The following is a 72,089-nucleotide window of genomic DNA, read 5'->3' as shown; positions in this document are numbered from 1 at the left end:
ATGAGGAAACGGAGAATTACATTTCACTGCCATATAACAGGAATGAACCCAATGCGATTGACAAATAGAATTTTCACCTGCTTTCTCGAAAAGAAAACCAAGAGAGCTTGGTTCACTGAGGTGGACAAAGATTTACAAAAAGTGAGAATTACAGACAGCGATACCTTGGAACGTGCCCCCCACTCTCCCTAAACAGAAACTGACAAGACACCGATGTTTCCAATAAAAACCTAAGATTAGAACAGGTGAGCAGTGGACTGAAGAAATAAAGCAACGGCATAGAGAACTAATGCTTAAGTACTGGGAGGATGTTGAAATTCGATGCAGCAAGAGACAGTGGTCCTTAGACGGCTGAATCAAAAGAAGAAGAATAAGGAGAAGAATAGCATGTACAGCGGCCTAGTGATACTCAGGCACACATCAAATTTTTTCGCAACATGATTACTTGTATAACCAGTGTCTCGCATTTTATTCTCGCAATCAGGATTAATTGACGTGCAAACTGTAATTACACTCTCCAACAATTCTGAAATTATACATGTCCAGAGGCATGTTGGTCGTAGACTATTTTCCTTTCTCTAATGAGGAACCCATTCCTAAAATTTCACCGCTTAATTTTGATTGATGATCGGAGAGGTTGTCAACATCAGTGTCACAATATCAGCAGTTCTGTGTGAATTGTTCCTGGGAACATAAGTCTCAATTATTCTCGTAGTTGGACAAATGAACAGTCTCTGATCAAATGTTGACGTGACCGACCCTAGAGATATGATATTCGTGTTTCAAACGGTTCGTGCCCACGTATAATCTCGCCTTACTAAATGAAGGCAATAACCTCGCTGTGTGTCAGGTACTACACTCTCCGAACCTCTAGCTACGGTGTAATTATCACTCCCTCTCTGTCTCCTCGGTAAAGGGATCGTCTCCCGCCATAGAGTAGCGATTAACACGTATTCCTCTCGCCACGTCTACAGCCTGATAGCGCAGACCACGGCTTTAATATATCACACAGCCTACTGCGATATTGCTGCCTCCAATGATACCGTAAAGCAGGGGATAACAAGGGGAGAGTTCGTGCCAGTATTTGATAATGAATTTTGTTAAATAATAAAGGGAATGTGGAAAAAAGTCCTAGTGTGGAAACAATTTATCAAATGGAAGAAGTGTTAGGATATAACAGGTGAATTATTAAAATATAAAACGACGTTTTTCAACAAGTTAGAAAGACATCAGACGATTTAAAATACATCTCATAACAAATATTGTTTCCTTGCTTTCCATTGAGCATGCCTACCTTTTATCCGCAGGCCTCGAGTTCGTTTCCCGGCTGGCTCGAGTTCCACTCAGCCTATGTGATTACAATTTAGGAGCTATCTGACTGTGAGATGGCGGCCCAGGTCTAGAAAGCCAAGAGTAACTGTCGTGAGGATTCGTCGTGCTGACTACACTACACCTCGTAATCTGCAGGTCATCGTGCTGAGTTGCGGTCACTTGGTAGGTCATGGTCCTTTGGGTCGTTGCATTATAGGATTTGGTTTCGTTTTTGATTTTCAATCATTCTATGTCGCTACGTAAAAAGTTGCCGATATTTCAAGTCCTTTAGTGAATTAATGAACAGACTTAAAATCTCTCCCGTAAGCAAATGACTAACTAGTTGGCAGAGATTATGCATTTATTGCAGTTATTTTTAGTACACGCGGTTACTTATTGTTTACATGAAGTAACACAAGAAATTAAAGAGCTTTCAACTAACAACTTGTTATGAAATGCAAGTGTTATCCCAGGTTAGGGTGGCACGGACAGATGCATCAAACTAATCTATGGACTTATAACCCAAACAGCAGCGTTTACATGCTGTATCAGAAGTAATTTGAACATCGGTGTTCCCCGTACCAAACCAAGGAAACATTATCACATAAATATACAACCTGAAATGCTTCACTTTTAGATTCTTCTTCTTCTTCTCCTTCTTCTCTTCTTCTGCGCGAATGGGTCACTGAAGACCATGCGCAATCAATATCTGTTAAGCTTTCCTCCTTGCTAATACTTGTTAATTATCATCTTTTGTTATAATTTCTGTTCCTCCGACAGGGTATGTCGTGTTGGTTTCTTCTTGTCTTTCTCAAATCCACTTGTGCGAAGAATTTCTCTGATTACATTTCTATCCTGCAGATTTGGTGATCCTTATTCAGTGAGGTCTTTCTGTAATTGCTTATACTATTTTAATCTCGTACGTTTGATTATTAAAAAATGTGTATTCGATAAGTAAGTCTGTTGTTATTCATTCTTGTCAATGGATTAAAAATTCGGATTTTCGCAATCACATTGTATCAGTTAGTTTAGAAATTTAAAATAAAATATATTTTTGAGTTCTGGTTGGGGTAATGTATTTAATTTTTAATTACTGACCCCACGATTTTGCTCACGCTTTTCCTCTCATTAATCTCTAATTGTTCCTTTAAATTTGTATGTGTAAATTAAGCGTTTCTGAAGCATAAAGAGTTTCAGTTTTGATGACTGTTAAGTAATGATGAATTTTATTGTTGCAGAACAAGCACTTTATATTATAATCATTCTTTGTGTGTTGAAAAGCATTTTCCATATTTTGAATTCTTGAAGCTACTGATTTATTGCCATTGCCATTTTCAGTGAAAGTACTCCAATTCCTTTACTCTAGCAATTTTATTCATATCAGTGGTAAGTTTAGGTGGAGCAGTTTTGATCTTTGTCATATATTGAGATTATTATTATTATTATTATTATTATTATTATTATTATTATTATTATTATTATTATTATTATTATTATTATTATTATTACGGAGTTACCCGTGGAATGCAGAGGTGAAAGAAGGTGCGGGCTGGAATGGGTCTAACTACAAGTCCGAAAGATGAATTAAAATTTTCATAAAGGTTATATTTTCAGAACTTAACAATTTTCATATAGACTTTCAAAATTCAACGAGTAACAAATCAACAACAAGCCAAAAATCAGATACAGGGAATAATTTATAAACCAGAGCACGAAAGCACAAGTTTTCGGGGATCATTACAAGAAATGGGCTTCGAGCCACAAGTTTTATAATTCCTGAGCCCTCAGCTCACAACCACAAATTACCAAAGGGCAGAAAACCCCTAATTAGATGGAGCACTTGCTCCCACCTAGTAATGTCAAGCCTCCTAGAGGCACCTTTCAAAACACCAGAAAGAGCTGACCCGCTCTCAATCTTTCAAGCCTATTAAAGGCAATATTATACTTTACAATAACTTGTCATCGAGGCACAACTTACAAGAATTAAACAGGGGTATCTCGTACCCAGCCTACAGGGCCTTAAAAGAAAAAAATAGTTTGATTTAAATGGCCCTAAATGAAAAAAGGAGGCGTGGATTAGCACTCCTAAATACACCTTTTAAAACCTAAGACGCACTAGGCCGATGACACAGGGGATATTCCCAAGCTAGGGAGGTGACTCGTATAAGAAAAAAAATAACACATTAAGGAAGAGAAGAAAATAGGTTACGAAAACGTAGTCACCTCAAATCAAAAATGAAGGGGAGCTCGAGGGGGTAAAGCACTCTCTATCCACGAATTACAGTTAAGGATAAATGAAGTTTTACAAAGACTGAAAAAGGTTTACATGTTTCAAAAGATAGGTTACATATTAAAGGTTTCGGACCTTCCCCGCGGTTTAGACTGCTGAGTAAGCGAGAAATAAAGATGTTAAGTGGCCATTACCTTGTAGAAGAGCTGCTGGCGGATGAAAGAGGCGCTTCCCGCCTCCTGCTACACTTCCATACACTAGGTTAGATGTTGTTCGATTGACGAAGAGCCGTGAAAATCAGCAGTTTTATAGCCTCGTGGAAGATTCCAGACCTTTCATGAATAATTAAGACACACCCACAGGCGTTTATTGGCTGACTAAAATTTACACATCAAAATTGTAGAATGACAGTAATTGTTGATTGGCTAATTTCAAAACTGGCGGAAAGAAAAGATTTATATTGCCAACCCACAAATGAAAGAACGAAATTTAGTAAAGAACAAACTTATGAATACAAAATTTCTTTAAGTAAAGTTCTACCACTTCGCACCAGGATGCATGGTCATAGTTTTTGGTAGAGACATCTGTGAGAGAATATCCACATTTCTTGATAATTTGTAAACAAAAGCAGTTCGAAATTAACACAGAGACATCTTCTGAGAAACTGTTGAGATAATTCAGTTTTTAAAGTTCAGAGTTTCTGCTGTAGGGGAGTACTTTAGGGCGGAAAATTCAAAAGTGCGGCGTAGAGGTGTACCAACCGGTACTATTACTATTATTATTATTATTATTATTATTATTATTATTATTATTATTACTGAAAGTGTGTGTCCAAGGAGGTATACAAGTTCAATTTTATTGTTTTAGAATAATTTATTTTGTAAGACAAACTAGTAATGTTAGCGATAGTTGGCCTTGGTGGGTGCGTGATTAGCGTGTTGGACTGATATATCCAAGATCGTGCGTTTGATGCCAGCAGTGATATTTGCGCGGTCTCAGAAGCCAAACGTGGCATGTCGTTCATGGTTAAAGAGCAGTGGGCCTTTCCCAAGCGGCAATCATTCATTAGGCGATGCACTAATACCCGAGTTCCAGTTCGCGCCCGCAGGTGTCACTGCTGAAACTGTGCCTACATTAGGTGTGGGCTGGAACACGTGCACGAGGATGATATTTGGAACATTTTCTTTGTGTTGCTAAGAGTTGAACACCTCCTGTTGAGCTACCAGTGTGAAATGGGTAATGTGACATTGTAAAATGTTCTGTCAATAATTCCTCCTAAAAGAAGCATTTTCGGGTGTGTGTTCATAGGAGATTTTTGCCTTGTTTCGGGGTGAGTAACCCACCCCCGACGTTTGTCCACGGACTTCTCATACAGTCCCGTAAATGCACTCGTGAATACTTTTTTTATCATTGTGTGTGTTTGAGTCATCAGTCCGTAGACTGGTTTGATGCAGCCCTCCATGCCACCCTATCATGTGCTAACCTTTTCATTTCTACGTAACTATTGCATCCTACATCTGCTCTAATCTGTTTGTCATATTCATACCTTGGTCTACCCCCACCGTTCTTACCACCTACACTTCCTTCAAAAACCAACTGAACAAGTCCTGGGTGTCTTAAGATGTGTCCTATCATTCTATCTCTTCTTCTCGTCAAATTTAGCCAAATCGATCTCCTCTCACCAATTCGATTCAGTATCTCTTCATTCGTGATTCGATCTATCCATCTTACCTTCAGCATTCTTCTGTAACACCACATTTCAAAAGCTTCTATTCTCTTTCTTTCTGAGCTAGTTATCGTCCATGTTTCACTTCCATACAATGCCACGCTCCACACGAAAGTCTTCAAAAACATCTTTCTAATTCCGATATCAATGTTTGAAGTGAGCAAATTTCTTTTCTTAAGAAAGCTCTTCCTTGCTTTTGCTAGTCTGCATTTTATGTCCTCCTTACTTCTGCCATCGTTAGTTACTTTACTACCCAAGTAACAATATTCATCTACTTCCTTTAAGATTTCGTTTCCTAATCTAATATTTCCTACATCACCTGCCTTCGTTCGACTGCACTCCATTACTTTTGTTTTGGACTTATTTATTTTCATCTTGTACTCCTTACCCAAGACTTCATCCATACCATTCAGCAACTTCTCGAGATCTTCTGCAGTCTCAGATAAAATAACAATATCATCGGCAAATCTCAGGGATTTGATTTCCTCTCCTTGGACTGTGATTCCCTTTCCAAATTTCTCTTTGATTTCCTTTACTACCTGTTCTATGTAAACACTGAAAAGGAGAGGGGACAAACTGCAGCCTTGCCTCACTCCTTTCTGGATTGCTGCTTCTCTTTCAAAGCCCTCGATTCTTATCACTGCAGACTGATTTTTACACAGGTTGTAGATAATTCTTCGTTCTCGGTATCTGATCCCTATCATCTTCAGAATCATAAATAGCTTGTTCCAATCAACATTATCGAATGCTTTTTCTAGATCTACGAATGCCATGTATGTGGGCTTGTCCTTCTTGATTCGATCCTCTAAGATCAGACGTTAAGTCAGGATTGCTTCACGTGTTCCTACATTTCTCCTGAAGCCAAATTGATCTTCTCCCAACTCAGCTTCAACTTGTTTTTACATTCTTCTGTAAATAATACGTGTTAAAATTTTGCAGGCATGAGATACTAAACTAATGGTGCGGTAGTTTTCACACCTGTCAGCACCGGCTTTCTTGGGAATAGGTATAACAACGTTCTGCCGAAAATCGGATGGGACTTATCCTGTCTCATACATCCTGCACACTAAATGAAATAACCTTACCATGCTGGTTTCTCCTAAGGCAGTCAGTAGTACAGAGGGAATATCATCAATTCCAGGTGCCTTGTTCCTATTTAGGTCACTCACAGCTCTGTCAAACTCTGACCTCAAAATTGGGTCTCCCATTTCATCAGCATCAACAGCCTCTTCATGTTCCAGAATCAAATTATCTACATCGTTACCTTGATACAACTGTTGGATATGCTCCTGCCATATTTCTGCTTTGTCTTCTTTCCCCAGAAGTGGCTTTCCATCTGAGCTCTTAATATTCATGCAACTAGATTTCCTTTCTCCAAAGGTTTCCTTGATTTTCCTGTATGCAGCATCTACCTTTCCCAAGACCATACAGTCTTCGACATCCTTGCACTTCTCCTTCAGCCATTCTTCCTTAGCTACCTTACACTTTCTATCCACTTGATTCTTTAATCGTCTGTATTCTTTTCTGCCCTCTTCATTTCTAGCATTCTTGTATTTTTGTCGTTCATCAGTCAGGTCTAGTATCTCCTGAGTTATCCACTGATTCTTAGTTGATCTTTTCTTCCTTCCTAACATTTCTTCAGCCACACTACTGACTTCATTTTTCATGACTCTCCACTCTTCCTCTATTGTGTTTCCTTCAGCCTTTTCATTTATTCCTTGTGCAACATGTTCCTTGAAACAATCTCTCACACTCTTTTCTTCCAACTTGTCTAGACCCCATCTTTTTGCATTCTTTCCTTTCTTCAATTTCTTTAACTTCAGATGGCATCTCATGACCAACAAGTTGTGGTCAGAGTCCACGTCTGCTCCTGGGAAAGTTTTGCAATCCAACACCTGGTTTCTGAATCTCTGCCTAATCATAATGAAGTCTATTTGATACCTTCCAGTGTCTCCAGGTCTCGTCCACGTATACAGCCGTCGTTTGTGGTGTTTGAACCAAGTATTGGCAAGGATTAAATTATGATCAGTGCAGAATTCAACCAGCCGACTTCCTCTTTCGTTCCTTTGTCCTAATCCGAATTCTCCTACTGTACTACCTTCTCTTCCTTGGCCTACCACTGCATTCCAGTCTCCCATCACAATTAGATTCTCGTCACCTTTTACATATTGAATTAAATCTTCTATCTCCTCATATATTCTTTCGATTTCTTCATCATCCGCTGAACTAGTAGGCATATAGACCTGCACTATTGTGGTGGGCTTTGGTTTGGTGTCTATCTTGACAACAATAATTCTTTCACTATGCTGGTCTTAGTAGCTTATCCGCTGCCCTATTTTCTTATTCATTATTAAACCAACTCCTGCATTTCCCCTGTTTGATTTCGTGTTGATAATTCGGTAGTCGCCTGACCAAAAATCCTGTTCTTTCTGCCAACGTACTTCACTTATACCAACTACATCTAACTTTAGCCTATCCATCTCCTTTTCAGATTCTCTAACCTACCACAACGATTCAAACTTCTAACATTCCACGCTCCGACTCGCAGAATGTCAGTATCCTTCTTCCTGATGATCGCCCCCTCTCGTGTATTTCCCACCCGGAGATCCGAATGGGGGACTAGTTTACCTCCGGAATATTTTACCCGGGAGGAAGCCATCATCAGTACATCATTCATACAGAGAGAGCTGCATGTCCTCGGGAGCTAGTTACGGCTGTAGTTTCCCGTTGCTTTCAGCCGTGTAGCAGTATCAACACAGCTAAGCCATGTTGAGTATTAATACAAGGCCGTATCAGTCAATCATCTAGACTGCCGCCCTTGCAACTACCGAAAGGCTGTTACCCCCCTTTCGATGAACCATTCGTTAGTCTGGTCTCTCAACAGATACCCATCCGATATGGTTGCACCTGCGGCTCGGCTATCTGCATCATTGGGACACGCAAGCCTTCCCACCGCGGCAAGGTCACATGGTTCGCAGAGGAGGTTTTAATCATTAACCAAACTTATCCTTTGAAGATATGTCATGGTCTGTAGCTAAGAAATAGAGCCTAGAATACTTCTCACAGCACATCTTTTACAACTAGCTGCATGCAATTTCACTTTTTGACACCTTCTTAGGATTACGTTTCCCACGTTCCTCTGAGAATATTGTCCCAGAATCATTCAAATTGGTAGTGGGCGTGTGACCACGGGGCCATTAGCTCAGTCCTGGCATTGCTTTCAATTACTTGTGCCAGGCTTTTGAATTTCATCTATCCTAACCGACCTCCCTTGGTCGACTCTTGTTCTTTTCCGACCCCGATGGTATTAGAGCATTCGAAGCCTAAGGAGTCTTTAATGTTCAAGCCCTTCGTGGCTCTTCTCTTCCTTTGGCCGATATCTTCATATTTCGAAGTGTCGGATCCCTTCCACTGTTTCTCTCTGATTAGTGTTATATAGAGGATGGTTCGCTAATTGTACTTCATCCTGAAACAATAATCACCACCACCACCACTCGGAGGATATTATATTTCTGTTGTCGCATTTTTCTCTTCCGTTCCATGGGTTCTTTTTGACAATCCTTTAGTAAACGTACTTCGAACATATTACAGAATTCTTTATCAAGGTGACAGAACTACCTCTATTTGATCCGACGTAATAAATTTCCAAGGACAGCTAAAATAGATAACTAAGTAAAACTGTGACTTCTCATAATGAACATAGAACAATGACAGCTCTAAAGGTCGATTCACAGATCTGCGGGACGTGACGGCGCCGTCCCCCACTTGATGGCATCTCCGAGAAAATAAATTATCGTCGTCTTGCAAACGAAGTGATGGGTTCCAATTCTTCCCACGACAGCATTCGCCGTCACGTTTCATACCACTCCGTGATCCGTGCCGGTAAGACGTAATCGCTCGCCAACAAATTTTCATGATTTCATGAAGGTGATAACTTTCTTTTCAGCTTCTCGCTTCTCCCTTTTCTTCTAGTGCTGTGGTTATCTGTGTACGTTTGGCAGAATTTCAGTTGGAATTCAGCTTAGTATTATGACAGCTATTTCAGCCTACAAGAAGAAGAATGGTTTCAATTACAATTAACAATTCACCCTGTTATTTCAAATTCATGTTTCTTGAATTGTTTCTTGTAAATTTTACGTTTAACTGTTTTTCTTTTTTACTTTTACAAAATTGACCTTTATACATCCACGACATAACACTTTAGAGTAATTTATCATGAACATGGATGTTACTCATTTCAATTTTGTACCCACTTTATTTTAACATCATTGATATCTGCCTAATTTAGACATACTGCCAGTTTCTCCTTCTAACCGGGCGAGTTTGCCGTGCGGTTAGGGGCGCGGAGTTGTGAGCTTGCATCCGGGAGATAGTGGGTTCGAACCACATTGTCGGCAGCCCTGAAGTTGTTTCTCCATGGTTTCCCATTTTCACACCAGGAAAATGCTGGGGCTGTACCTTCGATTAGGGCCACGGCCGCTTCCTTCCCTCTCCTAGGCCTTTCTGAACCCATCGTCGCCATAATATTTAACCGTGTCGGTGCGACGTAAAGCAAACAGCAAAAAAAAAAAAATAGTTTCTCCAGAATGAATCTCTTTTGCAATGAATCATTCCTACGGACGTGTGAAAATTATTAGACTCAAAGGATAAGATAGAAAGTAAAATTGCCTTAGTTTTAAATTTTGTTTTCTCTTGTTCTAATTTGTTTTTCTCTGTTTCAGTCAAATACTTATCCGACTGAATAAAATTTGTGAAATACTGCATTATTCATAAATTTTAAATAGTACGTTGAGATTATATATTTCTGTTTGGTCTGCTGACAATTGTACAATATCAGTTTCAGAGAGTTTTGATAGTAAATAGAACAGAACGTAGCGAGTCATATCAGCGCTTAAATAAAGAAAAATATCACAAAAACACTTCATATGATTCCATTTTATGTAATTACACACAAACGTAGAATTCAAAATCCTCAACTTTGTACTCTAATATTGATACAGGAGTCTAAATTGGCTATAAATCATCACTGATGTAATTTAAAGAAAATATAATGTGTCCTATAATTTACTTGAAACACACAAGTTACACGTAAGAGAGTCCCACTGCAGCACAAACTCATTTACGTTCATTTTTATGGGTAGGCTGAAATTAGTAATGCGACAACGGAAATAATCAAAAAATAGTGTTGAGTCTAATAGTATTCACATCTCTGTATTTCTTTAGCAGCACATGTCACGTCCCCATCCGACGGACGAAGTAAGTAAGGAAGTCAATAAGTAAGTCGGAACCAAAAGAACGGATATGAATGAAACGTACTAATAAGTTAATACACAGTCCCGCAAATGGATAGCGTAAAGTTAAAACAGAAAATCGACACATTGAGTGTTGCAAAATTGCGATAATACAGACTGTCTGGTCAGGGGACGATGTGCGCGCAGTAAATCATTTTTCTGTGGCATGAATGTATAGAATCCATAGTTTTGGGGGTCGCTGATATGAATTGTTCACTCTGGGTGCCGTTTAAGCCACCGTTCAGCCCCAAACAGAATGGGGCTTCAGAAGGGCTGAAAAAGGAATATTGAAATTGACGAGATAATGGGTGTACTGTATGTGTGTACGTTCCACTATACCTCTCAACCAAACTTGGTACACATATGACTTAATACCTGGAGAAAAATTCATCCATCATAGGCTATTATCCATAGGGGTTGACGAGAGGGTGACCTGTTAAAGTAATCGAAAATGAAGAATATTAGTGCCGAATTCATAGTTTTCTCGGTTTCTGAGATGTATTTGTAGCATTGTGGATATCGTTTAAGTCCACGTTCAGTCCCTACTGGCATGTGGTTTGAGAAGGGAGGACAAAGGTAATCATGCCTAATTGTAATCCCTTTATTGCTCTTATTGCTGAGGTAAATGATAGTGGAAGCCCTAATATTCTGCTCCTTCACGGACCTCAATGGCCTGTACAGACATGGATTTCCTTTGCTTCCCTTGCTTTAAATGTAACAGGCTGCTAAGTAATTCGCAGAATATTTCGAGCCTTAGTTGCGCGTCCCAGAATATTTATGATTCCTCAGTAGTGCTTATTTCAGTGAATACCTCCGTTGTAGCCAATAATTTTGTGTCCATCATTTAAGTATGTATTTTTGTGACGAACTACAAGTTTGGTTATCTCAGTGATGAAAGACAAAAGGGTTATTGAGGCATTCATAAGCAAATGTCGGGAGGGGTTCTGTACCGCCATTTCCCGTTTCTGTTCGTCATTAGCTAAGACGAAAGAATTGCGGTCACTGTAATGGCCAATAATGAGGTGACCACCTCTCACAGCATGAAAGGGAATTAACAGGCCACGAGGATTACTTAGAACAAAAAGTGGACAGCGAGAAAGAATGAAGGAATGAGCCACAAGTCCACAATGCGGATTAATCTGAGGAAGAGAGAGAAAAGTAAGGTCACATGGAGATTGATCCAATTTAACCAACGAGATGTATATATGCATGTGTACCTGTTTCAAATGAGCTCGTTATTTTCAAACGAAAATGTCCACTGTGAAAGGTAATTAAGTTGGACTTCATGTTCCACGCCGTTTCACAAGGGAAGCTGAGCTGGAAAGTTTCCGTCGCATCAACTTGACCACATGACATTTCCTAGTCAGAGCTCCTCCAGTTGCTCTCTACTTTTTGTCAACATGTTGCAATCTGCATCAGAGTATATAACCGTAGATAGGGTACCCAGGCTGCAGACTGCTCATTAATACGAGAAACCCAACATGTGCACGTCACTGAAGTCCTTGACCTGTCCAGAAGACTTCTGCCTAATATCACGATAGCCGACTTTTATTCACGCTCAATGTACAAAACATTTGAAAAAATAGGAATCCTGAAGTTTATATCCCACAAAGAACGCAAGTCCTGAGAAATATAGTGTAATTTATCAATACATGATATTGAGCATTTGTCTTCTTGACATTCAGAAGTGCATTTTATTATTTATATGATAAATGTAATAAGTGAAATGTAATTATGATATCTCAATTTTGAGTATATTTTACAATTCCCTTATGGACGAAATTTGTGGAAATATTCTAAAAAAAAGAAACACTTGTTCCACGTAATAGAGTACCAAGCTTCAGTTTCCATCCCCATCATCTGGATGAGTATAGAAGACATTTCCGACTTGTAGTAGCCAATGTTTCACCCTTTAAAATGCCCGGCACAGTTATCGGTGAAACGTGGAAGTTAGGAACCTAATTCGATTAGCAAGCAAAACTGGCTTAGTAACCAAAGACTTGCTTTTTCCAAATGTGTAGAGTAGGCTGGGATGTGAAAAAAATTACATCACAAAATGGCTCACTGTGCTTCTGCACTAAGACATTCAAGCTACAGAACTCATTCTGTTCAACTGTCCTGCTTTTGAGGGAGCACGTTTTGAACTTAAAATGCATTTGTCAAGTTGTGTTTGCCATTTCAAGAAAACCAATACATTTCATATTTTATCAAAAATACTGCACTTTTCAATTTTCAGAATTTATTGAATATGTATTTAAACATATTTTATTTTACATTTTCTGCTTATTAGCTGTTTAACGTCCGACTCGTCAGCGTACTGGCCTTCGGTTCAGAGGGTCCCGGGTTCGATTCCTGGCCGGGTCGGGGATTTTAACCTTCATTGGTTAATTCCAATGGCCCGGGGGCTGGGTGTTTGTACTGTTCCCAACATTCCTGCAACTCACACACCACACATAACACTATCCTCCACCACAGTAATACGCAGTTACCTACACAGCAGATGCCCCCCACCCTCATCGGAGGGTCTGCCTTACAAGGGCTGCACTCGGCTAGAAATAGCCACACGAAATTATTATTAGCTGTTTAACATATGTATTGTATATATTATGATCTGGTATTTTAAACATTAGTACTCTAATATTAAGGATTGTACATATCATACTTTTATCTTTCCTTTCTGTTCATATCTATTTTGCTGTTTATGTATTGAATTTTATAAATTGTATATTTTGTATAAACTACAACCCTAACATAACTTATGGTAAAATACGGTTCACGGCACTTTGAAGATTAAATAATCATAATAACAATAACCTAATTCGATCACGGTCTACAAGCCTGCGAAAGGTATTGTCTACTCTGTCAACCTTTTGATTGTGCTTGACGCATAAAGCAGCACGTACACACGTATTCGATCTGATATCATTAGGCGTCTTTGAAAGTCTGGCTATTTCTTGATCGTTTTTGCCATCTGTTCGTGTGTTCTTGAAACTCCTTCCTGTACGTAAGGTTTGAGTATTGCTTATCTTTCTGTAGATTTCCTGATTCGCATCAGGTGAATAGTGCACATCAGTGCGCCAGTCATGTGTTCTCAATGACGCTAACTCGACAGATGTTTTCTGCTGCGATACGCACGCCCGCGACTTTTCGTTCCTGAAGTCGGCCATTTCTTGTATGTATTAGGTCCGTAGCGTTTGGATATAAGTTGGCACCACCGATGTCTAGCAGTTTATTTATCGTTTGCCAAATGTCAATGGGAGTTCCATTGTTGTTCTCGTGGATAATCTTTGAATTGTGTTGCTCTGAAGAAGGTGGAGTGTTGCAGTAGAAGAACGTTTGAAGCTGGAGTTCCAAGTGGCAAAAAAGAAAAGGAAAATTTCTGATATATTCTTCTGTTTGAGTTTAACAGAGGCACGATATCAGCTCGAACCATTTGAACTGTGCTCCGAGACGATGCTGGCGGGGAGAGTACGCCATGAAAATAGTTGAATAGCTTTAAGAGGGATGATTTTGACTTGAAAGGCAATCTGCATTCAGATATTTTATCGGAATTCGATGAAAACAAACTCAACGAATCAATTCATGACGACCCACGTCGGTCAACCCGAGAACTGGAAAATGTTATTGAAATTAGTGCTTTCTGAAATAACCTAGGAAGCCTATTTTGCCATGAATGATACTTTTCCTTTCTTTCCTGTAAAGTGACGGATGCTGGAAAGCTACTTTCAGTACCGCAAATATTGCTTGGATTTGAAGGACATTAAATTCTGTCTTTGAACATGAGATACAACACATTTCTTAGAAGACAGTGAAAATGGCATAACGGATGAACTTGGAATGCCCAACCAAATGGTAAAAAGAGCCTTAGTCGAGCTAGATGAACTGCACTAGTTCTCTACTCGTTTATAGACGTTTGCTTTATTGTCATGTCCCACTGTTATCACCGTAGTTTGATATTTGTACATATTATTTTGATAAAACTTCTCCCTTTGTATTTTATAACAGTGATGATAATTTTGAAGTACTACTAAATTATTCATATTTTAATGTAGTCCTCACAATTCAACTTCCAATTTAAATATTTATTAATACGAATTAAAATTAATTAATGTTGTAATGTAACTAATTATTGGATCAATTAAACCCGTCTGATTAATTTATGATTTTAAAATAACTCAATCAAATTTCATCTTTAGTCGGTTGTTTACACCCTGCACGATAGTCAGTTGCACTGAATGTATCCACTGCCCGGTTGACGTCAAGAAATTATTCACCCATTTGAGGAATAAAGATCCATCGTACAAAACTAAAATAATTTTTTTTACAATCCACGAAGACTATTGGACGGTTTGGGTCACGTTTCTGTCAGTCTTCATTCAGGAGATATTGGTTTCGAATACCACTGTCTTCAGCCTTGAACATGGCCTTCCATTGTTTCCCATTTAACACCAGGAAAATGCTGGGGGGTGTACGTTAATTAAGGCTACGATCACTTCCTTCACATGTCTACCGTAAGACCTTTCTGCATCTGCGCGATGCAAATCAAATTGTAAAAGAAACCTCAGCACTATGAGATACATAGGAGTCCTTACCTCCAGGAATTAACCTGAAACACATTGTTGGTGTAATATGAGTGAATTTACGGAGGTGTTCCTCTCTAGAAACGGATACTTCTTTCTAGGTATGTTTCGATTTCCTGACAGGGAATCAAACCCACGTCCTTCCACCTTTACCCTCTCGGCTTGACAGTCATATCATCATGCAGGAACACTTATTATAACCCACAGTCCGCTGTTAATTACGTATGAAAGGTTCCCTCCGATTGTTTTGCTGATAACTGTGCATCATGATCCTCTCATTACTGGCATCTGGGTGTCTTCCTTCACTTGATCAGCATATCTATTTGGTACTCTTCCTCTTGACCTTTTACTGTCTCATATGTTCTCTAACTGTCCCCCTGTCGTCTTGTGATGTGACCGACTGGCCAGCTCATTCCTTATTTACACATTAGTTAATCTTTGTGCCTATGATATTCTTATCATTCTTCGCCAGCACCACATTTCAGGGCGTCAATACGCTGATGTTCTGTAACTTTGATAGTCCAGATTTCACAACCGTACAAGAAAGTGAAAAGCACGAGAATCTGCATCAAGCAATATTTCTGTCATACCAGAGGACTTTCAAATTATTCATTGCATAGTGTTCAAGGTCTACTCTTCTTTTAATGTCATGTTCAATTCACCATTTTAATTATAACTGAGGCTAGACAAATATATTCATGTAGAACTTCAAGATCATTCAAGAGACCCGTGAAGTGAAGGTGCTTCCTACGGTCAACCACTATGAGTTTCGCCTTGTTGTATTAATCTCCAAACCAAGAGCCTGATTTTCTGCAAAGAACACTGCGGGAGATTTGGCCCACGCAATTGAGGATAGCTATCAATCTCTAACGAAATTAGGAGGAACATAATATATTTTATGAATTAATGTTCTTCCTTACAGTTAAGTAAGGTGACAATATTCGGCTCACATGTTAAATTGAGAGAAAATTAGGATTAGGTGTCACTATGTATATCCTTTTGGTTTGAAAATTCAAATATAATATTGTCCCTTCCTAATATTTTAGGCATCTGAAGTATCAGAAGAGTGGCTTTCGTTCATTCAGTTTCAATGGATGAATCTTACAGTTGATTTGGATTGATTACCCAACGGATTCGTGACAAATATTCTATTTATAAATAGATGAATCAATGCATTAGTGAAGAGTTGTTTTAAAGAAATATTCAATCCCTGGGCTTGGAAGACTTGAGAGTAGGACGATGAGATGCTTGACTAAGCGGTATGTTCCGAGCTGTCGATGGCGTGGAAGGGAACTAGCAGACGAAAAATTTAAAATGGGGGTTTCTAAAGATCATAATATGAAGATAGATTTGGAATTCCAGATGTCAAATTGAGGCGAATAACTAGGCTAATTATAGGAAGAGGAATATTAGGGGTTGGAATAATTTATCAAGTGGAATATTTGATAAGTTGCCCTAAAAGCAGATCAATGGCTGTTGAATTTATGGTGAACATTTGTAGTATGACAGAGTTCTACAAGAAAAATATAATTATACCACATACAACAGTCTGGCTCCTCAGAATCTGAACTGTACTAATTTTAGACATGATAATAAAGTGTTTGAGCTTTCACTGCGTCTTCAGAAGAAAACGTCGTTTGTTCACGAGAAACACTTCCCTAATTATGACGGTTTGAATTCGAGAACACTTCACCATTGGTGTACCGTGAGCGGTACTCTCATTGGTCACCAGATGACTCACTGTGAACTCATTTTACTGCGTCGCGACAAGGTCGACTTCAACACAAGATATTGCGGGTGCCTCCACCGCTCATCATGACGTCACCGGTTATTGAAATAATAACTTAATTCTTCATTTTAATGTTGAAAACATCTCTAAGCAGACAAAGTAGGGATCCCCATACTTCGAAAAAACTTAACATTAAGCAATTTCCTCAGTTGTGCCGAAAGTTGAAGAACATAGCGGACCGGAAAGGTTTCAAATTGTGAGTCTTGGATAGATTTATCAAAATAAAAAACAAATTTCTAAAATCACCTACGGCCTAAATGCAGTTCCGGGAAAACTGCCTAAAATCCCTTGTTCTTTACTCGTTTCCTTTCTGATTTAAATCCTAGCCAAATTAACTTATTTACATAAATTATTTCTGTAATATGTTCCTTGGTTCAATATCCTCAGGCTTTTCTTTATTTTTTGAAAGATGTCGACACCAGATGTACTTATAAGGGCTTGAGTGAAACTCTGCACTGACTCACATCAGCGCCCGTAGTGGTGCTTAAGTGAAATAATGCATTGACTCACATCAGCGATCGTAGTGGTTCTTAGGTGAAATAATGCACTGACTCACATCAGCGCCCGTAGTGGTGCTTAAGTGAAATAATGTATTGACTCACATCAGCGCCCGCAGTGGTGCTTAAGTGAAATAATGCATTGACTCACATCAAAGTTCGTAGTGGTGCTTAAGTGAAATAATGCACTGACTCACATCAGCGCTCGTAGTGGTGCTTAAGTGAAATAATGCACTGACTCACATCAGCGCCCGTAGTGTTGATTAAGTGAAATAATGCATTGACTCACATCAGCGCTCGTAGCGTTGATTAACTGAAATAATGCATTGACTCACATCAGCGCTCGTAGTGGTGCTTAAGTGAAATAATGCATTGACTCACATCAGCGCCTGTAGTGGTGCTTATGTGAAACAATGCATTGACTCACATTAGCGCTCGTAGTGGTGCTTAAGTGAAATAATGCATTGACTCACATCAGCGCCTGGTAGCGCTCGTAGTGGTGCTTAAGTGAAATAATGCATTGACTCACATCAGCGCTCGTAGTGGTGCTTAAGTGAGATAATGCATTGACTCACATCAGCGCTCGTAGTGGTACAAAAGGCAAACTGCTAATCTAATCGACCGGATAACGATTGTAATTTTTAGGAAGAAACAAATAATATATTCTCGTACTTTATTATATTGTATTTACCTAAAATTCGTAACTTAGCTCCTAACCCTAAGATATTTTCTGCATTCAGTTTCCATAAATGTATTGATAGGTTTATCAAGATGTATAAGATCTACGTGAATATGAGAGTAGTATACTGTCCGGTATTTCCAGTTTTCCTCTGTGGAACGGGACATAGAATATTTGTGCCGAGATTGTGAGAAAATGGATTTTTGACCGTATATTAACCATTTTAATATTACTTGGGACACAGTACACGAGCGGACGAAATACGTATCCTATTGCAAGCAAACAAAAGTACTGAAAACCGTTTTAACATATACAAAGTTAAACGCTTCCGTACACGATATTTTAAATGTTACGAGCATTGAAATTGAGTTTATCTCTACGTGATGAAGTATAGGTATTCTTCAAATCTTTTGAACTACAGATCATTCCCTCTCTCCGTTATGGCATATTTACTATTTCCAGATACGTGTGGCTTTCATCACGCACTGCCTCTAATAATATAGAAATATCGTTATCGGATGCTCTATGACATGTATACCAGCAGCAGTATATAATGTTATACTTATTACGGAGGCTCCGTCTGTTTCGGGGTCCCCGTGTATTGCGTCACGCATAAATTGATCAATGCCAGCAACATGGAGGATGACAGGGCGCGGCCGGCCGCGGCGCAGTGCTGTGCTGTGGGAGGTATAACTCACAGGGGCTGACAGCCTGCCGAGGTAATTGGACATCAATAGACAGGGACAATAGGAGTGTGGCCAACATTGACGGAAACCACCCGTTCGATTCCCAGGATGGACAAACGCTGAGGACAATTGTTGCTGATCGATTTATACACACACAAATATATCCTATTTGGTTTACCTAACACCTACTATGTACACGCCATGGGGAACAGGTGTGTGACGGAACGAAGTAATATTAGACCTTATCAGTACAATGATGGCTATTGACAGAGTTTTGTTCCATTAAGAAAAGTTCATTTATATGAGATTAATAAATACAAAGTTAATATTTAAGAGTCTCATGCATACCTTGAGAGTTTTCGGCAACTTGGCTGAATGACAAGCGTAGTGCCCTTTGATTTAGAGCGATCTGGATTCGATTGCCAGCAGGTTCTGGGATTTTTACTTTGCCTGGATAATTACTCTACGTCAATGGATTGCAGTTTGTGTTCGTTTTGCATGAAATACATTACAATAAAGAACTAACACAGAAACAATGAATACATTCCTCCACATAGAGTTGGCATAAGATAGGCCATAAAAAGGAGATAAATTCTTATAAATTAAAGACTCCATTAACTGGGCAAAGGCCAGTAACAAGAGAAAGAAGAAGATACAGACACTGAGAGTAATTTACTTTGTAAAATGGCATACAATTTAACTCCACCTTCCTTGTAAATGTTTTCATTCAGCAGACGGTAAAAACGAATTAATATAGAAAAAGGATTCACAGTAGAAGGGGAGATGTAGAAAATTTCTTAAGATTTATCAATTGTATTATTATTTGCATGTGAGACTCTAGGATTTTTGCTGAAATTGCTTAATGATATACACATAGGGTGGAAAGGTAGTTAACATATAAATAAATCCAAAGCAATAATAAGGAAATTAATTGGAATTAAATCAGGTGATGCTGGTTATGTTAAAGTAGGAAATGAAGTCTCCTTTTACACTTGGTTTAATGTTGAACTGACTCACGCAGGTTTTCAGAGATAGTGGGATAGGAAAGAGCTAAGACTGGGAAGGAAGCAGTCGTGGTTAATCAAGGTACAGCCCTCAACATTTGTGAAGTGGAGAACCTCGGAGGAAGTGCAAACTAGCATAAACTAGGAAGTTCTTTCTTAAAGAAAGACATTGTCTCACTTCGAAAGTAGCAACGATATTAGAAGGATGTGTCTGAAATCGGTTGTGTGTGTAGAGCGTGGAATTTTATATAAATGAAACATGGGTCAATAACTACTGCAAAAGAAGAATAGATGTTTTTGAAAAGAGTTGTTACAGAATTATGCAGAAAGTTGGAAGGACAACACTGGTCACAAATGTAGATAAAATGAATGGTGAAAAAAGAACGATTAGAGGAAATTAGAGAAGGTATATTGATAGGACACATTTTGGGTCATTTAAAACTTATTCAGATTTTTTTTGTGAAATGTAGAATGTTACAGGGGTAGGGGTAGTTTAGGGCTTGAATATGACAAACAGTAGAGTTGATATAGAACGTAGTTGTTACATAAATATGAAAGCGTTATCACAATTAAGGCTGGAGGCAGAGCTGCACCAAATCAGCAATTGGAGTATTGACCCGTACAACATCACCAGCAATTAAGAATACGAATACGTGTATTGAAACATACTGAAAGTGCTCGGTACTCAAAATCAACTAACCCAAGATTCATTCCAGAAATAATTCATAGCCTTTCTGTTACAATAGCCACCACGTAAGAGCGTAACTAGTACACATACCAAACCAAACCCCATGGCACTACAGCCCTTGAAGTGCCTTGGCCTACCAAGTGACCGCTGCTCAGCCCGAAGGCCTGCAGCTTATGAGGTGTCGTGTGGTCAGCACGACGAATTCTCTCGGCCGTTATTCTTGGTTTCCTAGATTGGGGGAGCTATCTCACCGTCAGATAGCTCCTCAATTGTACTCACGTAGGCTAAGTGGACCTCGAACCAGTTCTCAGGTCCAAGTAAAACTCCCTGAACTGGCCGGAAATCGAACCCGGAGCCTCCGGATGAGAGGCAGGCACGCTACCCCTACACCACGGGGCCGGTAAGAAATAAGAAATAAGATATCATCCCATAAATCGTATTCTTTGGTTCAATCATTTTCGATTCGAGTTGCTGTGCTGCACAAATTGCAATAACAATTTTATGGATATAAATTTAATGATGAGTTTGCCTCATTTGCAAAAGAATTGCTCTATAAGTTATCACTGAAGATGGGAGTAGTATATACAGTGTGGTCAGGAATCACGTGAACCGAGTATTTGAGAGTTAGAATGTTGTTAATACTGATGTGAAATTCAAAAAGAATATGTCGATATGTCGCGCCGTTTCCATTTTATTAGTTCCTGAAGTTAGCCTATAAGATCGCTTCGCGGGCGAATTCAAATAGGCTTTACGAGGCTGTATTGCTAAATCTGCACGTGGCTTGGCCGGGTTGCAAAGCCATGCCGAGAAATGAACTCCAAACACAAACACACGGCGGGTTTCAGCCATTGCCACCGTAGAGTGCTTGCTATGGACCGAGCCTCAAGTCCCTCCCCTGGAGAAGTTTATTTCTTCTATTGGCCGGTTATAAGTCAAGTAAAGATATAGCAACACCGCCTCACAAAGCTCATTTGAATTCGCTCACGATTGGCTAAGTCCAGCATCTGATAAAATGACAAAGCTCATATGCCTGATTCCCGCTGTTTTCGACCAACCTTTATAGTCTGATATTATTAGCTCCCCTCTGTGGAGCGGGACATGGATTCCTTGAGCCAAAAAAATGAATAAAAATATTTCGAAATATATTTCTAGTGAAGATCGGAGTGCATTTCACACCAATAGCTGCGCTGATAAACAGCTGAACTTGAGGATCGCACTCTCATCTGCTTGTGAATGAAGTGTTTTACAATTCTTTGGACACATCATGTGCCGCGGTAAAGACAGTTTAGAAATACTGATCATCCTTGCAAATATTCCCAAGAAGAGAGTTTGCACAGGAGTTCCTGCTTGCTACTCTTTTTTCCTACAGTTAGCATTACGTCGTACCGTCACACATAGTTCTTATGACGACGATGGGATAGAAAAGAGCTAGGAGTAGGAAGGAAGCCGCTGTGGCCTTCATTAAGGTACAGCCTCAGCATTTGACTGGCGTGATCAGAAATAGAAATGTATTTATTTAAAGTTAATTACAAGTAGGACCAGAGGTCCCTCTGGCTGTAACTAACTGCCACTTTAACTTAAATGTATCACCTAACATACAAAATCTAATAAAAGTATACATAAAAAGCGTAAGATACATTTTCCTACTGAGGATATAACAATAAGATTAAAAACTAAACATCTAGGAGATTACAATAATACTTTTAACATTTCATAAACATACACTATACTAACAAGGAAGAGAAGACGAAACAGAAACCTAAGAATTTTAAGGCCGAGGATGAATTAAGAGTAAAACTGAGCATCTAAAATGTATCTAGGGGATTATGATATTTCGTACTATTTTATTAATTTGGTGAAAATTCATTTACATGGCTTAATAAGTGGAAAGGTAGCAGTATTTAAGAGATTATTTTCTGAGTTCCCACACTACTTTCCTGAATTTCATATAGTTTAAGATCGTTGTATAATTGAGAGGCAGTGACAATGAACGACTTACTGCACTTTACCGTACGATGCTGTGGAACCTGAAGGGTGTTAGCTGTAAACCTATTGTCCCGATCATGCACTTGACTCATCTGAACAAAGGACTCGGTCAAATATGAGGGAGCATTTGATTTTAAAATTCTCAGAAGTAAACAAGCAGTTGAGTATGATCAGGGCTGTCGATAGTGGAGTTCGAACCCACTATCTCCTAAATACAAGCTCACAGCTGCACACCCCTAACCTCACGGCCATCTCGCCAGGTACTTGCTACTCTAACATCACTGAGAATGTAACTGGGTTTATTATCTATAGTGTAGTATGTTTGGCATCGGACCTCAAGAGATGGGGAAGATCACACAGTAGCCTCCTCTAAGATTACATTCCTCAAAATTGTGTGAACCATAAAAGAGGGAGGAAAATTACATCGGATAGTTAACTTCTCTTAGAAACATCATTAATCTATGGCAATGGAGCTGAAAATGTGACCACATTCTTGAATCAAATCGAAGTCCCAGATTCTCAGTACAAATATGTTAATGAGTTCCCCTAAGATGTCGAAAGCACGAAGAAAGTACTGACTTCTCTAGATTTAACTGGTTGTCTTCGGATAACATCTATTGTTGATTAAGTTTCTTCAGAATTATTGCCTTTGTGGTACATACTCGACGTATGTACACCGGTTTTAAATAGTTGGAGATATATTCCGAACAATAAAGAATTTAAATATATTTCATATGAACAAAGTCCAGAACATTCTTAATGTCTAAGTACTCAAGATGTTTATCCTTCCATCGATCTTGTTGAGTAGTCATATGAAATTATTTTCATTTGTGGTTTTACACGTGACGATGAATTTAGCTGTTTTAAGATCCGCATCTGGAGCTATGAAACAGCCCAAGAAATACCACAACATAAACCTCCACAGATATTTATTTCAAACGTTGGGACTGTAATCGTTCATGGTTGTCTTTTTCGTCCCTATTTATTACATCAACATCTAACGGGAGTCAGATTTCGGAGATTTATCTGAAGGATGTACCCTTGGACATATCAGCCGAATGTGGTACCAACACGACATCACTCAATTTCAATTTATTGAGAGCGTTCCTCATCATTTGAAACGCCTTTTCCCGTAAATACTTAATTCTTAGGAATGTGGCACCAAAATATTTGACACCCTAGACAAGCATCATCGATGCAGGATTGTGCCTTTGAAACAGTCCCTTGGTCAGTATAGCCTATAGCATTGTTTTAAGACAGTTTCTGGGAAGGTGAGGCATTGCGGGTCGAATTCACTGAGTGCTCTTAGTTCATAATCATTGTTCATCTCCTCTGTTTTTATATTCTAGTCACTGGATTAATTTTGGAATTAAATGAAACTTTCAATATTGTGAGCTGGATCCGCAGATTATTTTAAATTCATTCTTCATCATCACGTTTTGAATTCTTGTCAGTGGGTGAGATTTGGACTTTTAAATTTCCATGATATTTCGTCCCATTTAGTACCATTAGGGACCGATGACCTAGATGTTAGTCCCATTTAAACAACAAGCATAATCATAAAAATATTTGACACTATTTTATTTTATACTTAAGCATTTTTATTTTCTTATGTTAATTTTTTGAAGATATATGATATTGATTTGGCATCACATCATCTCACCTCATGCCAGGAATCTGAATTGTTTTCAACGCTTATCTCCAAGACTAATGTGTTCTGCTTCAATGAGCCTGTGATGTAACCTGGACGACCTTTCTCTTGTCTATGTGTTGCAGATCCATGCTGACACAGATCGATTATACAGGGAGATGGCAGGAGATGACGTTCGCGAGTTTACCGGTAATTAGAGAAAGTGGATCTGTGGCTAATTGGCCAGCATGCGTCCTCTTGGCTGTTCGGCAATGTGAAGTGCTCTGACCCAGATAGTGCTACATTTTAATATGTATTATTTCAGCGAAAAGAGATATCCGTATTACCAAACCATAGTTCTAAAAGAGGATGCAGTGAATCCCTCTTGAACTATCCATTCCAGCATTATCCATCATCAAAGAATAAGCGTGTATCTAATGGAACAGTCTGGAGGAGGTATAAATGGATATTTCTGTTGTATTGGTGACATTGCATGGATCTGCAAACTTACAGGTAATTATTCATCCGGCTAGTGGCTGCGAGCTTTGAGTCACGTAGCTGCCAGCTTGCATTCGGCAGATAGTGCGTTTGAGGCGCACTGCCAGCAGTCCTAAAGTTGATTTTCCGTGGTTTACCATTTTCACATCAGCCAAATACTGGGGCTGTACCTTAACTACCGCGGTCGCTTTTTCCACACTCCTAGACCTTTCCTATCCATCGTCGCTGTAAGACGTGCCTGTGTTGGTTCGCCATAAAGCAAATTCAACAAATAATAATATATATATTTATTTGCGAATAAGCCCATTAGGACTAGGCAGAGTAATTGGAGGTGTGCATTTGCGCCCATATTTATTTCATTCTTTTACTTTGGGCTTTTTTCTGTCTTCTTCACCGAGCTCGATAACTGCAGTCGCTTAAGTGCGGCCAGTATCCAGTATTCGGAAGATAGTGGGTTCAACTGTCGGCAGCCCTGAAGATGGTTTTCCGTGGTTTCCCATTTTTACACCAGGAAAATGCTGGGGTTATTCCTTAATTAATGCCATGGCCTCTTCCTTCCCAGTCCTAGCCCTTTCCTGAAACCAATAGCAAAAATAATTCTCCCGTCTTCGTCTTCATCTTTGGCCTTTCCTCTTGGTCAACGTGCCATTTATGAATTTTGGATCTGGAGATTACCCGGTATTGAACGTCTGCTTGTTTAACTCCTTACTGTTTCAGATCGGTTTTCATTTCGCCAATACATTTAATTTTTATAATTATTTATTTATTTTCGTTTCTGTTAGGGTCTACTAGGGACAACGTGAAGCATTATTCATTTCTGATTCTACTTCTTTCGATCAGCCCCGTATTTCTTCATCATTTAGGAATGTGCTTCTTTACGTTATTGCGACCAGGTGTTGCTGGTACCTTTCCTATTCGTGTGATGTTGGTTGTTCGTTTGATCTCAGAATCTCATTATTTTATTTTTGGTCATCTTATAGTAATGTATTTATATGCTGCATCCTGTGGTATGTTCATTTCCTCTATGCCCTGCTTGACTCCTTAAGACAATGAAAAAAATTAGAAATGTGTTCAAACGATTTTCTTTTAAACAGCCCAATGATTCCAATCGGAATCAGTAAATTCCATGTTTTCTGTGAGTTTGCTTAGTAACTCCTTCACACTCCCGAATGATTCCATTTGGAATCACTGTTCAATTTTCCTTATTATTCCCAAAATTGCATGGATTTTTGGATATAAACATAACTGATACCTATTTGAAAGGGATTGTCAAGTATTTCGTTTTTCGTGTGTCAAATAGATTTGGGCTTACAAAGGATTAAGATAGTTGCTCATTTTTAGGATGTATAACTTCTCTTTCAATTAGAAATTCTTACTTCCCAGACTTTTTCATAATTATCTGGGTTAGGCATTAGTGTCAGTTAAGACCTATTGTACAGCCGGATGACCTTCCTGACACCAATCGAATGAGCAGGGATATATTCTATTGTGATTGGTAGTGTCATATGGTGTATGTAAATGTAGATGTGATATTAGACGAACAAAACTAACCGGTCTCCGAGAGAGGGGAAATAACCGAAACAGGACCGAACAGATTGACTCGGTGTGAAATGGCACAGCCAATTACGGGTGGTATCTGTACTCGGGAGATAGGAGGGTTCGATTCCCCCTCGGCTTCTCTGGAAATGATATTTCATGGTTTCCCGTTTGATCTCCACGCAAATGCAGGGATGATAACTTTCCCACCGCCATGATCGCTTCTTTCGTATTCCTAGCCTATAAAATTACACCTTCACTCAGAGACAACACCCTCACATAGCAGTAAATGAAGCTCACACCTTTAGAATATACCACTCCTGGCACTAAAAATCATACGTCAAACGAAATCCAAAACGTGGACAAATGAGCTCTTCCGGCCGTCATCGAATCAGGAACCCTATGAATCAAAGGCCACTACGTTAATCATTAAGCTAGGAAAGCAGACTTCTCTTTAAAAGAACAGAAATTATTAGTACACTACAAGTACGCATGCTGCTCCAAAGGTCAAAAATGTGTTTTGCTGTAAATGCGTTGTCCGAGTACTTTCATGAACGTTTACTGTTAGGATTTGTATTACCAGTTAAATTTGTGTCAAGTGAATTTTGTATATTTATATGAAGTTGGGTGATGCTTTAGGAACTATTTTTCAGTTTTAGAATCAGTGTTGTGTGTTTAATTGTAATTTTTAAATCACTTTTTTTACGTGGAAGTTTGTCCTTGTTGAAGCCCATATTGTCTGGGTAGTATATGATCCTTTAAGACAAATAATAAAAATAAGTGATAGTATTATATATTTACGCGTTGCGTTATAGATAATCATGTAAATGATTCCAACTGTCATTTGGAATGTCACAAATTAGCTTAGCGAACACAAAAACTGTGTATTCAAAATTCGGTCTAGGAGTGGGTAAATACTTCACGCAAACGTACATTCCTAAAGTACGATTCATTAATTTTCTACATTCTCTGTAACTTGGACATTATTTCAGTTAGAATCACGAAACTTTGCATACTGATTTGATTTCAAATACATCATTCTTAGCTATAAACGCTAATCAGTTAATTTAAATATAATGTTTTAGAAAAAAATATTTTTCAAATTTGAATTTTGGTTATATTGATGTACCCTTTCCTCATCAATCATGATATTCGGTACCTTCTAAAACGTTTTGAATGATTGTTAAGACCTTGATAATTTAATGCCTGGTTTTTAATGTCATGCCTATTTTGAGTTGTAAGAAAATTAACAAAAAAGTTTCTGATGGACAGCATATCAATATGTGGCCTGGGAGCGTAACCAGTCTTAAGGGAAATAATGGATAGGGAGAGCATTGTCACATTCACGGTTTTAGCACAACGGCGATGATATATGTACCAAGTTTGGTTGAAGTTTCAGGTTTGCCTATAGACGCCTGTTAGTTTTAATAGTTTATCTTCACAGATATCTTTTCATAAAGATATTGCTCCACTTAAGGGGAGACATGCACGACAATTAACTGATTTACAACATTCTCTGTAACTTGGACATTATTTGAGTTAGAATCATGAAACTTTGCACATTGATTTAAAATGCACTGTTCTCATCAGTTAATTTAGATAAAATGTTACATAAATATTTACATACATACATTATCATTATAGACCGTTATGCCTTTCAGCGTTCAGTCTGAAAGACTCTCTGAATTTACTAAATGTCGCCACAATCCTCTATTTGCAACTAGTGCTGTGCCCTCATTTAGTTCTCTACCTCTTACCTTTAAATCGTTGGAAGCTGAGTCTAACCATCGTCGTCATTCGTTGGAAGCTGAATCTAACCATCGTCGTCTTAGTCTCCCTCTACTTCTCTTACCCTCCATAAGAGTCCATTACACTCCTAGGTAACCTATCCTCCTCCATTCGCCTCATAAGGCCCCACCACCGAGGCCGGTTTATGCGTACAGTTTCACCCATCGATTTCATTCCTAAATTAGCCTTTATTATTAAATGAAAAGTGCACAATGTGCAATGTGCAATTAGCCTTTATCTCCCAATTCTGAGTACCCCACAGCCATTGTTCCCACCTGTTTGTACCAGATATCATTCTCGCTACTTTCATGTCTGTTACTTCTAACTTATGAATAAGATATTCTGAGTCCAACCAGCTTTCGCTTCGGTAAAGAAAACTTGGTCTGAAAACAGACCGATGTAAAGAGAGTTTCGTCTGGGAGCTGACTTCCTTCTTACAGAATACTGTTGATCGTAACTGCGAGCTCACTGCATTAGCTTTACTACACCTTGGTTCAATCTCACTTACTATATTACCATCATGGGAGAACACACAACATAAATACTTGAAATGATCTGCCTGTTCCAGCTTTGTATTAACAATCTGACATTCAGTTCTGTTGAATTTCTTACCTACTGACATCAATTTAGTCTTCGACAGGCTAATATTCATACCATACTCATTGCACGTCATTTCATATTCCAAGATATTAGACTGCAAGGCTTTCGGCATAATTTGCAATTAAGAACAAGTCGTCAGCAAAGGCCCAATGGTTTTTAAAACATTCAAATTTGAATTTTGGTCATACTGATGTACCTTTTCCTTGGCAGTCCTGAAATTCTGGATCTTAAATGTTTTAATGATTGTTAAAACCTTGATAATTTAATGCCTGAAAGCGTTTTTAATTTCATGCCTAGGCTAATATGATTTGTAGAATTTTGAAATTTTAATTTGATAAGTTTACAAAAATTACATATATATTAAATGCTCAAGTACATAAAATTAGATATTTTGTAACTGGATTGCAGTAAACTGCGTGACAGTGTTCAGCCTGCCTGTCTAATAAGTTTTAGATTGATACCTTTAGTAGTTCAAGAGAAAAAGATACATTTGTCGTGGAAAAAGGAAGTCCGGAAAATTACAATTGAATTTCAAAACAAACAGACTCGCACTGTATCTGTCAAATGAAAACAACCTTTTAAGCAGCATTCACCATGTTTGACCAGCCAGAAATGACGTTTCACAGTATTCTTCAATACTCCTAAGTGTGATACCGTCAACTGTCTGATAAAACGGACATAAAAAGTTCAGCGGAGTTGGAATATAACAATGTATTAAAAAAAGGCCGTGTCACCTGAGAAACCTGTATTAGGAATTTGAATTTTTAGGTGCACCGAGGTACTGCATTCAACTACGTTATTTTGGAACTAGATTCCCTACGCAATAAGCTAGCAATTTCAGCAAAAGATATTGTTTGATACTTTTGAAAGATTTCGTACACGTCTCCCCTTAATTGTGTGCAACCAGTTACGTAAGGCCATTTAGTGATTTGATTTTAGGATTACTCGAATTTGACTCAACTTAAAGACTTTGATTGCTTGATGATTCATCGTCAGGTAATTTCGGAGAGAATAAAATAATGAAGTAAATCTGTCCAGTAGAACGGCCGGATGGACTGAACAGGACTGTTTTAGTAAACTTTTGAACACATATAGTTATTTCAGAAGACCTTGTAACGGATACATTAATCTGATCTACGCTATTACCAAGAACTCCTACTCCAGAATATCAAGTGAAGGGGAAGCAAAGCCTGCGACTGGCACTATCAATTTCCTGATAATAGTGCACTACTCTGGGGAAGTTGCGCCCTGTGGTTGGTGGTTTCAAAGTGGTTTGATAAGAATGCCACAAACACGCTGCTAGTATTTCCAAACTTTGCAACGCCTCTGGCTCTATTCTGAAGAGCGAGAAAGAGTTCATTCTTAAAGTTTGCCTTATCCTCTCTAACAGTTTTCGTAGATTACATTACATTATATTACACCGCAGAGAACTGGAGTGAGAATGACCTTAAGAAATGTCTCTCCTCACTAATACAACTAGAAAGCAAAGAAAGTATACGAAGTAACTGCAGAATAACTTCCTGATCTTTACTGAATCAACTCATTATTCAAGTTACTCTCTAACTTAGCCGTTATGAAAGAGATTTCAATTTTTTATCACTACTTTTGCGGCAATTGCTATTAATTACTAGCTTTACCCTGGGGCTTCGAACGCGAGGAATGTTTTTATTTGAAGTTTGTTTTCACGAGCACATGTCGCGAGGTGCGTGTGGGATGTTATTTTCTTAAGGGGGCACCTACACCTTTGAACCTAGAAAAATGGGGTGTATTAAACTCTTTTTCCGCAGCAATGGAATAAAAACAGGAAACTTAGTATGACAAACACATTATTCCTTAACAATATGCCTACATATATAGAAATCATATAGACCTATTCCATTATATATAACAGATTATTCAAAATTTCGGTATAACATGGAATATATTTTTGCCGTTTCCATGATAATTTACAAACACATGGATATTTTTCTTCTATTCTTTTTTATTATGATTAGTAATGCTATAGCTACAACATTGACTATAATCAGTGAAGTCCATCAAGTATCAATATATATTTTCATGAAGTTATATTCAAGTAGTCTATTTTTCATTAATATTCATTTGAAAATTATTTATTAATACATAACCAGAATAATAGATCAATAATTATAGTATAAATATTCTTATGTTTGAAATGTATATGTATACAAAATTTCGTCTTAATATCTTAAAAAATTTCAAAGTTATCAGGAAAACAATTCTGATAAAACTTAACGTAAACGAGCACCAAACAGGGCTTCACATTTTTTATCATAACTTCAATAGTGCTGGAGATATTAATAAATAATCTGCACGGTTATTAAGAGTAAACTTCAGTTTTAAACGAAAAAAGGTTGAAATATCGGATTTTTGGTCGGTGAAATGTTTTTTCCAGCCTTAAACACTCTTCATGAATACTACTGATCAAGGATATACACTGACTTAGCAAATGTCATGGGATAGTCACCTAATAGCGTGTGGGGCCCCTCTGGCCATGCGAAATGCAGTGAGACGCCGTAGAAGTGAGTCGATAAGTCCCTGGTAGTCCTCTGGACGCAGCTGACACCAAATCCTTTGCAGAGCAGCCGCCAATGCTGGTCTGTTCGTAGGTGCAGGACCCATGGCACGGAGCCTGCGTTCCAGGACATCCTAGATATGCTCGATAGGGTACATATCGGGGCTCCTGGGTGGCCATAGCATTCGTTGGACCTCGGCTGCATGTTCCTGGAACCATTCCAGGGCGACATGGGAGCGACGTGGCGGCGCAATACCGTCTGGGCGCTGGAAGGCCAAAAATAGGTGGAGATGGGCTCCGAGCAGCTCAACACACCGCGTACCATTCGAAATTTCTTATCAACTAGGGGGCCCATTCCATACCAGGAAAATGCACCACAGACCATGACAGAGACACTAGCGCCCTGGACCACACCTTCGAGGCAGGCGGGATATATCGCTTCATGTGGTCTGAGCCATACACGGTGCCTCCCATCGGCCTGGTGCAGTTGAAATCATGATTCGTCCGACCATATCACGTTACGCTATTGTTCCAGTGTCCATCCCTGGTGACTGGCGGCAAATGAGCGTCGTTGTGCCCCATGACATTGGGTTGACAGTGGCACCTATGTGCGGCGGTGGCTTCCATACCTCATAGAACCAATGTTCCTACGGATTGTCCACTGAGAGACGGGTTTAGCACGGCCTGTGTTGAATTGAGCCGTGATTTGTTGCACGGTTGCCCGTCTGTCACTATTGACAATCTGTCTCAGATGTCGCCGGTCACAGTCCTCGAGGGTCGCTGGACTGCCGGTAGTTCGTCTGTTGTGGACGGTGACACCCACATTCAACCATTCACGATACACCCTGGACACAGTTGATCGTGTGAAGCCGAATTCTCGCACCACTTCCGAAGTCGCACTTCCAATCCGTACGGCACCGACCACCATACCCCGTTCGAACGGTGTCAGCTCACGACGACGTTCCATGTTAAACCTGTCACATGCACAGCCACTGCTCACAAGGTCTCCTATACAACTGCTGCTAGCACAGGGGGCGTGTGGTACGCAGACAACACACCTGCGCACCAGTGCTCCGCTATCCCATGACATTTGCTCAGTCAATGTACAAGGTAGTCTTATATAATGTGAACCGGGTGTATGAGGATAACATGACTGGTCATAGTGATTAGTACTTCAAAACATCTATTTTCGTTATTTATTTATCAGCTGTTGAAGTTAGCGAATCAGATGACTTCACCGGTGAAGTCAAATGGGCTTTTGTGCAGTGGTGTTGTTGACTAGAGACTGGCTTAAAAGTCATGCCGAGAAATTAGCATCAAACATGAAGACAGCGTGGATTTCAGGCGGTGTCGCCACTGCGATCCTGTCATCTCGGAGTTTCGTGTTCGAAACCCTACGATGGCGAAGTTTTTCTCTTCGATTGGTGCACCGAAGCCTGTCTTATTCCACTTGTATATATAGCAACATTGGCGTGCAAATCTCATTTGAATTCGCCCGCGAAGCGATCTGATTGGCTAACTTCAGCAGCTGAAAAAAAACGGTGCGAGATATCAAATTAAAATTTTCAGATTACTTATCACTATTACCAACCCACTAACATTCTAACGCTCATATGTCCGGTTAAAACCAGTTTAAACCTATCCCTACAAAACATGAAGTGTAAGCTTTCCAGCTCATCGTGAAAAAAGTGGTCTGGTATCAAATTACAGAACTGCGACACTCCAAAATATCCGGGCGTTATCCTTGACAGAACTCTGACATTCAACAGGCACTGCACGACTTGCAAACACAAAGTGTCGGCAAGTCATAATCTACTTCGTAAATTGGCTGGTTCACAATGGGGTAGTCAACCGTAAACCCTCCATACATCTGCAAATGCACTTTGTTATTCTGTCAGAGAATATGCATGTCCTGTTTGGTATTCATCATCCCATGCCAGACAGGTGGATGTGGCCCTCAACGAGACATGCAGGCCAGTGACTGGCTGCTTAAAATCTACTCCTGTTGACAAACTTTGCTGTCTTGCAGGAATTGCTCCACCTTGTCTTCTGAGGAAAGTAGCTGCAGACAAGGTGAGGACTAGATTGGACCAGCAAAGTACTCATCCCCTGCGTGGTAATACAACTCCAGACCAGAGAGTGACGTCAAGAGGAACTAACTGGATCACCTGACACTGCACGAGTACAGCTTTGGAAAGCCGACGTCCCCAATATCCCAGGAGAGATGACAGTTACAGAACGTTTGCCTCCTGGATGTCATGACTGTCTGGAAGTCCTTGAACAGACTGAGGACAGGATTGGGTCGATCCAAAGTCAACCTACCAAGATGAGGCTATATCAATGCTGGCAACAACAAACGTGACTGTGGCGATTACAAACAAACTATGCAACATATGCTCCAGTGTTGACTCTGTCCATCTTCCTGCACTGAAGATAATCTTCTTGCATGCAATACGGAGTACACTTGATGTTGCTAGATACTGGTCGAGACTGGTGGAATGTTCTTTGATTTTTATCTGTGTTATATTTTGTTATGAAGTTTAGTATGTATAACTGAACAGTGTAAATGCCATTTCTGATACGATAAGAAATACACATACACGGTTAGCGTGGTTTTCGACCACCCTGTTCACGTGTAACAGTAAAACAGGCCGAAGTTTCAGCATACATTCCTCGATGAAGGGGATGAAAATGTGTTATATGAACATGAGTCCGTAAACGCCTCATTTCCGTATTAGAACTCAGTTTGTACAACTCTATATAGTGTGTTAATCATGGAAAACACACTAGAACAGAACGTACCATATACCTCATGAAACTTTTCCTTTCATGAAATTTCTGCAATTCTCACCATCAGGATTGATATATGAATCAACCCGCCGTTGCGCTGAATCCCCGTTGCGTCGATGTATCTCTTCTTCTGCTTGTGAGGAATATTACATGTAAGTTTGGCCGTGCGTGATTTTAACGCTCTGTATTGTCAAAGTGTTTATGCCACGGTCGGCTTTCTTGAAACCATCCTCTGTAATTCCTTGAAGAGGAGAGAGTTAGGCTGGTAACCTACTGGCCGGTCTGCGGGCAAGTGACAGTCCCTGCTTCTGTTGTCCCTTTGCCTGGAATCTCCATGAAGTCTCTAGAGAATAAACTTGAACAACCACATTCTGGAAGGACATGTAGGAACAGATCAACATTAACACTTCACAACAATAGGCCTATATGTGGGCAGGGTCTGAAAGATTTATGAAGTGTAACTCTTATCGCGTATAGATTTATTTAAAGGCAGCACCACCCAAATATACGAGTACATTTCCTCCTCTCTCCAGTGTGCTAGGATTCCCATTACCTGCTCATATTGTGCATTAGATCTGGACATAATGTAAAATGTTGACAGATATCAACAACTTTGTGCTTTCTCGGCGTAAACATGGGATGGGTCCTCGTAAAAGATTAAAATTGGCCAAACATACACCTGTGGGATCCGAACTTATAACTTTGCGATTTCATGTAGGATGGCCTACCGATTCAGCTATTATAGCCTAGATCATATTTTTCCGGTTACGATATGAGCTGCAGGTCTGGCACTACTTGCAGCAGAACTACGGAGTGCGCGCTAGTCGCTCGCAGTGCACAATTGAAATTCATGATTAATTTTTACGTCCACATTGTACTTCAAATAAAGTTTTGTCTCGTTAGGTCGCGTTGAGTACATTCAGCACATACAAATGACAAGGTTGTTAAGTGAACACGACCAAAGAAGCTAAAAGTGAAAAATTAATTTCCGCATTCTCAAAAGTCCTTTCATCAGACTCTGCCGTACTATATACTATTTCTTCTGCAGGATTACACTGAAGTACTTAATCATTCATTATTATCTGCAGAATACTGATACCACTATTTAAAAATGCTTTTCACTCGAATTTGTAGTTCATGCGAAGTTCTCTGTAAATTGATCTGGTGCCTGATATTTTAAGCATATGATAAACATTATTTTTAAATACCCACTATATTGTTCTACAATCAAAAATACTCTACTTATGTGATTCATATGAATTCTCTTTTCTGTTCCAGGTAGGAATTCTGAATATGTCTTCGAAAGCATAAAGGGACTCGGCGCACTAAGGTACGGAACAATTAACATGATTCTCTATCTGCTAGGATAGGTATCTTTTCAAACAATACAGTTCCTCGAGAGTCAATATTACAATCAAAATTATATGGCTTCAGGCACTCAGTTTCAAAGCCATCATTTTAATATTTTGTACCATTTGTCTTTGCATTGTGACAGTACCAACTCAAAATACCTTATTAGAAATGAAAATACCTAATTGGAATATTCGTGCTATTCCATTTATATATACAGAAAACAATTATCGACATTGTGTGTTAGTAGTGGGAAGTACATGGCCGTTGACAAATGAAGGTTTCTCTACGAACTGACATGTACTCTAAGGAAATATGCGACGTGATGTTAAGCAAGTAGCAAGATATCGTGTTGCTATATGAAAAATGCATTTTGAACAGGCACAGTTTTCTAAATATTGATATTTTCTTTTTCCATTTCTGTAGAATATGTATTAAAATATGAATATGAGATGTTGTCAATCAATAATAGCAATTTAAGGTAAGTACGTTTCGGCAGCAGATCAAAAATCCGTGAGTCGTTCACGAGTGTAACTAATTTTAGGTAGTTATTAATGAATGTGCAAACAAGAAGTACTGACTTCTCTTCGGCCACATACACGTGCGTTCGTCTTTTTCAATCGTGAAATACGAGGAATATTTATTTCCTTATCACTTCTAGAAATATCGAAATATTCTACTCAAATCTAAGTCTACCTCCAACTTCAAGCACCCCACCCAATTTTAATACAACAACATTTTTTATAATTAAATAAAATTCAGGAAACACAATCGTCAAAAATTACCAGTGTTTCGCCCTAATGCGGCATGCGCTCATCAGTTGTTTACCTCACCGTGGTCATGGGGAGGGCTTATATGGCAAGTGGAGAGACGATTCTCCCCTAGTACGTCGGCGCTGCAGTGGTGTTGCTACCGGCGTGCTAGGCGGCCAGTGCCTTGGGAAGGTGTGGTATCCAACTGATCAGCCCATGCCGTACCTGGGGCGAAACACTGGTAATTTTAGACAATTGAGTTTCTTGAATTTTATTTAGCTTTCTCAACCGGAAGCTATAGTTTTGGTCATTGTTAAGAATCATTCAGTCTTCCGAAACGTAGAGAATATGAAGTCATGTGATGATCCTTATTTCAGGGGATAAATTTTAAATAGAGCAGGATTGGAAACAATTCAACTTCTCGGAAAATAAGCCTATCCATTAAGAGTCAAATTTATTATTGCGGAGGATGGGAAACCAACATACAGTACTTTCTAAGTTTCGCAATACTCATTACATTGCGAAACTAGCATTTGTACCCGTTCATTCTAAATGTTGATATTTTATTTTTCCATTTCTGTAGAATATGTATTATGTTGTGAATATGAGATGTTTTTAATCAACGATAGCAAGATTGCACGATTCCTTCTTGAATTTATACGAATTTACACGCCAGTATTCAAACGTTTTAAACGGATGTTAAACCGATATTTTTGTACGAAATCACTTGGCAGTAATGTGAAGTTCGATAAAGCTGAAGTAAGTCTAGACAGAATGAAGACGATCACAGAGTTTGTTGAACGGTACAGTTGTACCAAGTTATCTCTAGTTCTCGGTTACATATTCTTGTTTATCTGAAACCTGTAGTGGTACTTCAGTTGAAGTCTTATGAAACCAACAGGTGACCATAACCTCTCTTATTATCTGTTCTGTCGAAAAGAGTAAACTGGCTCTTTAGTTATTGGCGTTAAACCACAATGGAGTGGCATGAATTAGCCTGTAAACGTGTCCATTAATGAAATACAAATTTTCTCATTTAAGGCTGGTAGATTTCCATTAATGTTGGACATGTATACTGTGTGGGATGGTGAATTCACTGTTTTAATATTCCTATAAACCCCAGTACATTCAGGGATTTAGAAATAATATTGGCCCTGAAACCTACCCAAGTTCAGGTGGACTCTCTATATGGAGTTTGGTCAAATATATCGAGTAATTTTTCTGTTGGAAGAACTCAGAGGAACAGACACCTAAGGGAAAAAATAATCTGATGGTCATTTCTACACGTGAAACGGATAACTGTACCAAATTTCGCCGAAATATTCAATGTACAGCCAAACAGTCGTTATGGTTTTATTTATATAGATGAACACGAGCGTCTAAGGATTTGAAAACCTCCAGAATGTAGGAGTGAGTATTGTACAGTGTGACATATTTAGGAAATTTACAAGGCTATTTATTTATTTATTTTATTATTCTAAAGTGGTTTCTAATTCATTTTGTCTTGTGAAGCAAACTATGGGCGCTTATTATCAAGAGAAATATTCTTTAAAATGTTTGTTCAATTCACTAGTTCAATAAGATTGTAATTCGAAAGAGCGATACTTGGCTACAAGGTAATATTAACCTAGGTTTGCTGATCTTGGTGAAGTGCTGTTGACAGGACGGGAGGCGCTTTAATGCACGCAGCCCCGCTCCAGACGACAAGCAGTTAAGTACCGTAACACGCGATAGAAACCGCACAATGTCAGAGGTTAACGTAAGACTAGTTCGCTAATGAGATGACTGTTTGTAGCAAGTTCAAGTTACCTTCACGTCGACTTTAAAAGGTCATACAATATCAACTCTGAACTATTTAAAAATTTACTGTACAATGAGTGATTTCTTATTCATTCATTTGTGTCAGGAATGCATATAGGATATATTTGAAAATAAATACTCAAAAGAAACAATAATACGAGGTTTGTAAATAAACTAAAAACTAACAAGTAAAATTCCATTACATTCCTTCAATGTATTCAACCCAAAAAGTCTATTATTGAGCACCTTCAAATAACACCGGATCGAACCTGCCAAGTTAGGTTCAGAAGGCCAGCGCCTCAACCGCCTGAGCCAATCAGCCCGACAGATCAGCACACTGAATTTAAGTGAAAACATGTATTTATATAAAGGCAGTCCGCCTCCGTTGTGTAGCGGTTGACACTATTGGCTGCCTTTAGGAGGCCCGGGTTCGATTCCCGGTACTGCCAGGGATTGAAGGCTGGTAATTAAAATGGTACACGCAGGTCAGCATCGTTGGGGGGGGGAGGGTTATTCCTGAAGAGAGCTGCACAACCTCGGTATGAGGACACGAGTTTCTTTTTTATAAATACAACAAAAATTGTTTCCCAGTGAAATATGCCGTACTTAATGTGTATAGTAGATAATTAAGAGTTTAATATCTTTTTGCAAGTTGCTTTACGTCGCACCGACACAGATAGGTCTTACGGCGACGATGGGACAGGAAAGGGCTAGGAGTGGGGAGGAAGCGCCCGTCGCCTTAACTAAGGTACAGCGCCAGCATTTGCCTGGTGTGAAAATGGGAAACCACGGAAAATCATCTTCAGCACTCCCGCCAGTGGGGTTCGAACCACTATCTCCCGAATACTGGACAATGGCCGCACATAAGCGATCGCAGCTATCGAGCTCGCTTTTAATTTCTTTTAAGTACTAATACTGTTATTTGCTTTATGTCCCAGTAACTAATTTTACGGATTTTCTGAGACGCCGAGGTGCTGAAATTTGGACCCACAGGATTTCTTTTACGTGCCAGTAAATGTGCTGACACGAGGATGACGTATTTGAGCACCTCCAAATAATACAGGACTGAGCCAGCATCGAACCTGCCAGGTTGGGTTCAGAAAGCCAGCGCCTCACCCATCTGAGTGACTCAGCTCGGTCCTTTTAAGTACCAATCATTTATATGCTCCTGTACAATTTTCCTTACCTCACTCCGACACAGATATGTAGCATGAAAGGGCTAGGAGTGGGAAGGAAACGACCATGACCTTAATTAAGGTATATCCCCAGCACTTCCCTTGTATGAAAATGAGAAACCATGAAAAAGCATATTCAGAGCTGGCGACAGTATGGCTCGAGCCCACACCAAGAGCATGCAAGCTGTCCTCTACATCACCCATACCACATAGCCACTTGCTCGATATTATTAACGTTATTAGACAAGCTATATATATATATATAGTATTGATTTAACTACCATCATGTTAATTTTAGTTACATAAAGTTGTTGCCACTATAATGGGGACACTAATTGCTATAGTGTGGAATAAATGAATAACATTAATAAACAATTAAATAAATAAATAATGCAACAGACTCCTGTAAATGTGTAAACAATGCAATGAGTGAATAAATGATAAAAATGAAAATCCACAGCCTGTTTCTAGTCATTCGACCGGGTCTGGAATAGAATGAATGAAGCCCCCATTCAGCAGCGAGGTTAGGATTTGTTCCGGCTGCCGAAACCTGCCGCACTCCTCTGAGGCAATCATTAATTACCGACAGATGAAATGAAATGATTTTGGAGAGTGTTGCTGGAATGAAAGATGATAGGGAAAACCGCAGTACCCGCAGAAATATCTGTCCCATCTTCGCTTTGTCCAGCACAAATCTCACATGGAGTGACAGACATTTGAACCACGGAACCCAGCGTTGAGAGGCCGGCGTTTCCGCCTCGGCCATGGAGGCTTGAGTGAATTAAATACTACGACAAATTGAAATAATATGAAAGAGTTTAATTACTGTAATTCGCAGAGGCTTGCAGTTTCAATGTTGAAATGCATTTCACAGCAGTATATTGTCATTGTCCCTAGAAAACAAGCCATGTGATATAATTTCAGCTTAGAACTCTGACTAGAAAGGTTGTGTCATCTAAGGTTCAGTATTGCATGAACTGTATCCACGAATTTTCGTTCAGTGATATATGTACTGCGGGTAAGTATTTTTTCCCCTCAGCAGTCATATAGCAGCATTTCGAGTCGCAACGCCAATATATTAAATTTTGTGTTGGATGCATGTCTCGCTGTGAATTATAGATGAAAATACTGTCTATTAAATTTGTTTAAAGGATCATGTCAATAATGAACTTGTTGCACAATTATATTCTATAATTATCTCCCATGCCTAGACGTACGGTATAAACAGAAACATGATAAGTAATGTTAAATATAAAGAGCTATATCTCACAGTGTCCAGGGAAGTACGCAAGGGAAACTTGTTACTTTGTAATTATTTATCTCCAGCTTCTCTCATTATTTTTCCATTACATTTTTAACCTTTAAAATTAGCACAACATAGTTATTTTTGTGCACAAAGTGGAAGTCCGACGAATGAGCTAACTTTTAAAGGGTATTCCTCACGGCTGCTCAAAGTAAACATTGTGTATCATAATAAGTTTTTCAGGGTGTATTTAGAATAAGGTTTATTTTGGGTTTATTATTCTGTAGTTTTCAAATGCTGTTATACAGCAACATAATCTGAGGAATATCATATTTTTAATGTATTAAATTACAGAAAGGCAAACAAATTTTGCTTTTTCGACTGAAAATGGACAGTAGTTTTATATCCAAGAGGCAGAATATTTAGAATGTTGTTCCCAAACCAATAGCACCGTCACCGCCATCGGTCGGAACTCACAAACGACCACCACTTGTCCTCACCATTGCGCAACAGTCTCACAGTGTCTTGGCCTACCAAGCGATCGCTGCTCAAATCGAAGGCTTGGAGGTTACAAGGTATCGTGTAGTTGGCACGACGAATCCTGTTGCCAATTATTCTTGGCTTTAGAGACCGGGACCACTATCTCACGATCAGATAGCTTCTTAACTGTAATAGTCTAGCGCACGGAATTTTAGAGAGTAAAAGGTTAGAATGATAACTTACTGAAGTATCAGATGTACTTCACCTTGTGGTAGTATAATTTAAAGGGAATTAGTATAACTACTGCCATCAATGACTCTTGGTATGTGTGGAATTTAAGAAATGCACCATGAATTGCTAGACAGCAATTGGCTGTAATTTGTTAATTCTGGTACATCTAATATCTTGATTAGACGACGCGGAGGAATTTCTACGGCTTTTATTCCTTGACTCCGCTCTGCGTTTGTCAACTGCCGACGTGCGTTGACTTGTGGACCTACTCTGTGAACTGAGAATCGGTAGCTGGTCAACTCCAAAATGGCTGCATTTGAAGTGACTCTCTGTCTAGCCATTATGGCTAAGGGAAATGATTACCGTCCACCCTAGTTAAGGGACTGAAGTTGCCGTTGAGACTCTTACTTATTAGAACTTACGGTGATAAGTTATTGGTTGTTTTAATTTACTATTAAGGTGGCAGATTAGTACAGAGTAATATAAATTCTTTCTGTAAACTAACAGTGTGTGGTAAGACAGTTTAATAAAATGTGCCGGAAAAGATTAATTACGGACCTCTTCGTCGGTAAGTTTTATAAACTTCATACTTTGGTTGAGGTAGCTCGTCTATCATGACTGTTGGCACAAGGAGTTCCCACGAGTTAAAACATGTATGACTGAAATATTTGCTATACAGCGCAAAGGCGATGCGTTGGTAGTTCCTCTGGTATGGAGTGAAAATCTCCCAAATTTTAGATTCATCGGTCGACATAATATTTGGAGCAGTTTAAAAGAATTCTGCTCTAAATTTCGAGGTGATATCCGGTATGTACTTTGACGGCCTTAAAACCAAAACAAACCTGTGGTCTCCATAATTAAGTGTTCTTCTAGTACTTTATTTAAAGCCTGTTCTAGACACGGCTAAGGCCTGGTAGCATATTATTGCCATTGTTCAAATTTAAATTTATCGTTCCCACGAGTTAAAACATGTATGACTGAAATATTTGCTATACAGCGCAAAGGCGATGCGTTGGTAGTTCCTCTGGTATGGAGTGAAAATCTCCCAAATTTTAGATTCATCGGTCGACATAATATTTGGAGCAGTTTAAAAGAATTCTCCTCTAAATTTCGAGGTGATATCTGGTATGTACTTTGACGGCCTTAAAACCAAAACAAACCTGTGGTCTCCATAATTAAGTGTTCTTCTAGTACTTTATTTAAAGCCTGTTCTAGACACGGCTAAGGCCTGGTAGCATATTATTGCCATTGTTCAAATTTAAATTTATCGTTCCCACGAGTTAAAACATGTATGACTGAAATATTTACTATACAGCGCAAAGGCGATGCGTTGTTAGTTCCTCTGGTATGGAGTGAAAATCTCCCAAATTTTAGATTCATCGGTCGACATAATATTTGGAGCAGTTTAAAAGAATTCTCCTCTAAATTTCGAGGTGATATCTGGTATGTACTTTGACGGCCTTAAAACCAAAACAAACCTGTGGTCTCCATAATTAAGTGTTCTTCTAGTACTTTATTTAAAGCCTGTTCTAGACACGGCTAAGGCCTGGTAGCATATTATTGTCATTGTTCAAATTTAAATTTATCGTTCTGAGATATGTTCTAATTAACTTAATTTTGTTGGTTTATTTTATTATTATTATTATTATTATTATTATTATTATTATTATTATTATTATTATTATTATTATTATTATTATTATTATTATTATTATTATATTTCCTTTGTATCTACTCATTTATTTTTCTATAGAACACTGAAGGTGCTATTACCATTTTGGAGTTTCTATTTCTTTAACGGTACGGATTTATATTGTTTCTTGTAATTTTTATTATTGCTATTGTTGTTGTTGCACCATCTTACAACGGTTATGTCATTGTTGTGTCAAGATGATGTGTATGGATAAGATATGGTTTGATATGCATTGCGTCACCGTTACGTGTTCATTTATTTCGAGAAGCGTTCTGGTGTAGTGGTCAAGAACTGATTGATGATGGCTGGTTTATTGTACCTCATATTAAGTAACATTGTCGACGTTATTTAAGCAATGTCATCGCTACGGTATTCCTTCGATTTTTTGTGATGCGATTTTGTGAAGCTAATTATTCTTGGTGTGAATATGTCGTGTTTTGACATTTGTAAATTTTCTAGTTTCCTAATTCGCCTTCTACCATTTGCGATATTTTGAATTTGTTGGTTGAGATGTTTCTACTTCCCTTCTGGTTATTTTCTTTATTTTATTTCATGTGTGACCTTTAAATGAGGATTTTATTTTAATGCACTTCAATATTCTAGTAGACAAAATTGTCGACTGAAATGGGTACCCCTTTCCTAAAAATGTATATATTGAGAGCTTTCAATCTAGTATAGTCATACGGCAATCGATTTAAAAGTTTTCTTTTTACAAAGGAAAAGGAACTGGAGTTCGCTTGCTAAATATTTTTTTAAATTAAATGATTTGTGATTTTAAATGGTTTCAGTGAATGAATTGATTTCTTCTTATTCTTTATTTAATGCATTTAGTTCAACTTCTATGCTTTCTTATTTAATTATTTAAAATATTCTTATTTATTAAATTGTTATGTGGTTAGAATATTTAGAGTTTCCTGGTATTTCACATGAATTGCTCTATCTTATTCCCCTGGATCCACCATCTGTTGAGGTTCTTTTCTACCTTTGCTTTTGCCCAGATTCCATCACCTCCCAGTCCCGTATCTTGTGTCTTGATCGAGGCCGACCCTAGGTAGTTGGCGTGATTTCGCGCTGGGATGGCCTCTAGTGTCTCTTGTGGTAGTACTGGCAAACGAAACTGAGTGTTTGTGGTGTTTGGTCGTCAGTTGTTTCGTCATCCTTGGGTTCGATTGTCCTTACGTTACAACCTGCACAACGGCTGTGCTATGAGTTTGCATATACAATAGGGTTACGGCCCATCATAACCCCTATAAATTATTTTACTCTCGCTACATGGCGGAATACCGGGCTAGGCGGTACTTCCTAATATACTACAAAACATTCCAGGATCTTGGTAATCCCGTAGACTGAGTGGATCTCAACCCATCCCTCTGATGTGAAAAAAATGCGTGATCTGGGCGGTAATCTAACCCGGGGTCTTGGGGTAATAAACAGGCCCGCTACCCTATACCACGGCACAAATGACCACCATTTTTAAATATATTGTGTCTTTGATCACATCAAATGATGGTGCTACCCCCTGACATCAGGCTGAAAGTAAGCGCAGCATTATCCACTCTGTGAGAGGTAACTGGTATTCTCTGCGAGAAGAAGGTGCCTGGATACCTGAAGTTAAAAGTGTACAAGACTGTAAATTGGACAATATATTTCTGTGGAGTGGAATGCTATTTTAGATTGGGAAGCAAGGACAAATCTTCCGTGTTCTGGAAATGAGAATGAGAGGATTGATTCACTTGGACCACGTTAGAAATTAATTTCTTCGATTAAAGAGAGAAGACGAAGGACAGTTGGCTCTGGTAGTACCGTCATAGCTTGGGTAGTAGCTATGCTTATGGTGATAGAAAAACATTCAATAGAGGCTTGTGGGGGTTATGTCGCAAGTTTTGAACTAAAAACCGAAATGCGTCTAAAGTAAACCCCGTGGGTTTGAAGTTTTTCATTAATATTTTATTTAATTAAATAAAAATTGAAACGTCTTCAAGATCATTAGTTCCAAAACATTTTCCAACAATGGGAGAGTAAATGTGTTCAGCTATAGGTCCAACGCTCGGCCACCTAGACGTTTTCCATAAGACTTTTTGGCAGTGGATGGTTGCGAACTTGGATTCTCTTGAAATTCTGACCAGCCACTCACTTTTTTGGTGTGATTTCTATAATTCTAAACCAATATTCCGTGATATTTTTCGAAGGAAAGAAATCCTTCGTATTCCCTCCCACCAAAATCCTATTAAATGTTGACTATTGTATTCCTTTCTATTTTATACGTGTGGAATCCAATCAACTAACGACACCTCACACGACGTGCTACCACGCCGGAGTCCTCAGATACACTGGTGGCCGTGCGGCACGGCGATGTCTCTTCCTCAAGGGAGCAGCAGTATTGTATCATTCGATGACGTCATACTGAAGTCGGAGACTGTACATCCAGCGTTGAGAAAGGACTATGCGTTTTACGGGCTTTTACTTGTTACGGAAATCTTAGACACTTACAGGTTGTTAAGAAACAACGTGAACCGGGTATATGAACGTTACAAGGTTGGTCATACTGATAAATAATTTGAAAAAATGACATAACTGTCGCCGTTGCCATTTTATCAGCTGCTTTAGCCAATCAGGTAGCTTCACGGGCGAATTCAAATGGGCTTCGTGAGGCAGTGTTGCACATGACTTAAGACTGGCTTGAGAGCACCAATCTTCACCCGCGGAAGGATTGGAACACCGACCTCCAAGCTGACGGGATCACGCCAGAGTGGTGACACCGACTGAAACTCACGGGGTTCTGATTGCTCGGCATGACTCTCAAGCTGATCTAAAGTCACGTGCACATTTCGCAACATCGCCTCGCAAATCCCATTTGAATTCGCCCATAACTTTAACAATAGCCCACTTCGTTAAAACCTGAAAAATTCCACCTTCCTGGTGGTATTCTTCTTCAGGCAGCTCCTGGAACTGTGCTGTGTTGCTAAATTGTGAGAGCACAGTACTTGAAGCGGGTGAAAATGACTACCGCTGCCTTTCTCAACGCTGCATGCTCTATAGTCGATCTATATGCATAGGTTCTTCCTCCTTAAAATAGCCCACTTCGCCATGATCGTTAAGCCGCCAAATCTTTACGGTGTGACACCGTAGATAGCTGGATCGAGTCCCATTAGTAGGAAGAAATTCATCATCAGCATGTTGGGAATCAGTACACTTGCAGATCAGGATTGATTGATTGATTGATTGATTGATTGATTGATTGATTGATTGATTGATTGATTGATTGATTGATTGATTGATTGATTGATTGATTGATTGATTGATTGATTTATACGTCTGAGACACACTGGACCGCTCTCTAGATATTTTGGTACGGGATGCAGTGTATTAAAATAGTCGCATACACGTCGCAGACAAAAAATTGAAACCCATGAAAAGCGGAAACTACGTCAGATCCAACCGCGTCCTCAACCCTCCCTTAGATGTGACCAGCGTGGTCGCATGTTTCATACAAAGATTGTCTTGATCAGTCATCAACGACATCTCCATAGCCAGTATCCAGTATTCGGGAAGTAGTGGGTTCGAACCCTATTGCCGGTAGCCCTGAAGATGGCTTTCCGTGGTTTCCCATTTTCACACCAAGCAAATTCTGGGGCCGTACCTTAATTAAGGCCAAGGACGCTTCCTTCACACTCCTAGATATTTCCTGTCGCATCGTCGCCGTCAGACTTATCTATGTCGGTCCGGCTGAAAGCAACTTGCAAAAATAAATAATCCACATCTCCATAGAACCAACAAATTTTAAGTTGCATTTCAGGAGGAAACGTATTCTCGAAAACGAGTAGCGGCCGACGACGACGAAAGTAGTCGCACATGTTATGACATCAACAAAAGTACCCTGATAGACGCAGCATACCAGCAGCAAGTCATCCAGCCTGTCTTGCTCCTCTTCATGCATGACTGCATGCACATTCTCTTCTGGCAGAATAACGCCCGTTTTCATGCAACGAAAGTGCTCTAGCAAGTGTTAGTCACCCGCAGTGGCCTACTCAATCTCCGGGCCTGCTCCAGTGACGAATTTTGTAGCTATGAAATTGGAACAGGCGTGAGATACAGTATCTCACCATTATATTCAGAATATAGTCGACACTACGCATATAAGAATCTGTGCGTGCATAGCAGCTCACGTTGGCTGTACGTATTACGAATGTTTTGTAATATCTGGAGCCATGTCCTTTTTAGACTGCGGTATTTCATAACTGTGATATTTTTCAGTCTGCTGGAACTAATGTTATGTAATAAATGTATTAACTGTCTGCAAAAAGCATTCTATGCTTGAATAGACAGAAAAGACGACTTCATTAAGATAAGTTCCAGAGAAGTTCCTAACAATTTAAAAACAAATAAACATAAATATTTATGCATTTCTGAAACTTTGAGAGTGATTTGATAGAATCTGCTGATGTTCATTCAAGAACAAAACATCTCAATCTGTTTTAATTATTTTTTATTTTCAAACTGTTACCACAGTCATAAATTAATTATTATCAATGTGTTTGTCCGGAAATACCCTTTAACGTCTTTACGACGATTTCGTTGATATTTTACATGCATCTCCGATCGAGTTAAGTTCTTTCATTGCTATTATTCCCGCAACAAATTTCAACTCCCTAGCATAATTCTTTCCGCATGTAACTTTATTCATTTCCGCCAGCATGCATGGTTGTATTCAACATCTTTTCAGTGGTATATTATCACAAACATTATTAAAATGCGTATAATAGAGAGAAATAAATGTTTGGTTACGGCAAAAATTAATACTGTTAAAATTGGAACTCTGTTTAAAATTCTACAAGTATAAAAATACTCCAATGGACATAAACAGTTGTTTGGAAAAATAATTTGACGTCCAACAAGTATGCCTCCATGTTACAAGCCTTCCATTAGACTAAACATATTTGAAATAACATTTTCACTGCGTCGCAGGAATAGGGACACGGTCACAAACCGATAACCGTGGATCGTTTATACGCCACAATGGTTTCAGCATTGCATTTACACTGCGTCAGGTGCTAATAATTATTTGCTAGATATTTATTTTACGAATCCAAGTATTACAGCGTGTGAATAGTAGAATTTAATGGCCATGAATGTGCAATATTATCTGGGTCGTTCACCAGCAACCTTCACCTACTCATTCTAAAAAAAGTACATTTTTTGTATCGTCAGGTGTATCACGCGCTATTGTACTAGTATAATCAAGAGCTGGGTTTACCGAGTATTTCTCACTTAAAAGTAAGGTTTTTGAACCTTCGGTGGTGAAATGGGAAGGACAAAGAGTCAATTTACGACCATTAATTTTTACAAATACCTGCTACTATCCTAAATATACAAACCAATAGTCATACAATTAAATACACACGGCTGAAAATTCGTACAACGACGATCGGTACAACGATAAGCAACGAAGAAGCAATTTCAGGAACACCCTGCTCAAACGATATTACTCGTAAAGTGTTCTTGGTAAGCGACAAGCTGGTCACTGTGATCGGTGGAATGTACGGATAATCACCTTGAATGATAGGAATTTTCATTATTATTAATTTTATTATTATTATTAAATAACAATGTTATTGGTTTTACGTTGCACTAACTACTTTTACGGTTTTCGGAGCCACCGAGATGCCGGGATTTAGTTCCGCAGGAGTTATTTCACGTGCCAGTATATCTACCGACTCAAGACTGACGTATTTGAGTAACTTCAAATACCACCGGACTAAGTCAGGATCGAACTTGCCAAGATGGGGTCAGAAGACCGGCGCCTCAACCGGCTGAGCCACTCAACCCGCCTTTTCAATAATAGATGGAAGAATGAAGTACACAGTTTCTAGATACAGCAAGTCTTCTTACTTATTTTCTAGTTTGTGAATATAACGTAGGTACTGTATAGTCACTGCTGAACTTTAGTCGCTAAGTTTGAAAAGAAGCTTTTAGAGATTTGAACGATGGAATCGACTGCCAGCAGTTGCAAAAGATCGGATTTTTTCCAAATCTACGCGGTCAGTACTTAGAAACACATTCAGTTTGCTGAAAATTCCCTTCAATGTGTTTCAAAGGAAATATTAAATTCTTCGAAATCTTGAAGATTATTTTTGTATAGTACGTAAATGTTTCTGCTTTCTTATCAAACCAGTCGATTCTTCTACTACTACTGCTAAAAATGTTTTCATTCCTCCCCTGAACGGGGTGGGCGGGCCTCTTAGAGGATGACGCGGTCTCTAAGACCGGGAGATTTGTTACGGTGAAGGAGATGCTCGGAGAAGGTGAGGGGGTTGGCTGCCGTGGCCTATGCTAGGAACTGCCTCGGCCTTCGCCTTAGTGCAGGAGAATGGAAAACCACGAAAATCCGTTCTCAGGGCAGCCGACGGTTTGGGCTAGCAGGGAGGTCCATCCCTGTCCCGTCTCCCAAATGCAAAGGTGTAGAGCCACGGAACAGCCGTGGCCACCCCTCTGGTCGGTTGGCCAGTCAGAGTGCGGAGTTGTTGGACCATGAACCAGCAGTGGCCACTTATGAGTCGAGACTCACTCTCCATCTACCGACCACGAGTTTAGTAATAATTTTCTGTATACTCTTGTGGAATGCATTTCATCCTCTTATGACATTGTTTAACTCGTCTCTTTGTATGCATCTTTGTATACACAATATTCTACATTAAATGGTATATTTTCTCAATATAAGAATGCCCGCCTGGTAGCCATGATCGTTAAGGTGCTAAGTCCAAATACTCTGACACCATGGTTAACAATTTGATTCACATTGACAGAAAAAGAATTTACTATCAGAATGCCAACCGGTGGGATAAAAAAGGTGGTGGTACACAGTAACTCACGAAGTCACCGCGTAAGAGCGCGCTGATATGTCTCTAGCGGGATATTTATCTGTAATAATTCGCAAGGATGCTACGAGAGAGCGCCGATATGTATCCCCTCCCCAAGCGCACATGGTAATTCTCACAGTCACCACGAGACTGCACTGTAGTCTCCCCTCTCCACACCGCTCAAGCGCACTAGCATTCTCCCCCGCTCCTCCCACATCAACCCACGCTATAAAATCGGGAGCGGACGAGAGCTCAGCGCCAGTCTTCTCGCGAGGTAAGATGGCCATGCCTGTCTAAGAAACCGGCAATATTTTTGGTCGAGGAGCGGGAGGTATCACTAGAGTGGGTGCCAAATATTTGGATTCAAATCAAAACCTCACTGCAGTGCTCATGTGGAGTGAGGAGATATTGCGTGGTTTATAGTGATTCGTTCGTCGGTTAAGCTCTTTGTGTTATTGGACGGGAGCAGGCTATGTGCCCTCGACCACCTCATTATCATCATCAACATTATCTCACACTCACAATAGAAAGACCTGCGCAACGCGAGTCGAACATGCCCTTGGACACACCCGGCAGGAAAATGCATACGCTTAATAAATAAATAAAATAACAATACCATATGTTTGAACTCAAAACTATCGTTATCTGGGTTTCTTCAAATAGCGGAAAAATACTGAATTTAAGCCAGCTTCATGTAAAATCCAATGTTTATCTTTATAAAGTGTTAATTTTCATGTGAAGTACGATAGAAACTGGGAGCACAAAAATAATATGTGACAGAGAACAATTTTATTCCCCTGTTAAGCAGATTGGTTACTAAGAAAAGCCTTCGTCCACAGAATAATTATTTTCAATACCTGTCCATGTTACACCGCGTGTGGGCATGGGATACATTACAACCAAAATCAAGAATGCAATTCCTCTTACTAACGAAGTTACAGCTTTAACCCATAAGTCCCTATCTCTGATTGCTCGCTGCAACAGTATTTTGATTGGCGGACAACTGGAACAATCTCTAGACAAATTCGTACTATATTCTCTTTCTAATATATTGCGTCTTGGATCGCCAGTAGAGCATCTGCATTCATATTCAAATTAAGTAGTTCAAACACGAAAGACGTATTCGAAAAGGGCAAAGGAAAGTCCAATCGACACACCATTCAGTGCGTTGTCGGTAAGAAAAAAAATCTCCGGTGTTACATTAGTTAACATTAAAAAATTAATACTCAGCAGTTCGTCACCAAAAAATTGAATTCTCTGTAATCGAATAATAGAAAATAGGACGCCAAAATGGACATGAAAGCAGTCTAAATGTTGCAAAATCCAAGTCCATTCACAAAGTACCTGATGTCGTACGATTTTTACTAGGGATCACGTGACAATCAATACGTCATTCTTTGTCATTCCTTGTTCTACCTCCAATTTTCCTTCGTGATGATGATGATTATTATTATCAGCTACAAGCCTATCTATGATAGGAGGATGTGCTTCCAAAATACATCCCTAAGACAAGGAAGACTCAGTGTTTGAACTATTCTGTGTAATAAGTAACCAGAACTGTCAAGCATAAGAATTACTCTAACTCTTAAGAACGTCAATAAGACAAGTAGAATGAATGCTGCACGCTTCAGTAAGAGTAAGGGGCCACCTGACAGAGAAAAATCGCTCAGTTACTTGAAGTTTCAGGGAATATTATACGAGAGCAAGCCTATGCGCTTGCTTGTAAGAGATATATATAGCCATCAGTAAATGAGAGACAAGAGATATACGCAAACATCTCTTATCATTCAGAAAATTCCAGTCGAACTTCCATCAGTTTTCACGATATTTGAGCAGAACTATAATCTAGAGAGGGTCCTCCGTGGCTCAGACGGCAGCGCGTCGGCCTCTCACCGCTGGATACTGTGGTTCAAATCCCGGTCACTCCATGTGAGATTTGTGCTGGACAAAGCGGAGGCGGGACAGGTTTTTCTCCGGGTACTCCGGTTTTCCCTGTCATCTTTCATTCCAGCAACACTCTCCATTCTCGTTTCATAGCATCTATCAGTCATTAATAAATCACTTTGGGAGTGGCGACCCCATCGTACTAATAGCCCAAATATGATTCACTCATTTCATTCCTGACCCGGTCAATGACTGGAAAACAGGTTGTAGGTTTTCATTTTCATTCATATAATCTAGAAGACATACATAACTTGAATTTCCTAACTCATAGGGGGAGTTAGTTGTATCCCTTGCATAGAGCCACAGTTGGGCAGGAAGCGTAATGAAATTTATAGAGATAGATATGATGATGATTTCAAAATTCACGCTTATGTATTCGATTCAACCCTTAAAACACAAATACTGCCACTCTTAGATGTCCACTTCTCTCTGTAAGGGAACAAAGTTTCTACTTACGGGAGACACTGCAGAGACATCGGCTCTTCTCCGAGCTCGTTAATTATATTAGTCTCGAGCTCTTCTACTCCTTGTCATGACCCTCGTGACTAACACAAACACTGTCCTAGTTTTTATCACCTTCTTATCGGGGAACTTCTTCACTTGTAATTAGGTACGCTTTCTCTTAACGGGGACAGGCTTGAAATTTTCCTCAGAAATATTACCTTCTCTCCATGCTGCGTATTATAATGTAGGATCAGAGTCGTTGTCATACCCAGCGGTTAAAATACTAACTCATACATAATTAAAATCACATCCAAGAAGTCCGGCACATTTTACAATATCCTTAGGCGGAAATCGAAACTCGTAAAACACAGGTATTTTGCCTGTAATATAGAAAGCTGTATAGCCAATTCTCAAGCTTCCTGTCTCTAAGCGTTCCTATTTATTATAACTGTAAACTTGATCGGTGTCCTCCCATAGCAGAAGTGCTCACGCTGGGCTATTCGTCCCGTGGGCATACAGTATATAAGCGAGCGATCTGTATGCACTTCAGCGACAGCAACGTTCTGGTTCACTGCTTCTAAAATCCGGGACCAACCTTTTCGCCCCTTGGAGATTAGATTTCGAAAAACGGGATCTTAGTGAGTCTCTGCTTGATATAAGGATCGTTATCTCCAAATTTCATGATTTCAATGAGAATAAATCCGTCAACACTGATCGCTCCGGTGCTAGAGTCCCTATCAACTGTTCATCTAGTCTTTTATTGAATGATTTAAAAATACTGCGCAATCTATTTGAGTATTAAGGAAATAGCGTATTTCTTTTATTTCCAGTGGACAGAAATCCAGGCAATTTTCAATATAATTTGCGTGGTAGGAAAATCATTATTTCTGTTCAGTTAACGTTTATTGACCGGACACAATAAAGAATTTATCGGTACCTCAAGATATATTTGTACTCCACGCAGATAACTACAATATTTTAAGAGGCGAATACTTTAGAAATATTAGAAGAATTAAAGCGGATAAGTTGTGGCTTGGTGTTGCCCAATTTTTTTTTTTTTACGCCCCACCGATACAAATAGGTCTTATGACGACAGTGGAATAGGAAGGGATTAGGAGTGGGAAGGAAGCAACAGTGACCACAATTAAGGTAGAGTGCCAGCATTTGCCCGGTGTGAAAATGGAAACCATCTTAAAGACTGCCGACAGTGGGGCTCCGGGATGCAAGCTCACAGCTGCGCGCCCCTAACCGCACTGCCAAATCGCCCGGTAACTGAGAAGAGTAATAGAGGAAAGGAACGCGTGTAGAGGTACCAGATGAAGACCTGCCCAGAGCAGAGTTCTCACGAAAGCCGAGTGGACCCCGAAGTAGCCCTCCCGTCCAAATAAAAATCTCTCCCCTGGTCAATAATCAGGCCAAGGCTTTTGGTAAGAGATAGTCTCATTGCTTCTAACATGAGGGACCAACCTTTTCACCCCTTGGAGACAGGATTTCTAAAAATAGGATCTTCATGAGTCCCTGCTTGATAGAAGGATCGTAATCTCCAAATTTCATTATTTCAATGAAAACAAATCCGTCAACACTGATCGCTCCTCTGCTAGAGTCCCTATCGATTGTTTATCAAGTCTTTTCTTGAATGATTAAAAAATACTTCACAATTTATCGAACATTTTCCTTAATAAATTATTCCATTCCCAAATTTGTCCTCTTCAATTCACACTTTATGTTTTTCATACCTTCAAAACTTCGACACAAGCTTATTCCTCTACAAACGTCCTTCCACGCTATCTCTCTACTGACAGCTTGGAACATTCCACATAGTCGAGAAGCTCGTCTCCGTACTCCAAAGTCTTCCCGATCCAAAGTTCGCAATTTTTAACGCTGTTCGTTTCTCGGGAATCACCCAGAAAAATCGTGCAGTTTTTTTTGGATCTTTTCCCGATTTCGTATCAAGTAATCCTGTTGTGGGTCGCATACACTGGCACAATACTCTAATATTTGGGGTCTTACCAGAGACTTAAAAGCCCACTCCTTTACATTCTTCTTCTTACTCTTATTATTCTTATTCTTCATCATAGTTGAGGCCACAAAGGGCCGCAAGATCTCAACTTCTTGTTGGTTCATCAGGATTTCATCCTTTCCGAGTGTACTTTTTCCTATGCATCAGAATGGATATACTTCAGTCGAGATGAGACTTCTTCTTGATGAACCTGTCTAAGTTTGTGTTTGAGAAGTGCTCGAAGTTGAATGTCTGTTTCTGTAATTCCGTACTTAAAAAGATCCTTACCGATCTCCACCAACAAAGGAGGAATCATTTTGAAATTCTGTAGTAGGATAAACGTTTACGGATTCTTCCAAACTGGCAATCAGAAGATCTGAACGTAAAAAGTCACCCTTCTTCTCGGGATTATGCTTGATATATTTTCGGTGTGGGTGAATATTTCTAAGTTGCTGCGAAGTCTGTAAACACCATTTTTGAGGTTGGAGCCAAGAATTGTTCGGATAATCATCCTTTCCTTACCTGTCAGTTTTTCAAGCAGGATATGTGCTCGAAATGTTAAACTTTCTGCTGCATACAATGCTTCAGGTATAATTCATCATCATCATCATCATCATCTGTTTACCCTCGAGGTTCGGTTTTTCCCTCGGACTGAGCGAGGGATCCCACCTCTACCGCCTCAAGGGCAGTGTCCTGGAGCTTCAGACTCTTGGTCGGGGGATACAACTGGGGAGTATGACCAGTACCTCGCCCAGGCGGCCTCACCTGCTATGCTGAACAGGGGCCTTGTGGAGGGATGGGAAGTTTGGAAGGGATAGGCAAGGAAGTGGGAAGGAAGCGGCCGTGGCCTTAAGTTAGGTACCATCCCGGCATTCGCCTGGAGGAGAAGTGGGAAACCACGGAAAACCACTTCCAGGATGGCTGAGGTGGGAATCGAACCCACCTCTACTCAGTTGACCTCACGAGGCTGAGTGGACCCCGTTCCAGCCCTCGTACCACTTTTCAAATTTCGTGGCAGAGCCGGGAATCGAACCCGGACCTCCGGGGGTGGCAGCTAATCACGCTAACCACTACACCACAGAGGCGGCTTCAGGTATAATTACAGTTTGAAAATGTCTAATTTTTGCATTTATATATATTTGATTATTATTATTATTATTATTATTATTATTATTATTATTATTATTATTATTATTATTATTATTATTATTATTATTAAGCTCCTACTAGAAATACATTGAAGTAATAGAACGTAGTACGAGTTCTTGTTTTTTGTTTCTTCTCGATGAGTGGATTTGTTATATGAAGAATGACTGTGCTAATTCTGTCAACATAATAAATTGGTTTCAGGCCCTTCTATACCAGACGCATTCCTGCAGAATGAATGTCAGTCTTTTTACTAAAATAATTTACATGCGATCAATTCTTAGTCTTTGTTACCACATTTGCTGTGTAAAGGGAGCACAAAGTGCCTTCAGTACCTCTTGTAGATGTGACCAAATCAATAATATTCAATAAAGAAAGTGCTGTTCATAAAAAGTTTTCATAAAGAGAATTTTATCATTCGTTATAGGCAGGAAAGAAAACGTGTTTTCTAACTATGAAGAATAGCCCTTCTTTGGATTGTTAACCATCTGCTTTGAAACGTTCTGTGCAATGATAACAAAGAGACAGGGCAGTATCTGGATATTTAAGGAAATTCTACGTGAATGCATGGTATTGTATAAATATTGTGAAGGTTACTATCTATTTCTGCCTGTACTTTTCGAATATTAATTTGATATTTCGTTTCTCTATAGGGGAATAAATATAATAATCTATGCTCTTTGCACTTTATTTAAGCAATATGCACTATACTATACGCTTTGACACAAAATGTTTAACACTTTCAGCCCCATGTGTATCAATTTGATACATGGTAAGTTATGAGCTCAGCCCCATGTGTATCAAATTGATACACTGTTAAACCCAGCCAGAAAGTTGATAAATTCACCCACAGCCCAAGGCTTACTATTGCATGAACTCGTTATTCTGGTGGCCTACAGGTGTTTTAAAACAAATAAAAACATTTTCTCATCTTGAACTCTCCTAAATAAGGTGTGAGTCAATAAGATGCACATGGGCTCTGAGTAAGTTATGTATGCACTTTTCGTGTGCGTCATTTTAATACACGCACAAAAATAGTTTAAAAATATTATTTATTAATTTATTTTTATTTCAAACACTTCCATACAGATTTGGATATTGTTTTATGTTACCAGGGTTAGGTTAAGTTACGTTAGAATAGGCGAGGTTAGATTAGGTGACAAGAATTTGAAATTTAAAAAATGGACACAGGAATCAGCATTAGGCGTAAATACATACAAAACTCAGTAGATTCCTTCAACTGATTTCTTTTACATTTTACTAAGAGCAACATTTTACTTTCTGTTACTTCGCTACATATCTATGTTTCTTGAAAAAACAGTCCATACACATGTACTTGAATTCTGGGCAACCAAAGCACATTGTTCTTACTTGACCAATATACGACCCAGCACCGACCTGTGGTCCCACAGCCCCAGGGAGAAGAAGACACTATGCTATTTCAATGTACGTGTGAATCTGAAAGCCTCACACTTTGAAGAACAAGGCCCTGTCATGTGTGTCAATATGATGCACATGGGGCTGAGCGCCTTACTTGGTGTGTATCAGAATGATTCACATGGGGCTGAGTGCGTGTTAATTAAAACATCGTGGGCTGGGAGGAAATGTGCCTTCCATACCTCTGGGGCTGAAAGTGTTAACTTGGGAACTGATCGGCACAAACCTCCAACACTAAACACCACACACAAAGGCATGAAAAATTATTGTAAAGTCGGATGAGAGAAGGAGACTATCCTTGTGCTACCAACTAAGCAAGAAAAACAAAAATAAAAGAAACAAACAAATGAACAAGAAGTGTAAAAAATGCGATATGTATCTGTTCTTTACTGTGAAACGTAATTAGGTTCAGTGAATATCACTGACACAACAAAGCAGACGTAAAAATTAGAAAATGCACAGCGATAGAGAGTCTGAAAAGGAGTACATCACGGCAAGCCACTGATGTGGAGAGTAGCAGCACTTTAAAAAATGTAAATTTGTTTCTATGAATATAATGAAAACATTATTGTGATAGAAATGTGTTATCTAAGTTGTACGATGAAGTACTCCGTGTTAATAAATTACCGGTACTGACATTTAGTTTATATATTACCCAAAATTTTCAAGGAACCTGCGAGGACATATGAACATTTCATTGGGAAATCTAGTCTATTTCTGTCCTAGACTAAATGGTATTTTACTGAATTTAATCCTCTTAGAAACTCGCGGTGCTAAAAGATTTAAACCCCGTATAACAGCAAAAATTGTATTCCGAATTACATGCTCAAACATTACAGATATTAACTCGTTTATAAGCACTATTTCATAATGAATGCATGTTAAACATGAGGAATTTTGTTTGTGTAGTGCATTTAGTTGCTAAACTACTGTATAAGTATTTATATTTTACTAAATTTGAGACAACGGGGTATATACCTCCCTCTCTTTAATGCTCGATCTTATGACTTGCTTGCTACTGAACATTTCTCAATTCACGGACAGTTTTCTGATAATATTTGTTTTCGTTATAAACTGTAGAGAATTTTTAACTACTTTAAAAAATCCATATTTGTAATTTTAATTCTCACGGTGACAGAAGCTCAGGTACATACTTAGAATTCTGGGACTGGATTAGAATTCCACATCTTCAGTGAATTTCTGCTGAGGATAGATGTATGACTATTCAACATACATAATTAACTTTACAGCAAAAAATTTGATATTACTAACTGCTTTCGAGAACTCTTAGAAAAAATTGACAGGGGAAGGGGGAGTCAAGGGCGAAGTACTGGGGATTAGAACCCTCCCCACCCGATGGAATTTTTACAAAAGGAATATTCAGAGAAACTGACAATAAACAATAAAGTAAACAAACATTCACACACAAAATTCGAAAACTATCATAGCTATTCAATATATTTTGTAAGAAGCCTCGAAAATCGGATTCTAAATTGCAAACTGAACATACAATTCGCTGTAAAACTGCTGACCTTCGTCGGGTTATTCTTGTTCTGCATTTTAATGTAAATAAGATTTTATAGTGTACTGCAATTTGATTATCAACATAAATAACTTGTATCAGTGCCCTTATAATGACAAGTCACTTTCAATGTGTCCTGTCAGTATTTTGTAACTGTAACTCCCACCACCACCATCGGTCGATGGCTACACTATTGTAGTTTGTATCATATTTATAAATGTTTGCGATCAAACATCGAATACTAGATCCTCGTAAGTTTTACACAGTTGTAAAACTCCACGGTAACAAACGTGATGTCGGTTATATATTAACTTAATCTTTAATATTCCTTCTAGGATTGATTTATAGCGCTCAGAAACGAAAACCGTATATTAAGTCCTCCTAGTGTTGGGAGGTTAAACAAAGACAATGCATCGGTGAGTATATAGGAATCCTACTCCAGCACATATTGCCTATTCCAAGTTCACTCATAACTTTCGTAATTAATTCCCAATTAGTGTCCAAGAATGTGTAGCCATGCTGGTGTGTCATTCCTCCGGTATTATGTTTTACAGAAACGGAGAGTATCTTTCCGTTGTTGCGTTATGAACTTGAGACTGCGCTGATACACATGTTCTACCGGGGAGCGGTGAGTCGTTCTCCTGAAAGCAGCTAATCGTCCGGAAACTCTGTACATAACGTATCTACTGCTACAGAGTATGTGGTTCCGACATCTGAATCCGTTCCGAGAAGAGAAATGTCTTTGTTAACTGCCTCACCGAAGACAAGCTGCACAATATAGGCCACGGAGATTAATGTTGCCGACACACTAATGTAAAACATTGTTCTGTTACTGTTTGAAATTCCGTAACAGGACAGCTGATGTTCTCTGTTGTACTTAACGTGTTATAGTCTTGGAAAATGATCTTGAGGATGTATTTTAAATTGGAAATTTTTAGGAGAATAAAGTACTCTACTTTAGCAGGAGAATCTATGAAATAAGTACATGAATTAAATTTAACATGTGTTGTCACTCGTTCAGTTAACTGTGAAATAATTACTTTTTTTACTGATAAAGTATAATCAAATTTAACATTCATTTTCGTAACTTGAAAACATTTCAGTCCGTCGTAAACATTAGTTAAACTATATCGCTTTTAAGCCTTGAAATACCGCTATGTGGCAATGTCTAGGGCATGAATACTGACCCGCAGTACATGTATAACTTCGATCGTAAATTAATTGAAATAGTTCAAGCAATACTGAACCGTAGATGATTAGTTAATAGTGTGAATTTTTACAGGTATGTTATATTACCGGTATTATATACTTTTAAGAGACTGGAAAGCTTTTAAGTCACATCAACTAAGTCGACAATGAAAAGTATGATTTTCTTCTTAACATAAAATTCATTTTCGTGAATATATGGCATAATTAGTGCGTTAGAGCCGGCCCCGTGGTGTAGGGGTAGCGTGCATGCCACTTACCCGGAGGCCCCGGGTTCCATTTCCGGCCAGGTCATGGATTTTTACCTGGACCTGAGGGCTGGTTCGAGGTTCACTCAGCCTACGTGATAGAATTGAGGAGCTATCTGACGATGAGATAGCGGCCCCGGTATAGAAGCCAAGAATAACGGCCGAGAGGATTCTTCGTGCTGACCACACGACACCTGGTAATCTGCAGGCCTTTGGGCGGAGCAGCGGTCGCTTGGTAGGCCAAGGTTCTTCAAGGGCTGTAGTGCCATGGGATTTGGTTTGGTTTGATGCGTTAGAAGTGCACTTGTTTCTCGACAGGCTGCACTACCCGTTCTGGTGGGTTGTTGAAATTTTCCTTCCACTTTCTGATTTTACCAATAGTAATCCGTTCCTTAATATTACCAATTTCGAAGCTCATACGTTCAAATCAATGAGAAATGGAATATTGGAAATTTCACATTCCACAATTTTTGTTAGGTACAGATATTAGCTAGAACTGATATTTGTGGAAGCGATTAGACCATAAGCACAAATTCTGACGCAACAAAACTAATGATTTTCAGCAGGGTGAAGAACAAGATTGCTACTTTAAAACTTAAACACCATTAAAGTAAACAAGTTTAAGTACCTTGGGTGCTGGATTACTGACGTCCTATATATCAATTTGGAAATCAAGGCCATCATTTAAATAGCTCGATTCATATTTAACAGAATCAAGTATTGGTTATGTAATGATGCTTTCAATTCCAAACTCCGTTAGCGCATGGTGAAATGCTGTGTGTGTTCCATCCTGCTCTATGATATCGGGACATGGATCCTGAAACAGCACACAGTTTAGAAGTTGAACGTCTTCGAAATGTGGCCCTACAGAATACCTTCCACTGGGTTCAGCATGTAAACAACGAACACATTTTAGATCAAGCACACAATAAAAGCGAACTACTGGTTACTGTCAAAAACTTGAACCGTATACTTCGTTCAAGGTTTTGCAACTTATTTAAAAGAGCAAAATTGAATGGCAAAGAGGAAAAAGAGAAGATGAACAGCTTGCCTTACCAATATTAATGACTGGACTTGTATACATAGCATTGAACAACGTACCGTGTTGCAGAATTAGCTGTGGTGAAACACGAAATATAACCCTCAGAACATCATAAGGTAGGACTACAAAAACGATTAATAACAATGAAATGTACCGTTCTGCAAGAACATAGAGTCTATTTTCACTTTCGTAAAATTGTATGTGCTGTTGATACAGATTGCCATACTTATTCCCTTATCAAACATATATATTTTGTGCTTTACTTTTTTCTACGAAGCAAGTGGTCACGAGGTTTGACTCATTAGGGAGATAGAGGGTTCGAATCCCACTGTCGGCAACACTGAGGATGGTTTCCTAAGGTTTCCCATTTTCTCACTCGTCAAATGCTGTATTAATGTACTGTAAATTCCCATAGCTGTTTTTCTTCTTAATATGTATGTGTATATTATTATGTTTAGATATTAGGTTCTTCCTAGCATGTGTTTATTAATAATTAATGTATTGTGATTGATGGTACGAAATAAATAATTGAATTAATGAATTAATTCATTCATTAATTAAATCAATACTGTTTACGTTTGGTAACCTCGTCAATAATTGTGAACTGTCGATATTATGAATAAGAATGTCAAATTATATGAATGTAGAAACACCTTATGGACACTTGAGTAAACCTGAGATTATTTTCTTTTCTTATGTTATAACACAGCGCTGAGTTCCGTGGTTCAAATCCCGATCACTGCATGTGAGGTTGGTGCTGAACAAAGGGGAGGTGGAACAGCTTTTTTCTCCGGACACTCCAGTTTCCCCTCCCATCTTTCATTACAGCAACACTCCAAAATATAATTTCACTTTATCTTTCTGTCATTAATCATTGTCCCAGAGTAGTACGACAGGCTTCGCCAGCCGGTACAATTCTAACCTCGCCGCTGAATGGGGGCTTCATTCATTCCTTTCCTGACCCGGTCGAATGGCTCGAAACAGGCTGTGGATTTTAATTTTCAGAACTAGAGGATAGAATCGTCAAGATCCACTTTTTACGTTATATTTAGGAAGGCAAATGTATAAAATTCGGCATAGGATGGAAAGTATTGGAGGTTGACATAAAAGTGTGTACAATGACGGACTTCCCAGGAGTCCCATTGAACCTTATACTTAGAAATCGATGAAACGTTCAATTAGCAATGCTGGTAGAAAAAATTACGGGAAAGCTAAAATTTTGTGGAAATTGACATATTTGGCTCAACTGCTGCCCATGTTTCGCATTAATATCCCTCAAGCTTATAATCCTTAGGAGAAAAAAGATATGTTGCTAATACAAGGAAATATATTGATACGTTGCACGTACAAACTATTATTTATGCCTTTAATTATTCCTATGTATATATTTGCTTATTCATTTAGTGTCAGACAGAAGTGCTAAGTATACCATTTTGCATTAACTGTAATCATCAAATTGAGCCCCACAGTCTCCAGTCTTGAAGGTGGTTTTTTTGTGGTTTCCCATTTTTACACCAGGTAAATGCTGGGGCTATACCATAATAAATGCCACGACCGCTTCTTTCTCACTCCTATCCCTTTCTCATCTCATCATATCCATAAACCCTATCTGTGTTGGTGCTACGTAAAGCAAATTGTGATAAATAATGTAACTTTACATAAGAAATGAACAGGTGAGGACCGAGAACTGATCCCTGCGGGACTCTAAGAATGTTTTTGCCTCGTTGGTTTATTATTATTTAAAACATCACGCTGCAGGCAGTCAAAAAGAAGTGCTAGGTATACCATTTTACATTACCTTAATCTTCAAATACATCCCTGACTCATAAAATTAATCAACAAGAAACCGAAATAACATCTTCAATAACATTTCCACTCTTATGGATCAGTTATATTAGCTACTCCTCTGTGAAGTTGAAAAGAAGTCTCGCAAACAATTTCATCATGTGAATTCTGAAACGACCTTTATTTTGTCGTCCTTTGAATGGAGCGTTGGATTATTCCATGGGATTACACTGAAGAAGATGGAACAAAGATAAAAACATTATTCTTCTAAGCTGACGTAATACCAGCTGCGCCCAGTTACACTGTATCTTATTTGAACTTCCACTCTCCTTCTGAATTCTACTCTCATTATCATTTCCGCGAGATGATCTTCTTTTGTTTTGTTCTCTCGAATTCTTCAATGTGCTTCCTTCTTTCTTTCACACCAGCTTGATGTTTATGCCAGAGTTTTCATTAGCTGAAAGAAGTTTCTGGAGAATACAATTGCGGAGCCAACCAGTCGAATTCAGACAAAAAACTCAAAGAAAGGGATTGGGAATAGAACATCCAACCGACTGATCTTTTTTCAGTTCTGCGCAAAAGATCTATTTCTATGTAGACTAGCTGGTAGAATGTTAGTTGTCTTCCCTCTTCACACAAGAAACGAAACGTAGCCCTGGAGAAGTAAATAATTGTCAGCCCATAGAAACGTTTTCCTTCATTAATATTCTTTATTTATTTATTTATTTATTTATTTATTTATTTATTTATTTATTTATTTATTTATTTATTTATTTATCCTCCTCGGTTGGTTTCTTCCTCGGACTAAGCGAGGGTTCAAACTCTACCGCCTCAAGGGCAGTTTCCTGAACGTGAGACTTTTGGATCGGCGATATAGCTGAGGAGAAGGACATGTATCTCACCCAGGCGTCCTCATTTGCTATGCTGAACAGGACCCTTGCGGGGGAATGGGAAGATCAGAAATAATAGACAAGGAAGAATGAAGGGAACTGCCGTGGCCTTAATTTAAGTACCATCCCGGCATTTACCGGGAGGGGAAAGAGGAAACCACGGAAAACTACTTCGAGGGTTGCTGAGGTGGGAATCGATTTCCCTTTCTACTCAATTGACCCTCCTAGGCTGAGTGGAACCGGTTCCAGCCCTCGTACCACTTAAACGTTTCGTGGCAGAGCCGGGAATGTAACCTGGGCCTCCGCGCGTGGCGGCTGATCACACTAACCACTACACCACGGAGGTGGACAACCACGTAAATCACAACGTCATAACTGATTATTGACATTAATTTACAAAATATAAAATAATTATACTAATAAGGATTTTAAAAACATGAAAAGGAAATCATGTAATGCTCATCAGCAGAACAAAATATGAAGTACAACAGAAAATAGAAGAGAATATATCAGAATGTAAGTAAATAAAATATAAAACATATGACAAAAATAAATAATAATGGAATGAGAGAAGATTTAAGGAAGTGAGAAATAACGTACCGTACATCAACACACATGAGACAACGGTGTAAACATGTTGAAACACCCGTAAGATGTGTGAAGTAAAGCAACATCGGGCGTGGTCATCAGTTGGATGGGTGACCCACGTGTTGTTGGCTTGTAGAGGTTTGGGTAAGAACTGGCCACCCTACCACATGTAAACTCCATATCACGATACTTGATTGTTGGCCCTTGGCTCAGATAAGGGCACTGAGTTAGTCAATAACGCCCAGCTTTGGATAATGTTTTTGGTTCGTTCATGTGCACGAACCAACCACCCTCCCCATGCCACCACAGTTCGGATGGGTCTTGGGCTATTGAGTGACTGCTGCTCAAGAGGAAGTAATGAGGAATGGAGTTGTCACGTGTTCAACGTGACGAATCCTCTCAACAGGTCGCTACTTCGCTGTCAGATTGCTCCTCCCTTGATCTCGCTTAGGCTAAGAGGAATTTAAATTAACCCTCAGATTAAGGCAAAAATCCCTGACCTGGCGGGGAACAGAACCCGCGGCCTCTGGTTAAGAGGCAAGCTCACTACAAATAGACCTTGAGGGCACCTATGCACATGAACTATATCGTCCTTGCCGGGACAAAACCTCCTATGTGATAATATTTTTGGAGTTATACTGATCTGCAGCACATACATAGGAGGTTTTGTCCCGGCAGCGACGATATAATACTTCTGCGGGACTAAATTCCGGCACCTCGGCGTTTCGAAAAACAGTGCAAGTAGTTAGTGGGACGTAAAGTCGATAACATTACTATTATCTGTCCTACCGTTATATCGGATGCGAGATTATTTGTTCAATGTCATTCACATAATTGGTCGGAAATAATACCCAGAAATTAAGGTGAAACAAAGTATGAAATTCTTACTTATTCCACCCCGGCATAAAATTGTCCATTTCAGTCGGTGAATAACCATTGTGGTATAAATATCTTGGCTGCAATCAGAGCTTTTAAATGGTACCTCACATGGCATGTCAAGAGTGACATTTAAACAGTCAAATCATTCATCTAAAAACCCTCCCCTGCCTTTTCTATTTATTGCGGCTGTTAACTAATTTTTTACGTTAATGTAAAACGTCAAATGATCTATCTTACGCCATTTTAACCCTTTTTGTATGATTTTGAATTTTAAACCAAATCGTAAATATCAAAATATGTATTTTTGAGAGCCGAACATAATAGTCACTGGCTTCTCATCGAGATGGCCGCTGTTCGAATCTTGGGCAATGCAAGGGAGATTTTCACATTGATATGTTTCTGTGCTGGATGTCTATCTGGAGACAGCGTCATCAGTTTATCGTAGACAATCTTTCGTGGACAGAATATCGACACTGTGGTAACCAAACAACCAATGTCCATCATCTTCTTCCTCGCGTTATTACCGTGTGCCAGAACACTGCCTTCTATACACAGTACGCACATGTTTTAAACGAGTTTCGACTGTCTTTTCTAGGTCATAGCAAAGCCCCTTACACGGTAATGTTGTTGCAGTCAGCATAATTTTTCTCATAATACGTATCATGTGAATATTTATAACCATAACATTGTGTGCTAAAACAGCGATCATCTTGTTAGCCCACATATCAAGATCTACCTTGTAACATGGCATGGGAATGTTGTGTGCTGGATCAGCTGCTATATCGTTAGACGTAGGTGAGGTCGTCTTGTGACATGGCATGGGAATGTTGTGTGCTGGATCAGCAGCTATATTGTTAGACGTAGGTGAGGCTGTCATGTGACATGGTATGGGAATGTTGTGTAATGGATCAGCTGCTATATTGATGGACGTATGTGAGGCTGTCATGTGACATGGTATGGGAATGTTGTGTAATGGATCAGCTGCTATATTGATGGACGTATGTGAGGCTGTCATGTGACATGGTATGGGAATGTTGTGTAATGGATCAGCTGCTATATTGATGGACGTAAGTGAGGCTGTCATGTGACATGGTATGGGAATGTTGTTTAATAGATCAGCTGTTATATTGATGGACGTAAGTGAGGCTGTCATGTGACATGGTATGGGAATGTTGTGTAATGGATCAGCTGCTATATTGTTGGACGTAGGTGAGGCTGTCATGTGACATGGTATGGGAATGTTGTGTAATGGATCAGCTGCTATATTGATGGACGTAGGTGAGGCTGTCATGTGACATGGTATGGGAATGTTGTGTAATGGATCAGCCGCTATATTGATGGACGTAAGTGAGGCTGTCATGTGACATGGTATGGGAATGTTGTGTAATGGATCAGCCGCTATATTGATGGACGTAAGTGAGGCTGTCATGTGACATGGTATGGGAATGTTGTGTAATGGATCAGCTGCTATATTGTTGCGCGTACGTGAGGCTGTCATGTGACATGGTATGGGAGTGTTGTTTAATAGATCAGCTGCTATATTGATGGACGTAAGTGAGGCTGTCATGTGACATGGTATGGGAATGTTGTGTGCTGTATCAGCTGCTATAATGTTGGACGTAAGTGAGGCTGTCATGTGACATGGTATGGAAATGTTGTTTAATAGATCAGCTGTTATATTGATGGACGTAAGTGAGGCTGTCATGTGACATGGTATGGGAATGTTGTGTAATGGATCAGCTGCTATATTGTTGGACGTAAGTGAGGCTGTCATGTGACGTTGCATGGGAATGTTGTGTGCTGTATCAGCTGCTATATTGATGGACGTAAATGAGGCTGTCATGTGACATGGTATGGGAATGTTGTGTAATGGATCAGCTGCTATATTGATGGACGTAAGTGAGGCTGTCATGTGACATGGTATGGGAATATTGTGTAATGGATCAGCTGTTATATTGATGGACGTAAGTGAGGCTGTCATGTGACATGGTATGGGAATGTTGTGTAGTGGATCAGCTGCTATATTGATGGACGTAAGTGAGGCTGTCATGTGACATGGTATGGGAATGTTGTGTGCTGGATCAGCTGCTGTATTGATGGACGTAAGTGAGGCTGTCATGTGATATTGCATGGGAATTTTTTGTGCTGTATCAGTTGCTATATTGATGGACGTAAGCGAGGCTGTCATGTGACATGGTATGGGAATGTTGTTTAATAGATCAGCTGTTATATTGATGGACGTAAGTGAGGCTGTCATGTGACATGGTATGGGAATGTTGTGTGCTGGATCAGCTGCTATATTGTTAGACGTAGGTGAGGCTGTCATGTGACATGGTATGGGAATGTTGTATAATGGATCAGCTGCTATATTGATGGACGTAAGTGAGCCTGTCATGTGACATGGTATGGGAATGTTGTATAATGGATCAGCTGCTATATTGATGGACGTAAGTGAGCCTGTCATGTGACATGGTATGGGAATGTTGTGTAATGGATCAGCTGCTATATTGATGGACGTAGGTGAGGCTGTCATGTGACATGGTATGGGAATGTTGTGTAATGGATCAGCTGCTATATTGATGGACGTAAGTGAGGCTGTCATGTGACATGGTATGGGAATGTTGTATAATTGATCAGCTGCTACATTGATGGACGTAAGTGAGGCTGTCATGTGACATGGAATTGGAATGTTGTGTAATGGATCAGCTGCTATATTGATGGACGTAGGTGAGGCTATCATGTGACATGGTATGGGAATGTTGTGTAATGGATCAGCTGCTATATTGTTGGACGTAGGTGAGGCTGTCATGTGACATGGTATGGGAATGTTGTGTAATGGATCAGCTGCTATTTTGATGGACGTAAGTGAGCCTGTCATGTGACATGGTATGGGAATGTTGTGTAATGGATCAGCTGCTATATTGTTGGACGTAAGTGAGGCTGTCATGTGACATAGTATGGGAATGTTGTTTAATAGATCAGCTGTTATATTGATGGACGTAAGTGAGGCTGTCATGTGACATGGTATGGGAATGTTGTGTAATGGATCAGCTGCTATATTGCTGGACGTAGGTGAGGCTGTCATGTGACATGGTATGGGAATGTTTTGTAATGGATCAGCTGCTATATTGATGGACGTAAGTGAGGCTGTCATGTGACATAGTATGGGAATGTTGTTTAATAGATCGGCTGTTATATTGATGGACGTAAGTGAGGCTGTCATGTGACATGGTATGGGAATGTTGTGTAATGGATCAGCTGCTATATTGTTGGACGTAGGTGAGGCTGTCATGTGACATGGTATGGGAATGTTGTGTAATTTATCAGCTGCTATATTGTTAGACATAGATGATGATGCTACATATTTCTTTCGATTTATCGGAACTCCTTATATACCGTACCCTATGGGTGGATTCAAAGGTTAAATGATAGTATTGTGGAATTGTGACAACACAGGGCTTTGTTAAGATATATTCCAAACTCTGAACTCATAGATGTGTGGATAGAGAAAAAACATAAATATTTCCACATATTGAATGTGATTTGATAAAATCTTAGGATGTTATTTTAAGAGCAAAACATGCCATTCTTTGCTTAATAGTGTGTACCTTTATTCCTTGATTGTTAATGAGTTTCTTCAGGTATGTTACAGTGTGATAGCTTATTTATATTGAACTTGAGTGTTCGGCAGACTGGAAATCTTCTAAGCTTACGTTATCTGTTCTCCTTACATGTCGTAAGAGGGAAACAGCCAAAGAATCTGTAGTCTTCAAAGTCTGAAAATATTTCCATGATGCTATCCTTTTCCGTGTAATGGTAAACTTTACACACACATATATATTTAAACTCTCCTTTCACGAATGTTGTGAAATCCCTGTAATTGGAATGAAACCTCCCAGTTGTTTGGTTTCTATGTAATAAGATTTGGTCGAGTGGCTGTGACTACGATACTAACTGTCACGCAAAATACAACACTGATTATTTATTTACATTGACGTCCATATTAACAATTATGACAATCTTTTGGTATTGTCACGTGTCAAACAAATAAAAAGTAGAAATTATTTACGGTTCGAGAAGATGCTGCTTGTTGTCTTCAAAAGAGAAACACGCCCTCTCTTCCTCGACTGCGACTTCGCTAACACTGACAGCTGAAACTTGAACATTTTTGCTTTGCGTCGCACCGATACAGATGAATCTTCTGGCGACGATGGGATAGGAAAGGGTTAGAAGTGGATAGCAAGCGGCCGTGGACTTCATTAATGTATATCCCCAGCATTTTCCTGGTGTGAAAATGGGGAAAACACGGAAGACCATCTTCAGCGTTGCTGACAGTGGGGTTCGAACCCACTATCTCCCAGATGCAAGCTCACAGCTGCGAACCCCTAACCGCACTGCCAACTCCCCGGTGAAACATGAACATGTCTTCACTGTTGGTGTGTTGAAAATGATGTTCTCGTTTGTCATCAGATGGTTTATATAAGCTGTAGCATTCCTAGTAGGAAGCGATGACACAATCGTACCTCTAACCAAGGTGTTTCATGATTTTAAGTCCATGAGTTCTGGAATAGCCGGCCCCGTGGTGTAGGGGTAGCGTGCCTGCCTCTTACTCGGAGGCCCTGAGTTCGATTCCCGGCCAGGTCAGGGATTTTTACCTGGTCCTGAGGGCTGTTTCGAGGTCCATTCAGCCTACGTGATTAGAATTCAGAAGCTATCTGACGGTGAGATAGCGGCCCCGGTCTAGAAAGCCAAGAAAAACGGCCAAGAGGATTCGTCGTGCTGACCACACGACACCTCGTAATCTGCAGGCCTTCGGGCTGAGCAGCGGTCGCTTTGTACGCCAAGGCCCTTCAAGGGCTGTAGTACCATGGGATTTGGTTTGGAGTACTGGAATACACAGGCACGTTACCAGATTAATCAATGGCAGTGGGTAGGAGGAGGAACATAATACAAAATATAAGTACAATGGAAGAAAGATAATGACACATAAATAAAGCAAAGAACAAGATGAAAATAAAAGTACCGTGATTCATAAAATATAAAGGAATATGGGAGTAGGGCGGAGGGGAACGAAGATAATAAAAGGATGGTTCAAGATACGTGAATAAATTTAACAATGAATGAAGTAACCGGTGCATATAGAATTATGAATGTATGACGCGTTTGGTGAACCATATAGTGATGAGAGGATAGTGAATTTGGATAAAACCAAAACGAAATAGTGAAATAAATGTAACGGCTTTCAAGAACGTATAGCTGAACTAACAGCTAATGTCCCAATTTAAATTATTAGGATCTTTACATATTTCCACCACCTCCCGTATGATCCCAGACCTACTGTGTTTCGTGTTTATAAAAGCTCGAAAATATTGCAAAACGAAATCATGACCGAACGACAGGGAGTGGTCTTCTATTGCTGACTTTTCTGGCTCTTTGACAGTGATATGTATTTGGTGCTCCTTGATGCGAGTACCAATGCACCGGTTTGTTTGACCAAATGTATACCTTGCGGCACGTACAGGGAACTGTACACACCCGAGGGTGTTCCAGCTAACAGCATAACATTCCCGCTATATCCCAGGTATTCAGCTGAAAATACTACGATCTGTATACATAATAAATACTCTGATATATATTTCCAAGCCAGAATAAAAAAAACAGCGTTGACAAATATTGAAATATATTCAAACATTATTGATATGAGTTAATAAATATTCATTATACATATGAACGGGGTCATCGACCTACTGTTGTGTGTCTGACTGATGGTGTTATATGATGGAAGGGACATAGAACACCTGATTGTGAGTCAACAGCATAGCGTACACATCGTGTGAAGTCTTGTCAGATAAGTTCCATTGTGATACTTCTGGCTCGGTGTTTGTGAGTGTTTGTGTTTGCCCCAACACTCTCCTCCTATTATTAAGAGAACACACCACACAATCAACCAACACAGTTATACGCAACAGTGATTACGCAACTCCATACAGGGTTGGCGTCAGGAAGGGCATCCGGCTATTAGGCAGATCCATATCCACATGTGTGACACAGTTCGTATCGTACGTGGGATAAGAGGATCTTTTTAAGTTGTTTTACGTCACACCGACACAGATAGGTCTTATGGCGACGATGGGACAGGAGAGGTCTCAGAGTGGTTAGGAAGCGACCATGGCCTTAATTAAGGTACAACCCCAGCATTTGCCTGGTGTGAAAATGGGAAACCACGGAAAATTATCTTCAGGGCTGCCGACAGTGGGGTTCGAACCCACTATCTTCCGAATACTGGATACTGGCCGCACTTAAGCGACTGCAGGTATCGAGCTCAGTAAAAGCGAAATAAGAAGAATAAGAATAAGATAACACGGGACAGGACAACGTTTAGGAGACTGATACAATATTTCAAAGATTTACAAGCCAAAAGGAAAAAAGGAACGGAATAACATCTGGATAGAAGAGGAAAGAAAATAACACAGCGAAATAATGAGGAATTACTGTAAAGCTAGAAAGAAAACAGGAAACAAACTGAAATGAATTCAGTGGGTTATTTCACGTGGTCCTAAAATGACCAAGATTGAGATAATGAAAATGAAAATAATCCACAGCCTGTTTCCAGTCATTTGACCGGGTCAAGAATGGAATGGATGAAGCCCCCATCTATCGGCGAGGATAGGAATTGTGCCGGCTGTCGAAGCCTGTCGCACTCCACTGGGGCAATAATTAATGACCTGACAGATGAAATTAAATGGTACTGGAATGTGTTGCTGGAATTAAAGATGACAGAGAAAACCGGAGTACCCGGAGAAAACCCTCTCCCGCCTCCGCTTTGTCCAGCGCAAATCTCACATGCAGTGACCGGGATTTTAACCACGAATCCAGAGGTGAGAAGTGAAGCTATCTGGAAGAGCGGAAGGTAAAGGTTTCTACATTCAGATTTAAGTAATGTATCGTGGTTTGCTCTAAGGCCGGCCTGAGAATAAATTCACCTGCTGCTTATCTTTGGTGTAAGATGAACGAATCTCACTGATTAAACCTCTGCAGTAGTGCAAGATTGTTATCCAAATTTCTCGACTTCTTGAAGGATATCGAACCCATGTCCTTCCGAATGGACCAAACTTGGATTTAGTTTTTAAGTTAGGAATTCTCCGGGTTGCTCTGAAGACTGAGGTCATTTGATGTACCACAAAAAGTCCTTTTTAATTATGCCAACAATGTTGATACAGATAGCAAAGCTTCTTAGGTTGCTAGAGCAGCATAAACAGCACTATCGAGGAGGATTTAGCAGTCGAATTCTCCACTCGATAAACATGAGAATCAATGAGCCTAATTTATTTCCCCTAACAGAGCTGTCAGTCGAAGACAACCCAACTAGACAGATAGCTAACGCATTTCCTCCAAACCACAAAAGCGGAACATTACTGACAATATTTACTATTGAAATCTGAGTTTATGCATATTTTACTCAATTTTATCGTCTCATGAAGACAGGTATTCGTGAGAAGTTAAATGGAATATTAGCATGATAAATTAATGTATTGC

This window comes from Anabrus simplex, chromosome 9 (assembly GCF_040414725.1).
Source record: "Anabrus simplex isolate iqAnaSimp1 chromosome 9, ASM4041472v1, whole genome shotgun sequence".
Lineage (NCBI taxonomy): Eukaryota > Metazoa > Arthropoda > Insecta > Orthoptera > Tettigoniidae > Anabrus > Anabrus simplex.
This window is presented reverse-complemented; position numbering follows the sequence as displayed.